We start from the raw sequence: 71,042 nt of genomic DNA, 5'->3' as shown, positions 1-71,042 counted from the left end.
TGCCCCTAACTTTTTATGTTAAAAAATTTAAAATATAAAATACTTCATTTCAAGTTCATTTTTTAATTAAAATTTAAAATGATTTAGAATTAAGTTTATGAACAATGATCCAAACACAATTTAATTGATTTACAAGGAGTGAGGTATATATATATATATATATATATATATATATATATATATATATATTAACATATTGATTTTACATGGATGTTGTGGTATGTTTTATATACGCGGTGGGAGGGTGCGTTGGGTCCGGGAAAGGTTCCATGTCATGCGCAACACCAAGTCAATATCGCCAAGCAATGAAGCACATTAAACGGCCTAAACAAAATGACTAAGTCTTACTGTTTTCGTGTTACATTGAATCTTCCCCAAACGACTTAAACCCTAAAGCACATGTTCAGATATAGCAGATAGTTGACCTTCATCAAATAACACACACTAATTCACAATAATCTTTCAGGCGAACCCATGTTGGACGTTGACCAAATAACAAGACCTGTTTTTGGGGCCGTGAACCTACGTTGGTCAATAATTTACATACAAAATATTTGAATTATAGTGGTTACAAATTCAAAATTTTGGGAATGGATCCTCTCGTGTAAAATAGTGGTCATGTGATTATGTTATTTGATCACAACCACTCATTGACGATGAGATAAGAGAAAGAAAAATGTATAATTTTTAAATAAGTAGTTGTGATCAAATAATCTAACCACATGAACACTTTTTCACACGAGAGGATCAATTTCTCAAAATTTTAGTAAGGTTATATTTGCTTGTGGTGTTTCTTCATTAATACTAGCATGTATTCTCATTTATTGGGTTCAGGGCTTAAGACAGTCCAACCTCCTCATCATTGTAAGAAGACTCTCGAAGAAGATGGATGATTCTTATCTCTTCCATATATACACTTGAAGACTTTTGTAATAGGTTAGAGATTTTGAATAGAAAACCTGAGTGAATATCTCTAAAGAGAAGTTTGAGTGAGATCGCTTTAAGAAAGTTTGAGAATACCATTATTATTGGTGATACTTGATTGACCTCTAGTGAATTTGTAATCTTTCTTTTGACATAGTAAAAGATTTTCTGGACTGGTATTATGTGATTTTTATTTCTTAATAATGAAAAAGGTTTTCTACGTTAAAATTTGACTGTGTTCTCTTCTGTCTTTCTCCTCTTTGCTTTTTTTATTATTTGCTGCGCAAAGCTGATCTGATAACTACACAAGCCGACTTCTGATTGCCTAGCTCTAAGTTTGGAGCAATTATTCAGCGATCTCGACTCACGTGAGCTGTGTAGAAACAAAAAAGAAAAAATAAGAGAGAGGAGAAAAAAGAGAGAGGGAGAAAAAAGAAAGAGAAAAGAACCACAGCATTATTTTCCCTAAGTTTGAAGTGCTGACTTTAAGGGGGTGTTTGGTACGCGGCATTTCGTAGAATTCTTGGGAAACTAAATTTTTTTAAATTTTAATTTTTTGAATATTATCGTAAACTGAATGTAAAAATCATATTTTTGAAATTCGAGATTCCCGGACAAATAAAAATTTCTCCTGTACCAAACGCCCGCGGACTTGTCCCATCAATATTGATGATTATGATTTTAAACAGAACTTTAGTTTATAATCCAAAAAATTCAAGGAATGCATGGAAAACCCTTCTAGTTAGCTTTTGGCGCACTACAATTCAATTACGGGAACGAGGATGTGTATTTTCTTTCTTTCTTTCTTATTTTTGATACAATGGATTTTGTTATTAGTTGCACAGTAACCCGACCTAAGTTAATTATCACGTGACAACAAACATTTACATTGAATCATGGGCTTTGCCGAAGCGGCTTGGGTATTGGCTTACAATCTATGGGCAGAATCAGTCTACATAAATTTTTCCTCTGTTCAAAGGTCATCATTTGATTTGAAATTATATATTAGGTTCATATCACGAGGGATATAATATTTTAATCAAACTTGCGTTTAAGGAGTATTGTATAAATTGAGCACCAAGGTAACGGAGATGCATCAATTAACCAACGTTCGTTCTTGTCCTCTTTTCTACTTCCCTTCCAATAATTGGTCATCAATTCACGTATCGCATTCATCTCATACACTATGGACATTGTAAGTTGTACACTGCTCCTTCTGTTAACGTGCATAGCCATTCATGTTCTTCGCTCATTCCTTGCAAGAAGCACGAAACCAAACTACAAGCTTCCACCAGGACCTTCCCCTCTTCCCATTATTGGAAACCTCCTTGAACTTGGGGAAAAGCCCCACAAGACCATGGCTAAGCTAGCTAAGATTCATGGCCCTGTTATGAGTCTAAAGCTAGGTCAAATAACCACCGTTGTGATCTCCTCAGCAGAAATGGCCAAAGAGGTGCTTCTAACCAATGACCAGTTCTTGTCAAACCGAACCATTCCCCAATCTGTGTCAGTTCTCAACCACCAACACTATAGCCTTGCCTTCATACCCATTTCACCTCTTTGGCGAGAGTTGAGAAAAATATGCAACACTCAATTATTTGCACACAAGACTCTTGATGAAAGCCAACACGTTAGGCTTAATAAAGTGCAACAACTCCTCATGGATATCCATCAAAGCAGCCAAATTGGTGAAGCAGTAGATATTGGAACAGCAGTGTTCAAGACTACCATAAATCTATTATCAAACACCATTTTCTCTGAGGATTTGATTCAGTCTACAGGTAAAGCAGGAGAGTTCAAGGACTTGGTGACGAATATCACAAAACTTGTCGGAACACCAAACTTGGCAGATTATTTTCCCGTGTTAAAGATGGTTGATCCACAGGGCGTAAAAAGAAGACAGGCTAAGAACGTTAGGAAGGTGTTAGACATCTTTGATGGCTTGGTTAAGCAGAGGTTGAAGGTGAGGGAAGAAGGCACAGGTTTAGAAACCCACAAAGACATGTTAGATGCCATGCTCAACATTTCTAAAGAGAACAAGATGATGGACAAAAATATGATTGAACATCTCTCACATGTACTATATATTCCCACTAGCTCTCTCCCTTTTCTTTTCTTTTTTTGTTTTGTTTATAATTTTGAAATTGATAATGATCCTGTTATTTGAACTTATTGTGGATATTTATATATATATAGGATCTATTTGTTGCGGGAACAGATACAACAGCATCTACCTTAGAATGGGCAATGACTGAGCTACTCCGCAACCCAGAGGTAATGTCAAAAGCGAAAAAAGAGCTTGAGAAAATCATTGGCAGAGGTAGAGGTATCCCACTTGAGGAATCAGATGTTTCTAAGCTTCCATACTTACAAGCAATAATAAAAGAGACATTAAGGTTGCACCCACCAGTTCCATTTTTACTACCACGTAAAGCAGAGAGAGATGTGAACATAGGTGGCTACACTATCCCAAAAGATGCACAAGTGCTAGTTAATGTGTGGACTATATGCAGGGATCCTACCTTATGGGAGAACCCAACTTTGTTTTCGCCAGAGAGGTTCATGGGATCAGATATTGATGTCAAAGGACGAAACTTTGAGCTAGCACCGTTTGGTGCTGGACGACGAATATGTCCTGGCTTGCAATTGGCTAATAGAATGTTGCTCTTGATGTTGGGTTCTCTAATCAACTCATTTGATTGGAAGCTTGAAGATGGCTTGAAACCGGAAGACATTGACATGGATGATAAATTTGGTATTACCTTGCAAAAGGCTCAGCCACTTCGAATTGTTCCTATCCAAATCAGCAATTAAAAGTCACTTTCATCTATATATGTTTAAAATGTATGATCAGATGACCCATTTGTCTTTCGGGTTCAAGAATTATTTCATTATTTTTATTTTTTTCTGATCTTTTTTCCTGAATGTAACGAATTGAGTGATAAATAAATGTATTGCTAAAATTCTTTGGATTTATACATAAACACTTATATGATGCTGAAGAAAAGTTATACTGACAGTGACATAGCACTTCCATAGTTTGGTGACTGGCATTTTTTAACCTGCCAGCGAAATCATGCATGGTTTCCTAAAGAGAGAATATTTATATTAAATCTGGTAAATTACATTTGTAGAAGCAATCAATTACACGTTTTAAGTGATATATTCCTCAAAATTTAAGATAATAAAAAATAAAATAATCAACAAAACCAAGTAAAAATTATAATTATGAAAAAAAACATACGAACGTAAATAAAGGGGGTGAATTTTTTTGAAGGAAACTTTGAACTTTTAGTTTGGTGTCAAATTCAATAACAAATAGATCAAAAGTAAATACTCAAATCATTTTTCCTATGATATAGAAACATTATAAATTGGTCCTCATCAAAATGTTTTGAACATCAATGATGTCTATATATATATATATATATATATATATATATATATATATATATATATATATATATATAATGTAAAATAAGCATTAAATCATGGACTTAATTGATGTTCAAAGTTATTAATTATAGCATTAGATTAATGTCCCTTGTATCTTTTAAGATTAATTTAAGTATTTATTCATCATTAGATTAATTTGTTGGGAGTAAAAAGAAAAAGACCTAGCTAGCTAGTTGGTATTTTCCATACGTAATTGCTTTAACATAGAATTAAAGATATGATGTTTAAGAAAGAGGAGGAGGAGGAAAGAGACAAAATTAATATACAAGGAGAGTGTTTGGCTTATGATTTCGTGGCTAATATCAAATCTTCTTCAATTCCGGTTGCCTTTTTCTGATGAGTATATATGAAGAAAGGAATCGTTGCAGCTCAAACCAAGCACATTCAAATTCAATTCAACACGCTTACGCAAAAAAATGACATGACCGGGTCTTACTGTTGTATCGATTCATTCTCAAAATGATATGAATAATCAATCATCTTCAACCCTTAAGCCCACTGTTCACGTTCACGTAGCAGCGAATCTGTTCCAACCCCCTTTTTTCTATTAATATTTTTGCAGTCGCCAACCCCAACATTGAAGTTTTTAGAACGATAGTTGACAAGTAGACCAAGAGCCTGTTTGTTTCACCTTTAACAAAAAGTAGCTTTTATCTCTTCCTTAATTCAGAAGTGTTTTTTAGAAAAGTTAAAACTATTTATATTTTTATAAAAATATTTAATTTTTGAAAAAAATACTTGACTTTTGCTTTTTTTAAAAGTTGAAATTTTTAATTTCTAAAAAAAGTAAGTTTTTGACTTTTTTTGTGACTTTTGCTTTTTTTAAAAGCAACATCCAAACGCACTAAAAATAAAAAATGTTTTTTTTCAAGAAAAAAAACAATTTTAAGAGAAAAAAAAAAAGTTCATCCAAACGAGCCCTCAACAAAGCTGAAGGCCCGTTAGGAGAAGAGACCACTGTAGCAGAGTCGTTAAAAGAGACTAAAGATGCTGAGCTTAATCATGCAGAGCAAGTGGACCTTGTGGAGTACCAGCCCAGTCTAAAAAATAGATGGTCCAAGCGTAATAGGACCCAACCTAAATGGATGAAGAGCTATGTCTGATTGATAGGCAGGGCAGATTAGGGAATTTGCTAACTGTTATGTAGCACCGATACCGACATAGGATATGACACGTCACTTTCGTATGATAATTCTAAAAAATATTAGATTTCAACACGTTAGGACATGTTTTAATATTAAATAATATTTTTAATTTACGTTGCGTATATTATATTTAATATTCAATAATTTAACAAAAAAATAAAGTTAAACTTATAATACTCATTAATTTTGCAAATAAACATAAGATATCATAAATATTTATATTAAATTCAATAAAATTGAAATAGTAATCACGCGAATATAATAGTTAGAACTAAAAACGTAACGCAACACAACCTTTGAACTTTTTTTTGAGTTTCTACAAGGCGCGTTTGGAGTGTCGGACACGACACGTCGAAGTTTTTGAAGTGTCAGTGCTTCATAGGCTGATGACATGTCTACTTTGTTAGAACTTTTTTTTATTATTATTACGTCAGATTGTGAGTGTGTTTATGTTATTGTTAAGTGTGTTTATGTTGTTTTGTTTTGTTCTTTGTATTTTCTGTTATGGTCCTTCTTTGGTGAGAGATATGAGACATGGTTCTATACTATGAATAATATAGAGAAATTTCATAAACATCTTTTGGTGTAAGGAGAACCTCCCCTCAAAGAGAGGACTACTATTTGCTTTTCTTAAATTGCATATTTAATAATTTGGTGCTTTCATTGAGATTTTCTTTCCCGCGCACTCATAGGGCGAACCCCTCCTTCTGATCAATTGGAAATCACCTTGGCAAAGCTTTTGGAGTCACAGCTGAACTTGCAACGCAAGATGCAGACAATGGTTCAAAAAGTTTCCACTCTCGAATCTAAGGTTGCGAACCCACATTCTTCGCAGTCTCCCTCTCATTCAGGTACTTCCAGCTTGACCAGCCCCCATGGCTTTAAAACTATGACGATTAAACTTGACGTTCAGCTTTTGACGACTCTGACCCACTTAGCTGAATTTTCAAGATCACTCAGTTCTTTGAGTTCTATGGAACTCCAGCAGAGCAACGTCCTCAGATAGCATAGTTTCATATGACAAGGAAGGCTTTGAGCTAGTATCAATGGATGCATGCTAAGGGCCAAGCCCTCATTTTTGCAGGCTCTGGAGTTACATTTTGCTCCGTCACAATACGAGATCCAAGAGGAGAATTGTTCAAATTAACCCAAATATCTATAGTGCGCGAATATCAAAAGCAATTTGAGGCTCTTGCTAATCGGACTGTTAGAGTTCCACCTTCGTGCTTCCTGAGTTGTTTCATTTTCAAATTGAAACCAGATATCCGATGTGAAGTTCAAGCTCTCCAACCCTTTTCCTTGGCTCAAGCTATCAAGTTAGCTCGCTTGCAAGAAGATAAGTTCAAGGAGCAGACATCTTTCAACCTGTCAAACCATCTCCAACCCTTCCAATCCCAATCGTCCTATGGTTACAACCCACATTTTCAATTCTTCAACAGGGGTGCTTAATTCTCAACCTGATTCCAAACCCGGCCCTAAACCATCAGTAAAACACTTCCACCAGCTGAATTACATGTCTGGAAGGATAAAGGGTTGTGTTGTAATTGCGATGAAAAATTTCATCTGGGTCATAAATGCAAGAGACAATTCATGTTGTTGATTGCTGCACCGGACAAGAATGACAATGTTCCTCTACAATAGACGATTTAAGGGGAGATGGAGATGGATACTTTGCATCATGAGCTTGAGCCTCCTCAATTGCACAAATCGGACCAAGACCAAATTAGTTTTCACGTCTTAATGGGCCTCAATGTACCTTAGACACTCAGGATTCTTGACCGAATTGACAAGTCCAAATTAACTATTTTAGTGGACAGTGGGAGCACCCACAATTTTGTCCAAGCTAGAATAGCAAAATTTTTAGGCCTTACCATTCAGCCAGCCTAAGGTTTCCAGGTCTTAGTTAGGAATGGAGAGCAGCTGTTTTGCATCGAAATTTGCACTCAAGTTCTGTAGGTGATTGGAGACCAAACTTTTCACATGGATTTGTATTTGTTACCTATCAATAGGGTTTATCTTGTTTTATGAGTGCAGTGGCTGAAAACATTAGGTTTTATCCTTACCGATTATGAGCATTTGACCATGAAGTTCATCACGGATGGCAAAATGTTAACCTTGAAGGGAACCCAATTTTGTTAGGAGAAGAGTAAAACAAAGGATTTTTACTAAGGCAGAAGTCGTAACTTTTACATTCAAACAATAGATTTTTAAATTACAAAACTTGTAACTCTACAATAAAGACACTTAACATCACAATAAACTCACATAATTTCAGAAACTTAAAAACATAAAACTGACATTTAACGTTTGCTGAATTAAACCCATTTAAAACTAAATTGATTGCTGAATTAAACCCATCAAAAATTAAACTGACACATAACTCCACATTTAACGTTTATTCAACAAAACTCCCCCGTAAACTTAAATTCTTCTGCCATCCTTCATGCCGATCAATTTCTTGTAGTTGTCAAGGAGTACCGTCGGTAGCAGTTTCGTGAAGATATCCGCGACTTGCTCTTGACTGGTCACGTGTGTTAGCCCCACATTTCCTTCCTTTACTTGATCCCGGATGAAGTGAAATCGGACGTCAATATGCTTGCTTCTTTCATGATTTACCGGGTTCTTGGCTAGCTCTATAGCCGACTTATTGTCAATTCGAATCACAGTTTGGCCGACTTGTTTTTCCTCCAGCTTGCTTAGCAAATTCCTAAGCCACATTGCATGACAAACACACCAAGATGCAGCTACATATTCAGCTTCACATGTCGACAGTGTCACAATAGGTTGCTTCTTCGAAATCCAAGTGAATGCCGTGTTGCCCATGAAAAACACATAACCAGCCGTGCTCTTTCGATCATCTACGTCTCCACACCAATCACTGTCAGAATATCCAATCAACTTGTATTTTTCCGAGCTCGAGTAGTGTAACCCGTGTGAAACTGTACCTTGAACATACCTCAGAATTCTCTTTACCGCCTTCCAATGTGTGTATCTTGGCTCCTCCATGAACCGACTTACTATGCCGACACTCAACGAGATATCCGGCCTCGTGCATATGAGATAGCGTAGGCTTCCCACCAAACTTCTGTACTTGCTTGCATCAACACGGTCTCCTCCATCAAACTTAGAAAGTTTTGAACCGGGTTCCATTGGTGTTGAAACCGGGTTGCAATCTTCCATCTTGTACTTTTTCAAAATCTTTTTTGCATAAGCCTCCTGTGACACGAAGATTCCCTTCTCATTTTGTTTTACTTCCAAACCGAGAAAGAACTTCATAAAACCGAGATCTGTCATTTCGAACTCTCTTGTCATTGTGCTCTTGAACTCTTGTATCATCTTGGCATTGTTTCCCATAAAAATGAGGTCGTCAACATAAAGAGCCACAATTAACAAGTCTCCTCCATTTTTCTTGACATAAACAGCATGTTCATATGGACACTGTTCAAGTCCATTCTCCTTGAAATATTTTTCAATACGAGCATTCCATGCTCGTGGTGCTTGCTTCAACCCGTAAAGTGCTTTCTTCAATCTCAGCACCTTCTTCTCTTCTCCTGCCTTCATGTAGCCCGACGGTTGTTCCACATAAACTTCTTCTTCAAGAACACCATTCAGGAATGCCGACTTTACATCCATTTGATGTATTGGCCATCTGTATTGAGCAGCCTGTGAGATGAGTAGCCGAATTGTCTCCATCCTTGTAACAGGGGCAAACACCTCGTCATAGTCAATTCCAGCCTTCTGCTTATAACCTTTTGCAACTAGCCGAGCTTTATATCGTTCTATCTCCCCTTGAGCATTCATCTTCTTCTTGAACACCCACTTCACTCCAATGGGCCGACTTCCTTTTGGTAGCTCGGCTAACTCCCATGTGTTATTTCGGTCAATGGCTTCTATCTCCTCATCCATGGCGTCTTGCCATTTCTTATCTCGGATGGCTTCTTCAAAGCTTATATTTTCAGAATCTGCAAGAAGACAAACAAAATGTACCTCACTTGTTGACTCATATATGTCTTGTATGCTCCGCAACCGGGGTTGTCGTACCTCGTCTTCATCATCAGAAGCTTCAGGACTTGCCGGGTTGATAATTTGTGTTGTGATTCCGTCTTCAAAGTTTATCTCAGATGAATTGCTCCAGTCCCACTCATTTGCTTCATTGAGCTTTACATCTCTGCTCACTATGACTTTCTTGTTGACGGGGTCAAACAGCTTATACCCCTTTGTTTTTTCATCATATCCAATAAAAACATATTTCTTGCTTTTATCCTCGAGCTTGGTTCTGAGCTGGTCCGGTATGTGTGCATAGGCCACACTACCAAAAACTCTGAGATGAGCCACTGAAGGCTTTTGACCGCTCCATGCTTCCTGTGGTGTTTTGTCATCCAAGCTTGAATGTGGACATCGGTTCTGCACATACACAGCACACTGCACAGCTTCTGCCCAAAACTCCTTCGGCATCCTTTTGTTCTTCAGCATTGACCGAACCATGTCAAGAATAGTCTGGTTCTTCCTTTCAGCCACGCCATTCTGTTGTGGTGAGTATGGTGCTGTTAGAAACCTCCTTATCCCCTGTTCCTCACAGAACGACATAAACGCTGTTGAGGTATATTCCCCACCTCTGTCAGACCGCACCGATTTGATATAGCTTCCTGTTGCTTTCTCAATCATCACCTTGAACTTTTTGAACACATCAAACACCTCGGACTTCTCCTTCAGAAAGTAAACCCAAGTTTTCCGTGAGAAATCATCAATAAAGGAAATAAAATACTTCTTACCGCTGAAGGAACCCGGATTGATGGGTCCACACAAGTCGGTATGTATTAGTTCCAGAGGTTGCTTAGCCCGGAATCTTGCCATCTACTGAAACGTGGTCCTGGCATACTTGCCAAGTACACAACTTTCACAAAACTTTCCTTCAAAGTTTATGTCAGGTAACCCGTCCACCATTTTTTTCTCTGCCAACTTGGTTAGACCACCATAATGTAGGTGACCAAACCGGAGATGCCAAAGTGACGCCTTATCTTCTACCTCGGCTTGTAAACATTCAACCTGTACACATTTCAAATTCAGTTTATACATACGATTCTTACCCATTTGAACTCGGACTATCATCCGACCTTGCTCATCTTTCAAATACAATACCCGGTCTTTCATAATAACCGAGTAACCTTTCTCCATCAGTTGACCCATGCTTAAAATATTGCTTTTTAGGTCGGGTACATAGTACACATCTCGAATTGAGCCAATTAACCCGTCCTTTTGTAGGAAACAGATCGTACCTCGGCCTTTTACCTCAACCTTTGAGGCATCCCCGAACGAAACATGTCCGGTTTCCACTTTTATCATCTCCTTGAAGAAGTGTTTATGTCCGCACATGTGGTTGCTCGCACCCGTGTCAAGATACCACTCCATGTCATCGTCAGGACTTCCTTCACTGTGTGTCATTAACAAGACACCATCCTTCTTCTCACCTTCTGTGGCTAGGTTGGACGTCTCCTCCACCTTTTTCTCCTCTCTGCATTCTCTTGCGAAATGTCCGACTTTGCCACAGTTGTAACACTTGTCCGAGTTACAATCTTTCGCATAGTGACCAAACTTTCCACATTTGTGACACTCGATGTTTGAATAATGTGACCGACCTCCTCGTCGACCTCGTCCTCGTCCTCTCCAGTTTTGTTGATTTGACTGTCCTACCTCATCACCATACACTTCTTGACTTCGGCCTCGACCTCTACCACCACGGCTAGTACCTCGTCCACTGCGGCCACGTCCTCTACCTCGGAAACTTTGAGAATAGAGCATCTTCTCATCTTTAATTGTTGCTTTGGTCTGAAGTACCTGCTCAAGAGTTTCCTCCTTCTTCTTCTTTCTTTGTTCATGCGCTTCAAGGGAACCCGCCAACTCGTCAATGGTGAGTGTAGACAGATCCTTGGACTCCTCTATCGCACAAACCACGTTTTCGAACTGGTCTGTCAAAGATCTCAAGATTTTCTCCACCACTCTGGTGTCAGGTATATCTTCTCCATTCCGTTTCAACTGGTTCATAATTCCTTGAACCCGGGCAACGAACCCGGATACTCATTCCGTGTCCTTCATCTTCATTCCCTCCAACTCGGCACGAAGGGTTTGAAGCCGGACTTGTTTAACCCGGTTAGCTCCTCTATAGACATTTGCCAAGATGTCCCAGGCTGCCTTTGAGGTCTCACAATTTGCTATCTTCTCGAACCCGGATTCGTCTACAGCTCGGAAGAGCATGAATAACGCCAGCTTGTCTTTTGCACGCGTCTCTTTCAACGCTTTAGTTTGAGCCGCCGAATAGCCTCCAGTATCCTGTGGTTCTACAAAACCTGCTTGAACATTCTCCCAAGCGTCCTGGGATCCGAGAAGAGCCTTCATCTGGATGCTCCAATTCTCGTAGTTCTCCTTCGTCAACTTAGGTAGTGCCATATCACTCCCCCTTTCCATAGCTCTGATACCAATTTGTTAGGAGAAGAGTAAAACAAAGGATTTTTACTAAGGCAGAAGTCGTAACTTTTACATTCAAACAATAGATTTTTAAATTACAAAACTTGTAACTCTACAATAAAGACACTTAACATCACAATAAACTCACATAATTTCAGAAACTTAAAAACATAAAACTGACATTTAACGTTTGCTGAATTAAACCCATTTAAAACTAAATTGATTGCTGAATTAAACCCATCAAAAATTAAACTGACACATAACTCCACATTTAACGTTTATTCAACAAATTTGAGTAGGCCCAAGAAGTCTCCGCAGCCTAAATGCGATGGATGGTGCAAACCCAGTCCAATGCTAAGATGTGTCAGCTGCAAGTTGTACCTGAAACCACTGTGAACCCCCAATTGGAAACCATACCCATAATGATCAAAGAACTATTGCAGCGATTTGCACCAATTCAATGCAACTTCCACCGTCGCGACCAACAGATCATTATATTGTGTTAATAGAAGTGGCCAATCCTGTCAACGTTCATCCTTACCGGTGTCCGTATTCTCAGAGGAGGGAAATTAAGTGTCTCACCGCAAAAATGTTAGATGCAAGGATTATTCATCACAACATGAGCTTATTCTCATCTCATGTACTACTTATGCGCAAAAAGTACAGCACATTGCGATTTTGCACGATTTATAGAGCCCTGAACGCAATCACTCAAAATGATTATTTTCTGATCCCTTCTATCATCGAATTGATCGATGAGTTACATGGAGGCGGATGGTTTTCAAAGCTGGATTTGCATTCGTGCCATATAAGCAACCATTTTCGCCCATTTTTAACTGAGCCTTCTTCGCATCCACATCATCCACTTCACAACAATCAAATTTATTCAAAATATAAATAAGGAAAATAATTATCTCATGCAACAAAGAGACAAAGTAGTGGAGTCTACTATTTTTTCTTTTTTTAGAAATAATGGCCCCCACTATATTGTCTTTGTTGCTTGAGATAATTATGTGATGCAACATGAGATAAATAGATCCCTTAAAATAAATTTATAACGTTAAAAGTAAGACACAAATAAACATATTGGAATTAATAACCAAAATAAAATTGTTACATAAATAAATCAAATTATGGATTTTTAATAATTAGAATTAATCAGATCGAATATTGAGGCCGGGCTTGCAATGTCGTTATCGGAGATGATGGACGATAAAGAAGAGGTCCTAGATAAGTTGTGATCGTTGTACTATTTATTAATAATATGGAACAACTCCAAAGCCGAATCATAGTACGGTGTGGTTCGAGGACGAACCAAGCGGAAACTGGTGGGCATGTAACATCCCGGGCGCTGACGAGAGCAGGGAGTGATCGCCGGTGCGAAAGGGCATAGACAAAGAGCGACTCTTGACAAGCTTCCAGCGGGGGTTACACGAATGAATCGAATCGACATCCGAAAGAGAGGAATTTCAAAGATTGTGCAGGTATGAGACTGCACAGTTTGAGATAGCTTATAAGAATTAATTGGTACTACCTATACTAACAATATGCATCTACTTTCGGTAGCCCGGAATGGAAGAACTCCACAGTTATGCATGTTTGACTTACAGTAATTCTGGGATAGGTGATCTCCTAAAAAATTTTCCCGAGAATGATGCGAGTAAGGATAAAGTATACTGAAAAGTTTCGTACTAATATGTAAAGACAATCATTGATTCTTTCAAGCGGCCGGGAATTACACTATTGTTTTCTTCTCAGTCAAAGTAATATGTACATCTTATTATAGTTTCTGCTTTGTAAAAATCAATCAAAAAGCGGTAGCAATAGGTCTAGACTGATGACAATTTATTTTGTCAAAACCATTCTAAAATTAGACTTTTTAAATGGTACTAAAATAAAAATAGTTTACCAAAAATAAAATAAACTAAAAAACAACGCAAAAACTGGAAACTATGGGTTGGAATGGATATATGAACGTTAATTATAAGCTGAACTATGTAATAATAGTTTGTGAGTTGAATCATTAATCTATTAAAATAAAAATTAATTTTTCAATATATTAATTTTTAAAATATTGAATATTTTTATTTTTATAAAAATTAATTTATATTTTGGACACACTGATCAATAAATTTTTATAAAAATTAATCTCATATAACATTTTTTGAAGAATTATATAAATTCTTTATCAAATGATATTTTTATTAAAAATATTTATTTTTATCATATATAGTATTATACAGTGCATTACTAAATACTAGATGATATTATCTTATATAATATATTATTTTATACAATATCGTGCCAAATGTTGGATAATATTAAAATTCAATCAGGTCTTATACAATCAGGCCTTATACTATCAGGTCTTATACTATCAGACCTTATCATATACTATGTACCAAACATGCCCCTAGAGTAAGAGTAGTACTACGAATATAAGGAAAATACAAGTGTTATGTTACATGAAAAATCTCTACTTTTCTACACACTCAATATAGCATGAGACCCACTTCAACTTTTTTTACTTTTTTATACAATGGCACAGTGTGTTTGTGTCTGTAATATAACACAAATGGTATCATGTTACATGACAAACTATTATCCCCGAATATAAACTCAATAATATGTATCAACAAGTTGGTTTACGAATAATGTCAGAGATATCTCATAGTTATAGAAATTTGCTAAAATTAGTAGTTGGCAATTGATGATTTTGAACATAGCCTGCTTCTCGTCCTAATAATTTTGAAAGATGGCACCTTTATAATCTTACCCTTATCATAGCAAAACATGGGTGGTTGTGGTGCATGCAATTAGATTATAGACTTCGCAGTGGATAGAAACAAAATATTCAAATTCGGGATTTTAATGTTATATTTGACTGAGCGAATTCAGAACGACAAAGAAGGAAAATACGTTAATGTTAGTTCACTAATATTTTTTTCCTTTTTAATTTAAACGTATTGACTCATCTTTAATTAATTCAAACTTTTGTTGGTTCTTCTGTACACATCATATAATACACACATCATGATGTGCTCATGGGGCGGATAAAGCCATAAAACGTAAACATCGACCGCCATTGAAGATGATTCCTGGTGTTTGAATTAGAATTTTTCATCCGGGAGAAAAGAAATTAGGAAAGGAAAATAGAAATGTTTAACTTACATTTGTCATGTTGCGGAAATTTTTTAATATGCTCCAATCCAAGACCACCATGCTACTTCCATTCAAAAATTGACACTTGGATTAATTTTTTTTTCTCGGATCTCTGCTCTCTTCTCAACTTTTTTTCTTTTTCTCTTATCTCAGTCCCATTCAATTTTTTTTCTCCCGGACCAAAGTAACTTCGCTCCATATTGAGTCACATGTTTTAATAAGGGTAAAAGTTAAAAAATAATAATGATAATAATTAATATCATTTTAATATTTTTTAAGTAACAAATAAATTAAACTAACTATAAATTTATAAAATACCAATTATCTAGTAAGAGTAATATGTATTCACCCAAAGGCGTACAACATGGCAACACTTCAATTAAGTCCAAGACCAGGATCCTTCGCCCTTCCTTTATCAAAGACATTGGATTCTGGTTTGGCTGTGCCTCTGACTGCTTTGCATGAATTGCCTTCTTGGGTCTTCTTTACTTTAAATCTCTACCTTCTTCTCATCAACGTCATTGTCAATGACAAATTGAAAAACAAACTGAATTTTGAAGCTTCCGCTCCATTCTTTCTCGTTTCCTTGGAATGTAAATTACGTCATGCAAGATCCTCAGCTAATGCTCTCTGGGCCAGAATTGCCCCTACACCAACAACATTAGAAGCTAGGTCCAACTTCACATTCTTAGAAATGGAATTTGCCACAGCAACGAGCTTGTTACTGTCCAAGCAAAATGGTTCGTGATAAGGAGCCGTATATGCTTATAAAAAGTAGTAACACTCGTCACTTCATTATTAACTTTGTGAAGCTTCTAAAGACTTGTTCTTTGGAGTTCTATATTATATCCTTTGGGCTCCCTGGAACTGCGCTCATGTTTATTGAATATATTACTATGAATCATCACATAATTTATGTCCTCAAAACAAAAGCCATTTCACCCTCAACATAAAAGGAATGACACTCAACGGGTTCATCAATCGCTTCCACTTGCTCCTGAAGCAACCACATCCCTTCCTAGCCCGGATTGCCACATCCCCACAAAGCTAAATATCATATCCATTTAAAGGATGATTAAAGTCAGGGAACAACGGTGAAAGATAAAGGCTACTGGGAGTAATCAGGAGTTAGTATAGAAAGAGTTATAGATCCAACTTCTTTAGTAGGAATCGTCGTGAAGGACTTCAAGCAAAAATTGAATGTCCTCAAGAAGAAATATCTATTGTAAAACCAAACTATGAGTGAGAAGAAAAGTTAGACGTTGCAACTTCTATATAACGTGAGAAAATATTCCTTTCCTCCATCGTAGTCTCCCGTGCAATGCAACCACGCAATGTTCAGCGTGCTTTCTTACTTTTCGAGGGTTGCTGAGCTCAGTTTGCTAGACACTTTTTCCTGTTATTTAGGGACAAATAATCGTCATCCCATTCCCTCATTAATAATAAAAAATAAAAAATACTGTTGTACCAGACGAAATACATATCACAAACTGGGTTTAGGTGGCAATATTCTTCCAAATCTCACCCCCAGCCCTAGCCAGGTTTAGGCAGATTCTTTTCCCCTTATCATCTTTCATTTGGAAGGAATGCAACAAGAGGAGCATGTAATGGAACAATTAATAACTAAAACTGCGGGATTATGATACATTCATCTCAGACAAGATTATTTCCTTCATAGACTTTATACCATAGTCAACAGCTGCCAAGAAACATATTACCTTCTTTTTTTCTTTTTCTTCAGTTTGATCCCAGGATAAGCATATAAGGTAAACACAGTAAAAGTAAGTCTTTCTACAACTAAACCGAACAGTGGTAGTTGAGTTTCTGATGTTTCTCGGCCGTCCTAGTTACTTTCCACATTCACCTAGTACTACGGGGATCATCATTAGAAATACAACTTCTCGCCATGCAGAGCAGGAAGTGGGACAGTAGTTATAATTAACACACACAACTGCTACCGTTAAACGGTTAGTGATTACAAACAACATTGCGAAAGTAAATGGGATCATGATCGTCATATCAGTAGTTACCATCTTGAAGGGGTTGTCATTTCTATCGGTAGTAAGCCTGCTGATAAGTGGGTGCCAAAACATTTCCATAGCCACCATATGCAGGATAGTTCATGGGAGCCGTTGGGTAGGATCCTGCAATAGCTGGCGCTGGCTCTGGTGAATAAGCATAATGATTTGCTGGGGGACTTCTGCTGCCATACATGTGGGGCGGGGATGGATATGGTGGAAGAGCAGCTGGGTATTGCCCGTGTGATGGAGACCTCACGAATGTAGGAGCAGCGGGGAAAGATGATACATAAGCATTAGTCAAACGGCCAGCTTTGGCTGGGGGCATTGGTCCTCCATTGCTGTTGCTTGCTCGTGTTCTTTTGTTGGCAGGGACAGCAGCTGGTTTCTTCTTCTCGATCTTGACCTTCTCCAACTGTTCAAGTCGCTTCTTCAGATTTTCTGGGGGGAACTCTGCCTCAAGTTTGTACTCTTCAATGCATTTAATCACGGCCCTGAGTGCAGACTGCTCTTTTCTTGCAGCTAGATACTGGGGGATCATATTCAGCATTATAAAAAAAAAAAAAAAAGTCAGTTTAACTAGTAACCCACTTCTAATAAGTAAAGAAAATACAATAGAGCACTTTTACCATTTCCAGCTTTTTTTCTCCGAACTAATCAAAAAAGCAGCACAAATAGATGAGAAGAATCAGAGATCAAATCGGTATTATCTAAATATTAACACTGAGAAGAAGGATATCAACACTCCCTTCCCTTATCTCAAACACACGTCTAAGAGCAGTCTTTCTAAGCTGCATACTCTATACAAACAATGAAACCAAAAAGAGAAAAACTTGCGGACATCTATCAACTACACATTCACAGGTTAACAGCACCAGTGATCTAAGGTCAGCAGTGGGACTACACCTAAATATGAGATCAGCATTGAAATGAAGAAAGAGACATGCTACTACTCATTGAGCATAAAAGACAGTTTAGCTTCCACAACATTAAACTAGTAAACCACACAAAAAGTTATGAAATAATTATATGTTACTCAATAAAATAATAAGAAAAATACCGCAGCTCGGCCTGCATTATTAGGATCTTCCGATATAGACGCTGCAACTTTCTTTGCATCCTTCAAAAAAGATTTTAGCAGTGGTACAGGGGGGAACTTATCCACAAGACCCACTTCATATGTAAAGTGAACTGCATCAAGCTGCTGACCTCTGCTGATCAACTCTTCAATCATATCTGCAAACATAAACAGATATTTGCATTCAGTCCTGGATGTACTACAGACAAGACCAATATGTACACAACTCATACGCAGAAATTGAATAAGATCAACCACTGGACCTCTTGAATAGAAAGACCCTTTTTGTTTGTTCATAAAGCCTTAAGTTGTTGACGAAACCAGAACGATTCACTAACCACAACAGTTTTTAGATCCTAGGACTAAAGCTCCGTGACTCACTTCATAAATGGGGAAAACAAGGGAGAAGAGTAATGGAAAAGCGACACTAGCTTACTAAAGCATCCTAACGACATTAAAGGAGAAGAATTATGGTGAGTAAATAATATTTATGACATTCCCATTTCACATAATAGTTGTTTTTGAAAAGGAAAAAAAGAAAAGAAGATAGCAAAGCAACCATACCAGGCATTTGTTGAGTAAGACCAAGGGAAAGGGCAAGCTTGGGCATCTGTTTCCTCCAGGCAGAGGCAATTACAAGCTTCCTATACAAATCCAAATCCTCCTCCTTCACAATTCCAAAGGTAACAAGATGCTGCAAGAAGGTGTGAACATCAGGGGTCTTCACATTCTCGATTCCACCACGCTCTTCCAGGCTCGCCTTCCAAGCTTCAGCAATCTCCTTGGCACGCTCCTTCACGGTGGGAGTCACCAACAGCCTCGACTTCCCAATCACAGGGTCCACCACCACCGGAATCAGCGACTCCAGCACCAACACACAAGCCCAACCCAAGTCATTCACACCTTTCTCCCCTCTCTTGTCCACCGGAAACACCTCCGATATCGCTTCCAGCACGAACTTCGCTGGATCCACACACTCCCCAAGCGCCACCGGCATCTCAGCCCTAAGAGCCTCCAACTCCTTCTTCTTCCCAATCACGAAACCCCAAAACCCAAACGCATCCATCCTCAGGCAGAACGACTTCAATTTCAGCATCAAACCCTCACCATTATCGACCTCACCGTCCTCGGCTTCTTCATCAACAAGTGCGGAGATGGCGGCGTCCCTGCGCTTGTCGACGTTACCGATGGCGATCTGGACGCTGCCGTCGATGGAGGTTTCGCGGCTGTCGAGAAGGTGGAGGGACTGGTCGGTCTGGTGGTCGAGGGAGCGAATCTTGCGCTTTAGAGCTTCCGATTTGTTGAGAAGATCTTTCTCGATGGAGGAGAAGTGATCGGAGAGCTCCTTCCAAAGGAGGGTGCAGCTGGTCATGAGGGAGGTTTGGCGCTGGAACTCGTCGAAGCTGGGCTGAGCCAACTCGGTCAACTCGCCGGGATCGGGGATGGACCCCATGGTGGGTGCGTTGTGACTCAGTTGACGGAAGCACAGAAAATAAAAACCCTAGGTTCGAATCAATGAATGGATTTTTAGAACGAACGAATGAATGGTGGTAAAGCAAAGAAGAAACAAAGAGAGAGTAAAGGTAGTGGTGAAATGGAAAGAGAGAAAAGAAAGAAAGAGGGGTACAACGAAGCTGCTGACGTGGATGGATCACGCGGTGACACGTGTTGTTTGATTCTGAAAAAAGTGGTTGAGGGGCGGTGCTAGAATGCACTTGTAGTGCGTAGGAGGAGTTGTTGGAGTAAGAGCCTAAAGAGTAGAGTAGCAGTGAGTTGAGGGTTAAAAATGGTAAAAACAAAGGCGGCAAAGGATAAATTAGTATAATACAATAAAACATCCTTGCTTTATGTCACCCTACTCAAGATAAGATACACCACTTGTGTCATTGTCTTCAATTTTAACTAAACTTACTAAATTTTCAAATCTCAAAACCAATGTAATGTATTATGTATTGAACTTATGCAATTAAATTTATATAAATATGTTTTAAATATAATAATAGGAATATTATAATTAAAAAAGTAATTATCATTTAGTATTAGGTATTACAACTTCTTATTAAAAATTATTTAAAAAATCTTTGATTGAATGCTCAATAAATGCATTATTGAGAATCAATTATCCAAAAAAAAAAAAGATTTAACTTGAAATCGGGACTTTTGACCATACTAATTCAAAATTTAAAAAATTTGATCAGATTAAATTTCTGATAAATCTAGTATCAGACTAATATAAAATGACGTGCTAGTATGTCACTGTATTAAAACACGTAACATTTGATACCGTATTACACACAAATCAAACAAGTTAGGCACGACAGAGTCAAAATTGTATTTGACCAAACAAAGACACAACATTTGCTTGCAATTTCCATCGGCTCTCTATTTTAAACCATTTCTATAGCAGTATAGCACTGTTTCAAATGTATAATTATTACTATTTATAAACAATAAATTAATTAATTATGGCCTTCAAAATTTTTAGATAAATTAATAAGCTATATCATCAGTTCTTTTTTCAAAAATATAATTATACACCTCAAATTAGAGAACTAAATAATTTTTTTAAAAGGCATTAATTTTTAACTTAGTTGAAATTCATATTATTTGCATACTTTAGTAAATTAAAATAATGGATTTAAGATAACTGATAAAAATATCTAAATACTATAAAAATATCTATTTATTCTAGTAGTGAGAATAATTTGTTTCCTTCAGGGTGTGTTTGGTACAAGAGAAATTTTTTGGTGACCGGAAATCATGATTAATGGGAATTCAGTAGAAATTGAGTTTACTTAGAATCTTACGAAAAAGGTGTTTGGTTCGCCAAAATATTACCGGGAATATTGAGTGAAAATTACTGATTCCATATTTGGTTTAGAACGAAATATGACTTGGAATATGAGGTTATTTTACAAAAATAACTCCAAACTATTTTTACTTTTGTAATTGATAGATTGGATCTAGATTTTTATGTGTACTGGGGTATTTTTGTCTCAAAATTTATTGTTGTGCTTTCCCTTTTGCTTGGTATTCTGATTGGTATTCCGAATTACCATATTATTTTTGGTAATCTAAATAGTGACTTTTCTTTATAAATCAAATTACCAGTAATCCTTAGATGTCCGGGAATCGTAATTTATTTTTTCTACCAAACGTGGTAATTACATTTACCAAAGAAGGATTACCGGTAATCCTCTTCAAAAACTTGAAACAAACACCCTGTCATAGTTTTTTAGGTAGGAAAAGTGGCGTGTCTTTGTTTGGCCAAACACGGTACTGATTTTGCTGCATTTAAGTTGTTTGATTTGCGTGTAACACGGTATCAAATGTTGTGTATATTAACGTGGTGATACGCATAATTATTAAAAATTTTGGCCGGATTGACGCGAGAATCGTTAAATCGGTTATATAACTAGGTTAGTTGAAGTAACAGATCGATCATGCATCAGAATCGGTGCAATTTGGTTCAACCCGGCTGATTTTTGTAAACACCGGTGATCCGGTCAGTTAACCGGTGACCCGGTCCGGTCTCAAAAAAAATTATAATAGTCATATTTCAATATTTTTTTACATAAGTTATGTACCTACAACACTAATATTATCTCAATTATGTACTATGTATAAAATTTTGAATTAATTTATAATTAGAGATGTTGTTTTCTGAACCTAAAGCTTCGTATCACGATTATTATATTTTTGTTTGATTTTTTATTTGATAATAATATGTGATTTATTATTTTTTGTATTTAAATATTTGAAATTTTTATCATTTTGTTTAGATATTTGAGTATGCTTATAATTTTTTAATATAAATTATAAAATTATATATAATTATCGAGTCATGCGGTTGAATCAGTGACCCGGTGACTCGGTACTTCAACTAGGCCAAGCCGGTTTTAATAACATTGAGTGATAGTATTAAAGTTTTATTTTGTTTTAATCTAATAATAAGTTTGATCAGGAATTTGATCGGATTAAATTTTGAATTAGTATGGTCAAAAGCCCTGAAAACCGATTTGAAAGTAATTCATTCGTGAGTTTAACATCGGTCCAATAGTTGCACTGGCCATCTCGCCTGATTCTAAAAATACGGCTCAAAACTCTTGTGAATTGACTTTTGGGCAAAACCAACGCGACTTAAATTACCTTATGGCTGTTTGGTAGAGGTTTTTATTACAGTTGTCTATATAATTTTCATTGGTATTCTCTCACAATCATATTTGATACAAGAGTCCAAAAAATATAACCAGGCAAATCTGTTGCCTAGAGTTTTGGTTTCTTTGCAAAAGTTGAAGAAATTTATAATTTTAGAAAATCACTTGCGACATGGTATTTTGGAGTTTGCTGGGAAACGGAGAAAAGGAGCACGAGATGGAGACGAAAATAACCCTGAGATATACTGTTGTTATCAGTCTCTTACTTTTATTTGAGATTCAAAAATTAAAGGAGTTACTTTTGTAATTTTAATCTATTTTTCCATCAATATTTTACCTTAAAGCAAACATAACTTAGAAAATTCAATTAATTTTTTTCGATAATATTTTGCCTTATCAAATAACTTTTTTCAACTTTACCAGTAATTTTATTTTCCCACTATTTTTTCAATAATTGTATTTACCTGGTTAAAAAAAAATTTTCCTCTGTAAAACGAAGAATTTGGATAAGCTCAAAGACGACGAGTGATTCATGAATTTTTTTTTTTTTTTGAACATGATTTAGATGAAGAAATTATAAGATAATCATAATAATTTTCTTACAATGAACTATTAAGGTTGTGCATATTAACTATATCAATTCTTATCATTTTTCACTATCAAAATTACAAATTAATTTTTACAATTGATATTAAAAGATAATAACCATACATATAATAAGCATTTGCAAGACAATGCATTTCAGATACTTCTTATAATTAATACTAAAAACTAAATACAATATAGTTAAAATGTACAAAATTAAAGATTAATATAAATAATAAGGATAGTTTCACTTTTTTAAATTATTTCTTATTAAATTTGTATTTATCTTATTAAAAAATTACATTTATATTTATGTATCATTTTTTCTAATTTAATTTTTTTTCCTTTTTATTCATTATTTATTATTTTCTGTTATTTATTTTTTACTTTATTATTATTATTACTTATTGTTTTTTATTTAGGTTCAGTTACCGTCATTGTAATTATTTAGGGATAAAAATATTATTAATGTTTATATTGGTTGATTTGTATTATTTTTCTTATATCTTTACATTTTTTAATTTAGAATTATATTTATTTTCTGTATTGTAACATTTTCATAGAATAAGGTACATAAATATATAATTTTATGAATTAAAAAATAGTAAATACACACTAATCTCGAAAGAGATAGAGTTAACTAACTGATATGATATGACGCATTACAATAAACAAAATTTAAAAGTTACATAGGATAAGAATGTAAAATAAAATAAAATTTATTGCACGTGATGTGGCAAGATTATATTTAATATAATATTAAGATTATTCATATTGTATGTTGCGTATGCAAGAATGTAGAACAGTACTATAAGGTTATATTAGTACAGACGAGAGAAGGAACTTTCGCAGAAATCGAAGTTAGATCAGAGGGAAGACAGAGAGAGAATGTGTGGGGTGGGACAAAGACTGCTGAACGCCACATGAAGGACTCAGATAAAGTAACAAAAGGGATAACAGGTGGAACACAATGAAAGGAGGAGGTACGTAGTAATCTAAATACTAAAGGGGTCAAAAAAAATTAAAAAAAAAAAAAAAACACACTGTTTGTGTTTGGGTGGAGGGTACAGTACCTGCCACCGCAGAAAGACACAGGCATGCGTACAAATGCATGTTGAGATAAGGTATAATTCACCCCCGCATATCCTTTTGGACATGGATCTATATTTTATTAGATTATTTCGACTTTTTTAAGGATTTTTTTTATCGTTGGTGGTGTTTTTGAAATTCACTCTTTACATATTAGTTATCTTATTTTCTGAGTTTTAGTTAATTAATATGAAATTATGTATACATATTAAAAAAACAATTATTTTTTCTTTTCCGTCACAATCTTCTTAATATAACATCATCCTTTCGTTTAATTATGTTTATTCTCGTTTAAGACACATTTAAGATTTGAGCATATCTTCGGTGCTTCCCTAATAAGTATTCATTTACTTTATAAAAAAAAGACTCATATAACATTAATCATTAAATAAATTAAAATAAATATTCTCGGATGGGTTATTTTTCTTTCAATTTTAATAAATAATATACCGAATAATCGGTATTAGAAAAACACTGAAAATATTTTTCAAAGAATTTGCATATGCTACTCTAATGTATAGGTTGAGGCGTAATATGCGCGAAAAATGATGCCGACGAAGAAAAATGAAATATAACTAAAAAAAAGAGAGGGTAAATCTTATATATCCCCCAAATTGAATTCAAAATTCCATGCTTCTTATTTTATTTTTGCTAAATATTTTACAAAACTTATTCAGCAATCCAGTCAATTTAAAATATAAAATTAAACAAACAAATGTTCAGCTATACCTTCGCCCAACTGGTTCCTTGCCCTTGACAAAGTACAGGGTAAAGATTAATAGTGAAACGATAAAAGACTTGATTAAATATTTGTATTTGTGTCCTTAAATGTTAGCAATTTTAAAACATAATAAGATCTTGGTTTAATCGAGAATTCTAACAGCAGATACAATAAAGCAATGTACCATTAAAATCTATATCCGGTTAAAATAAAAAATAAAAGGCACACTGAAGAAGTACAATTTACCCTAAATATTCTGAAGAAACCAGACCGATATTATTCAAGCACAATGAACCACTATTCACCAAATCATAGGTGTTTAACCTCATATGCTTCAACCGCATTACATAGATCATGGACAAACGTAATTGCCCACCAAATTTGTTTCTATAGTAACATTAATTGTTTGAATACAGACGCATGGCGAAGATTAAATGGAAACACTTCCCAACACGACTGAACTGAGTGTTTATACCATTAATCAAATGGATTTAAATCTTCTGCAATTCTAAAATTATTGAACAACATATGAAAGACAAAGTAATAAGACCCCTACTAAGGCATCTAGGAAACGTTACAAGAGATTAAGCACCAATGATAGACTAATCTATGGAGAGGAATATTCTATATGAAAGCAATTGTGTTAGAATAGAGAGGATGCATTATGCGGAGTGGCTCAGGAAGTTTGGATAAAAGGAAAAGAAGCTAGTGGGGAGGGCCAGTCTGGATTTGATAAGATTAAGTACCTCGAAAGTGTTGAGACTTTTATTCCCTTTCTAATTCAGGTGTCTTTTTTCTTTTTCTAATTCTTATTTTTGGGGAACTCCTGAGTCCTGAGTACTTTTCTTCACTTAGTTTCTATTATAGATAGAATTTCCCCAATTCGGTTGTTTAGCTATCATACTAATATAGAAAATCCAGTCATTCTGCGATAAAAATTACTAGTTCCTTTCGCCTGTCATACTGTGATCTGAATTTTACCATAAAGACAGAATTTATTTTTCAAATATAACTAGTAATCCTTGTCAGCAGTTGTAGTGGATCCTTACATGAAAAAAAAAAAAAAAAGTGTCTATCTCTATTTAACAAGATCATATCTTATTATATTATTCAAAAATAGCAGGGAATGAAATCTTAGTCAAACATTACTGCTCACAATTTCAATTTATGAAAAATAAGAGTATATGCAATGACCCTAAATAAATGAATAGAAATGACATTATATATATATAAAAGAAGGGGGTTGCATTGGCTTTTTGACCATTGTAACATTTCACTAGTAAAAAATTATCATCTTGCCCTCGTTTATAAATTATTTCAAAAATTTAACCTTATCAACAAATATAACATCAATCTGTCCCTGTTTGACCGTTGACCATTAAGATACTCGGGTATCTCCCTCCTTATCCAGGTATATTTCTCGAAATAAATCTATTCTTACATATGTTGAATATTTACCCGGGTAAGTAACAAGATACCCGAATATGCAGTTATTTATCCGGATAAGGAGGGGGATACCCAAGTACAGTAGTATATATGGCAGGGATATATTCAGCCAAATCGAAATGTCATGCTTTTTCATACAAAAATAAATAAATTAAATCTTGAAGAACAGAGACATTCATATATTCAACAGCAAAAAAATATGATTCAATTACTCAAAATAGGAAAAAACGTCAATCCAATATATATATATATAGCATAGACAAAATGGTCAATGAAACAGAAAAAAAAAATGGAAGCAATCGGTACCAGCCTGTTCATTTTGGTAGTTTAACACGTTCAGCCAACTTCACAAATACTAAGAGAGCCTGTTCAATAATACTTGAAGGACTGAGCATGCTGCGAATATTTTCAAGCACATGGATGAGAAAGAAACAGATGGAATTTTATGGAGAAAATCGATGAACAGAAAAAAAAATTGAAGGAAGCCCTAAAAAAAAAACTGATAAATCTTGCATCCAAAACAAATTTTATTACCACTAGGTGCTTACTCTCAGCCACTAGTTAGAAAGAAGGAAATCCCTTACCTCATTTATGCCCTTATGCAGTAAAGAAAGAAAGCGAGTGAGCCGGGCTAAGATTCCATTCGAAGTAACTTAACAGGATTCAATGTTGCACCATCTTCAACTCTTCTCGGGATCAGGAGTTTTTTTTTTTGGAGTAGACTTAACAGCCCCCTTTTTTTTTGTGTTTTCCAGATTACCCGAGTATCCCCTTCCCTATCCGAGTAAATAATTCAAGTATTTTTTCAGATTATGAACAATACTCGGGTATTCCCCTCCTACCCGAGTAAATAATTCAAGCATTTTTTCAAATTACGAACAATACCCGAATATCCCCTTGAATATCCGGGTAAGGTGAAATTTTCAAATGATACCTGAATATTCCCTACCTACCCGAGTATTTTACGTAAACAGAGACAGATGAGTGATATGTTTTGGTTGAAGAACGAATTAGTAATTAATTATTAAATTAAAACTACATGAGCAAAAAGCCAGGTTGCATTCGTCCAAAGACCCAAATTGTCCTACTAATACATATTTTGTGGGATCCAAAAGAATTTTAAAAAACAAAAAACAATAATAAAGAAGCCCAAAATTCAATGTATGTGCTGGAAAAACTTTTTCCAACTGTAAACATTATGTTTACATTTCCCATAACAGAAACGTGAAGAGCTATACACGTGATATGAAAATGAATCACCGACTTGAATCTCCTTATGATTAATAGTCTCACTTGACGATCATCCTACATCAAGAAGTTGAATAACTCCCTTTAAAGGACAAGTCCTTAAAGTCATCTTAAACCTGTCTCTTTGAGATCCATTTATGTATCGTTTGTTATCAATTTAATGATTTATGTACCAAAACGTGTAAATAGCTAAAAGTATATCATTTTCAGATACTTATAAACACTACTTTTACTGACGGACATATGGCAACACTAGGTTACCTTCAATTCCAATAGAAACCACTTGTTTCTTTGATAAAATCATCACACACCACTTGATGTGCACAAAGTAATATGCAAAAACATGCTTTTCTCAAACAATTAAGGAGGTAACTTCAACTACATTATGCTGGAACATCACCAGCAAGCAGTGATCCTTGCAAAGTCATGTAGAGGTGACTGAATCCAAAAATCCAAAAAGCCATTTAAACTTCTGGTACAACCTTGACCAAGTTAAGAATGCAAGACTGCATACAAGTATCATTATCATCACCAATTCCCTACTACTCACTGCCCCATCCTAATATTCAAAAATGAAATGGAAAAATTAAAGTAGACTAGATGATTAACCACTAGGAATGGGCAGCGAGCAGAGTTTCATCAACCAATTAAACAAAACTGCAAGCAATCAACTAGGAATGGGATACTAAAGAGGGATTTAGACAGTTTGCATGAAATTAGGTACAAAATAGTAGAGAGGACAAGACAGTTACCACCCAACATGGGGAAAAGCGAGGACAAGACAAAGACTTAAGATTCCAGACATTGACTTTAAGAGAAGTAGTGCGTTCCAGGTTGTCAGATGGTGGAAAGGCGAACAAGTTTTCCTACTGTGCCTAATGTTAACTATGGCAGGAAAAATCAAAATGAATCACAAGAATTAGAATAAAAATGTTGGCAACGCTGCCTCCTAATGTAGCATTAAAAAGGTTAATATAATATAACAAAGCTTTTATAATTTTCAGGAATCGGGACTATAATGCAACTGGAAAGACTTTTTCCAGAACAATCTACAAACCATTTTACACTGTTATTCCATGTATAGTCCAAAAACTACATGGACGGTTTGTATTCTCTCCTGCTCTCTATGACTGCCTTCTTCCTTGTGTCAAAATCAACTTTGTCAAGATCAAAAGCAGTCCCTAGATAGCCATACAAGACCTTCCTTTTCTCTCCTTTTTTCTCATCCACCGTCACAAGGTTGGCATTGTTCTCGTCATCCTTTCCTAATGTTTGGGGCTGCACACGGGCCCAATCCTTGCGTCCATGATTTTCCTTCTCAAAGTGTTCAGCAAGCCGCATGGCCTCCATAAAGCCTGATTGATCACCAGCAAATTTAACCAGTGTCATGCCCAAATGACCATCTCTTCCATATAATGACTTTGATTTGCCACCCATAAATCCGAGCTCTGGAAAACCATGCATGAAAATCAGATGGAAAAAAAATACTGTCAAAAGAAGTTCAAAACCTAATATTTTTATAAGTGCTTCCTAACAATGAGTTGTTTGCAGCTATATGACATAAATTTCAAAGATTATGGCAGCAGTGGCCATAAATGCTTCCATTTAAGGCAACATCAGCCAAGTAATTTACGTCTTCGTGGAGATTTTGAGCCCAACATAATGCTATATTTGTCAAGGAAAACTATAGGAGTGAAAAAAGGTGGACATAGAAAACGAAAGGCAGGATAGTAATCCAAACCATCTAAATCAAGAGACTAGACAGTAAGGGAAATTGACTATTAGGAGGATTGTCAAAAATAGGAGATAGATTTTCTACATTATCCAAATTTCTATCCACCAGAATATACTATTTATTCCATCAGGTCAAAACAGATAATTTCTAATTTTCTAATAAGACTAGAACCAAAAATAAGTTCACATGAAATTAGCTTGCAGACTCTAGCAACAAAGTAACCAGCTAAGCACTTGCAGTAAGATTACAGTCATGAAGATCGGCTAAACTCACAAGCTAGTAGATAATAAAATAGAGGTTTCAAGATATACCAGATGCAATACTATGGAGCTAGTAAAGCAAGAAGAAATAAGAAATACAAGGAACAAGCACCAAAAAGAAAAAATATGGGAGTGGAGGAAACTAATACTTCACACCAGTCAACAAAAAGGTGCATCCACGGATAAGCAAAACAAAAATCACTCCATTTGTGCGATATTTGGTATCAAAAAACTTGACAACCACAATATAATTCATAAAAATTAAAACAGAAACAGGGACAGAAAGCCTATAGATCAAATCGACCCCTTTTTACCTTGTTAAGATCAAGGCAATAGCAATCTATTGACTATATAAAAAAATGCAAACAAGCTACAACGCTATTTCAAAATTACTTTTCTCAAAATAAATATCATCAATGCAACGTACAAAATCAACATATTAAAGCATCAACTAGAATAATGTAAGGAAAAGATACCTACACAAAATGAAGAGCTATACCACAATAATGTTCACCTAGTTTCTTGATTGTACCATCAGAACACATGCATGAGTTTAAATGCACTGCTAGATGTGAGCGTAAATGGACAGGTAAGAACAGATGCACACATGCACAATTCAATATCTCCAAGTCAAAACATAGTTAAGCATCAACTAGAATAATGTCCATAAATGATACACACAAATGAAGAGCCATCCCACAATAACATTCACCAGACCTACTTTCTTGGTTGTCCAATCTACAGTCATTAATGTGCATAATTGCACAGCTACATGAGTGCGTACATAAATGGACAGCTACATATGCCCAAAGACGTAATTGAAAATTCATCATCTCAAAACATATACCCTGAGTGCTAGATGCAAACTTAAGAATGACATACTTAAGCAACAACTAGAATAACATCTGAAAATGATAGACACAAAATGAAGAAGCATCCCATAATAACGTTCAAAACCTACCTTCTTGGTTGTAAAAATCAACTATCATCAAAATATAAACACAAGTGTGCATTCATAAATGTACAGAGGTACATATAAGTATCGAAAGCTCTATGCATCAACAACATCTCCCCCTATCTATCTCCCAAAGAAACAACTTTAAAGCCAGTCAAAGGAAATTAAAAATAAAAAAGAAGAATAATCAAATGAATCAAATTCCTAAGAAAATAAGGCTGCAAGGACGTGATTCATCAAGGTCAAAATACAGTGTATAATGTTCCACAATATGGACAGGTTTAGGAAGCAAGTTTGGCTCCTACAAAGTGAACAAGTTTGGACGGGTTTAGCAAGGGTCAGTCAGCAAGTTTGGCTTCTAGAAAGTGAACCCTTATACAACAAACTCACAGATTAATAAGCCTTCTACAGAAGAAATAAAATTAGACAAAATCCTCAAATCCCAAGACCAATCTTCTTCTTTTTTATTTTATAATTTTTGGCTAACATCCATATACCGGGTTACAGCATAAACCACACTTTACATGGGTCCCTAATTTGTTTGGTTGTGGTAGTATAGAAACCCAGATTCAAGCTACTCACTAGTGTTTCCCAGTTCTCATAGTTCACAATGTAATTATAAGAGGTATGGGAGAAATGCCCATCTCGTCACCAATCCTTACTAAAGCACTCATTCATAGTTTTATTTATAAGGTTAACAATCATGGGTGGGGGTTAGTGAACCAGTAACTGACAACATGAAAATAATGGATCAGGAACCAAGTTTAACAGTTCATTTGATAGGAAGAAGCCGAATGGAATGGAAAAGAGTACTAATATTATTGAACGGAATGGTATATGGAAAGGACAACAGTAGTATCATTGAATGGAATGGATATTTTACCTTGGTGGAAAGAAAGAAAAGAACTTTTATATAAATTTTCAATTTAACTGTCTCGAAATAAATAACATCTATATATCTAAGCACCATCTGGAGGACTGACATAATCCCACTCAAGTAATGCTACTTTCTCACACACATATCACTTAACATCTGAACAATTTCGACAATCTGATTGCAGTTAGTCCCACCTAACCTTTTGAAAGCATACACTCACTCTCCCACCTCAGCAGATGTGAGAAGATATGACCACTCCTCAGGAGTATCAAGAATTTTAAATCCACTCTAGTTTCTCTCTCATTTTCAAAAGTAATCAGCATTGATTATTGAGGACCTGAATCTTTAGGGAGCTACAGAGGACTGCAATAAGAGAACCTATGAGTTAGCATGACAATTACATCCAATCACCCCAAAATCAAAATTCTTAACTAAAAAAAAAAGCATTCGGATTGACTGCAAAGAAATTTAACCAATACCTAAAATGTGAAAAGAATGAAAACTATCTAACAATCCAAACCCATCTACTCAAGTTGCAGAATCACCAATGCATCATGAGTCAAAAATTCCAAAAAACAAATCAAAGTAAATCCATGAGGATAAAGTAGAAAGAAACTTAAAAACCATCAATGATTTAGCGTATTCTTGTCGAAGCTACAATAACAACGCTGCCAGAGTTTTTTTTTTTTAATGTGTTTGTAATTTAAGCTCCAGTCATTGGGATCATTTAACTATATGAAACATGTCAGGATGCTGATGAAAACTTGCAACACCAATACCTACACACCAAAAGCTAACTTTTCCCACATACCAAAACCAAAATACCAGAAAGTTACAGCAACACTCACAAAGCAGTTTGAAGATGTAACAAATGAACAGTAGTGTGCAAATAAACAGCTTCAACAAAGCTGTTTTACATTATTGAATTCTTAATCTTTCTCAGCCTCTCTCATAAGCTGTAACTGACTATATAGATGCCTAGCACAACTGAGAATCAACTAGATATGTCAAACCAAGACATAAAAGGGTGGTAATGAAGGTCAAACAAATTACAAATGACCCAGCTTTTAAAAAAACATTCAATAGCCACACCAGAGCAAAAATCTACTCTGGAAACATATATGACAGGAAAGATAAAAAATGAAAGAAGCAAGTCACAATAATCAACTCCAAGAACTCTTATGATAACAAAAGCTGTTATGGGTTTACAAATTCCTCATAATTTATCAGAAAGCAGACCCATGATTAAATATGAAACTGAAAATTCATATAAGATTAAACTTTTAGCAAAGAAATGAAGAAAACATAACAACATTAGCACACAACAGAAGAGAAGGCCGAAAGGGTATACACTTTCACCTTGCCAGGACTTCAAATTGAATCAAACAGGTGGACATACAAACACCATATTGGCATAATGATAAGATTCCTCTTAAGGTGTATAGTAGGAAGTGTTACAGGGGATTACTCACTATTGATGACTCAGCAGGAGGTAGCGCAAATAAAGGGAATGAGAACAATTCTGTTAGTGCTGGTGCTGAGCACATTGCTGACGTGGAATGAGGCCTTGGTCAGTTACATAAACGGATGGATGGAAGGAGAAAGGAGGCTGGAAAATTGGGAGTTCTTGGGAGAGATCAGTGCCTCTTTAATTGCACTGAACCAGCCTCTGGAATTACTGTAGTTGATGTTCTTATTTTAATTCTGCATTTATCATTCTGTCATAAACAACCTTGTTATTGTATTGTTTCCTTTGATTAATATACAGAAATCCAGTTCTTCTGGGCCAAAAATCTTGTGTTGCTGCGTTTATATTCTGATATATTTGTCCAATCTTATCAATTGGTATCAGAGCACTCCGATCCTAGGGGTGCTTTGAACGGTTTGATGCGCGCCATGGAAATACGTTTGGAGGTCATAGAAGAGATGATGAGGAGGAATGAAGAGCAAATAGAAGAGCGTTTCCGCAGAACAGAACAAAAATTGAATGAGATCGAGCAGCTTTTGCGAAGCAAAAGAAGATCTAGACGAGAACTCCATCGTCACGGTCCGGCTTGCAAGAGGAGATCAGAATCGGTGAAATCAGAAGAGAGTGTCAACAAAGACGTTCACCTCGTTGATTGGTTAACCCCTAAGCTGGAGCTTCCTCGAGGCCATGGTGTGGAAGAGGTAGAAAGCTATGGAACGGAACTATGGCAGAAACCAACTACTCTGACGGAGAAGATGATGAAGGAGATGACGACGTTGGAGAAACGAATTATGGCTGGGTTAGCTGATGGGTTTGGAGTTGGGCCTAGTATCAAAGGAGGTGGGCTGGGTCGTAGTACTAAGCCCAACAGAAGCTCAATTAACAACTCAGGTGCCAGGCACGTGAGTTCTTCTACCACTATGAAACTGAGTGACATGCTGATAGACACTCACGCGTCTGTTAATGCCACGCTTCAAGCCACTAACACACGTGGCAGCGTCATGGGGCAGTTCAGACAACCCAAAGCAACTAGAAGCGCTGGGAGCAACGAAGCCATGACGGAAGGTCGTCATTTGACCCAAGGGCAGCTCCAAGACCGCATGCGCAGAGGAGGATGTGGAACGTCACCAAACGACATACGTTCAGGGAACCCAAATCGATCTGATATCACTGAAGCTATTGGAGATTCGCGAACCCTAGAAGGATCTGGAAGCAACAATCTGAAAGGGAATGGCAGGAGGCTCGCACAATCCGAGCTCCAAGACCGCATGCACAGAGGAGGATGCTTCAAGTGCGAAGACCGTTGGAATCCCAACCAGCACTACAAGGTACCACAACTTCATCTCTTAGTGGCTGACGAGGTCGAAGGCGAAATAGAGGCTGACGAAACGGAAACGACGACCATTGACGAGGCTAGAGAAGAAGTTGAAACGCTGCAACTCTCTCTCTACAACATTTTAGGGCCCTCTTCGAACCAAAGTATGAGGATATGGGGTTTGATTAAGGGTGAAGGGGTGGAGTTGTTGGCAAGGGTTACAGGGGTACCAGAGATGCCACAGCCACCGGAGGAGGTGGCCCAACCTCCACCGTTACTGGAGCCGCCAGATTCAAGCTTTGGCGAGGAGTTGGCATGCTATAATTGCGTGAGAAAATTGCAGCACGAAGCGGAGATGAAATTGGATCTGATTAAGGTTCAGATGTGCCCAGTTCAATCTGAAAATAATGGTATTGTTGTCTCTGTTTGTTGTGCGAATTGGGCTTGGCAGCCCATAAGTCCATTTGCACAAGGTACAATATTTTATCCTTTCAAGCTGCATATCCGTGAATTCTGTCATACGGGTATTCTTAACTTTCTTCCTATTCCTCGAGGACTTGCACAAAACATTGAAGTGTCGGAAGTTTGTGGCTCAAATGCATTGGCTAAACATTTGGAAGTTAAAGAGATACAATGGGACCCGGGTGGAAGTTGTTGTGCATCATCAAGTGAAAGTTCTTATGCATCCTCATACATAAGGAGGTCCGTGCAATTCAAGCAATGGGATCCCGGTGGAATTTTTTGTTTTATTTTATTTTATTTTATTTTTATTTTTTTAGGACTGCACCTCACCTTGAGGACAAGGTGAATGTTTTGGGGGGAAGTATTGATAAGATTCCTCTTAAGGTGTATAGTAGGAAGTGTTACAGGGGATTACTCACTATTGATGACTCAGCAGGAGGTAGCGCAAATAAAGGGAATGAGAACAATTCTGTTAGTGCTGGTGCTGAGCACATTGCTGACGTGGAATGAGGCCTTGGTCAGTTACATAAACGGATGGATGGAAGGAGAAAGGAGGCTGGAAAATTGGGAGTTCTTGGGAGAGATCAGTGCCTCTTTAATTGCACTGAACCAGCCTCTGGAATTACTGTAGTTGATGTTCTTATTTTAATTCTGCATTTATCATTCTGTCATAAACAACCTTGTTATTGTATTGTTTCCTTTGATTAATATACAGAAATCCAGTTCCTCTGGGCCAAAAATCTTGTGTTGCTGCGTTTATATTCTGATATATTTGTCCAATCTTATCACATAACTGCTATAGAATGCCATATATATCAGTGTTTGTACAAAAGAAAACACCTTCACAATAAAATTCAATCACCAATAGCAACATAAATAAACACAAAGTAAATCTTAGACTGCTGCAAGTGTCAATCAGTAATCATTTCAAATGCTGGATCTGTCTCTAGTGTCTCAGTTTCTAATTTTATGTCAATGGCAACTCCTATAAAATCAAAATGACTTTTCAACTCGTTATCTTTAAAGAGATAATGTCATAAGAGTATTCCATCAAACTGTAGCATGAAGAAGAGATTGGCTAACTAAGAAATATTGGGAAAGGTAACTATGTGTTTCCCGCTGAAACAACTATATACTCAGCATGCATACAAGTAACATTTACCTGAATTTATTCAGACCTTTAAAAGAGACATCAAGACAGAGATGATAAAGAATGGAGGGGTACATTATACCTCTAACTTTATTATCCATCGTTTTGTTTCCCAAACCCTCCATGCGACCATCTCTATTTTTTCCAGTATTTGTATTATGAATGATAACCAGTGGTGGCCACATGATCAGATCATCCTGATTTGCTGCTGCTTCATCAGCAGATAGGAACTGATATGCCTTTGAGTTATCAGGAGGCTTTGAGTAGTTCCAACCCATTAAGACACACAGAGCTTTGTGTAATCCCAAATGATCAACACGTAAATCAGCATTATCTGAGTTGTAAGTGTGCATAATGAGAGAATGCATATCTGGAAAATCTTTAGTAGACCTGAAAGTTGGCATATCAAGGGCATTGAAGAATATATTTAGGTTTTCATCCCATAACCAACCTGTAAGTGCATACAAAAGGAAAAGTAATAGAACACATTCACCTCCTTTAATTGATATTTAACACCAAATATCTTTTTTGAACTAAGTCAGACAGAGAATCTACGCATCCTAAGTTACACCAAAGCACCAAGGGACTACTCAAATGGGGATCCCCACCTCTTATAAAATCCCAAATTAGCACCGTAACATAGTTAGGTAATAAACTTTTGCAGATGCCTAAATTTTCAAGGACAGATAGACAGATGCCTAAACTTTCCCAGACCATAAGTTGCAAAGGCATAGCATATACACAGTAAGTCAGTAACCAAATATCGTATTAAACAGGTAGACAGATACTCATACTCCAATAAAACAAATAAAGCTCTCTCCTAAGAGATACAGAAGGAGAATTTTAATCAGTACGAATTTGTGCGCATCAGATGTTTCTGTTCTTAAAAGGATTCAATTATTTGCAACGACATCATAGTGCAGACCACACATGATGCTGAAACTCAACTTTAGAAGCATTGTACTAAAGAGCACCGACAGGGGGATTTATACAAGGAAGTATAAATCGATTTTATAGAAGCAAGAGAATATTCATGCAAGGAATAAGCATGGTAGCATGACTCTAAGATATAACTGAAAGGGCCAGAGATGGATGTGTTAGTAGCAGGCCAACACTTAGGAGAGTGTATGTGTAAAGAAATACAGATGGACCCCATTGATACAGTTGGGGTTAATAATAGTTAGATATAGTTCGAGCCCATTAATATTGTAGATATAGTAGTTAGGTTGAATGATATTGGGACATATTCCCCAAGAGAATTGTCAGAAGTAGGGTATAAGGAAGGAGAGAGAAGGTAATTAGTTGTAACAGTCAGTAAATAAAAGAGATCAGGCTCTTGAACACTAAGAGGAAAAGCTTTGTAATCATTCTTTCTCTTCCTAATATAGGTTCTCTGAATCTCCAATGATCTAGAGCTAAGGGAGATCACATCAGTAAATTCCTACGTTCTTTCTTTCACTCTTTCTCTAACAATTGCACTAGTTCTATCAACCAGTATCATAGCTCCTGGTTCAAGAGGTTCTTTCATGGTGCACACGAGGATGGAGTCATGATTTGAATTCTCGAAAAGGGGATTCAAAGCTTTGATGAAGCATAGAAGTAGGATAAAGAAAATGAAGGGGAGAGAGAGAGGGCATTTGGATGTAATAGTCAATAATAGGAGAGATCAGGCTCTCGAACACTGAGAGGGAAAGCTCTGTAATCATTCTTTCTCTTCCTAACCTAAGTTCTCCATTGATCCAGGGCTAAGGGAGATCACATCAATAAAATTCATACTTTCTTATATTCTTCCTCTAATTACCGAAACATGTCTATGAGCGTGCAGCTCACTTATCTATCCAAATAATAAAAGGCAGCCCACTTATACTGTTGAGATATATAAAACCATTAATGTAGCCTCACCCAACAGCTTAAGCTGGAATTTCTTTCAAGTGGAATTTCTTTATTCGCACAGGTAGGTGGGCCTGTGCATTATCCACCCTTCAAGCCCAGTGGGCTCTCGTGTGAGGGGGAGTGTTGAGATATATAAAACCATTAATGTAGCCTCACCCAACAGCTTAAGCTTTTGGGTTGAATTGGTTCTTTACATATACAAATGCAGCTCTATAATTCTCATCTAAAATGCCCATTATCCTAAATTTTTTGCAACAAATAGAAAAACAGCCTCAGTTGTAATAAGTAGTAACCAATATAACAATACTCAAATTATCACTGCACCTCACGTTCAACCTATACAATAGAACACTAACTTCATAGATTAGAATTAATAAGTCAGAAATTGATGGCAGTGTCAGCCATTTCATAAATCAAGTAACATTAGAGTGTAGAGAGAGAGCAGAAGTGTTGCCATATTATAAGCCATAAAGAGCTACAAACTTGGTGAAAGGTATAAGAGCTCCAATGTAAAATGACTCCTCCAGTCATAAACAAAAATAAAGCAGAACTGTTGCCAATGCTATATTAGATAAACATAAGAGCTCTAGCCATGTTAAGAGCTACAAAGAATGAGAACAGTTTCAACAAAAGCTTGCAACTTGTCAATCACCAAAAAAGAGATAAAGATCATCTCAGTTGCATAGAAACTATGAGACATGCAACCATGACATCATAAGTATATCTCATGAAAGAAATAAGTTTGTCAATCCATCAAATCCTACAGAACCATCAACTGACTTCATAAGAACTACAACAGGTCTACAAATATCAGTCCCCATTATTTCTAACAGAACAACTATAGCAAAAGCAGAAATATATAAGCTCAATAAATACAGTATCCAGTTCAACAAGAATGCTTACTTACGGAAATGACTCCATATAAACAACAGAAACCAACCATGTAAATACAAGTATCTAAACTTCAAGGGCTCACTTACTGCTTTCCAATTATAATATTTAGAAAAAACCACGCCCCGTTAAACCCGACTAGCGAGTGTAGGGTGGAGGTAATTCTTGTACGCAGCCTTACCCTTGCATAATTGCAAAGAGGCTGTTTCCTGGATTCAAACCAATTTCCAATTATAATATTATATTAAAAAAATCCTTCTACCAAAATTTCCTGACAATCCTAAATGAAATCAGATGCACAAAATAAATCCTCTTACAAAACAAGTTTCTAGTACTGTAAAGTATGAAGTTGGGAGTTTCACATCACAAAAGTTTGACAACTTGTGCAATCAAATATAAGCATAGAACCAAATTTATTTGGCAGCCTGTTTTAAGGACTAAGTTTCCTAGGCTGTGAATGAGTGAATACATGCTGTTACTGTCAGATTTGGTGAAAGCAAATGCAGCTAACAAAATAAAAGTCATAAACTCCAATGGAAAGAAACAACATTAGGACCAGGACCCTAATATTTTCAAAAACCTAAGCTCCAGACAAAATTTAAGTTGTAATGTTGTCAACCTGAAATAAAGCAATCAACTTCCACTACTCTCAACTGAGCTGCACCAGGAAACAAGACAAGCAAAGATCCATTTTTCTAAAACTTAAGACACTTCATTTCTAAAGAATTTGGATATATCAAGATTCTAAAATCCTAATACTTCCTTTGTCTCCTTGTACGCATAAGCTAAAGAGGTAGACAAAGGTATGCCTCAGGGGTCAATGCCTCCTGCTGGATGAGAGCCACGCTTCCGGTGCCTTAGGCATGCTTTCTGGTTCAGGCAAGGCACACCTTTAGTGCCTAAATGATAATCATAAAAAACCCAAAAGCCCAACAATCTTACTTGTCAATTGTGATGCTAATGGGGTAAAAAAAGTCCAAATGTTACAAAGTAACTAGCCGGCCGGTTTAGGATCTTTGGAGCAAGAAGCTTAGGGCCACGCAAATTGAACAACTTAATCAGTTTTATTTTCACTATGAATGTTATGCTATGCTTGAATATTTTACAGCTATCTTCTTCTTCCTCTAATTTTTGGGTGCTTCTCACCTCAAGGTAATGAAACTGCATAGCGCCCTTAAGGCCTTTGACTACCTTGTTAATGCTATAAATGAATTCAAACCAAACAACCTCAGAAAAAAAATTCATAATCATCCGAATTTTACCAAACCTGCCACAAGCCACACACTGAAGCCGCCCTTGCTTTCCATCCTCCAAGTAACTCTTCTTTTGGGAGGCATTTTCATTAATCAACTTAGCAAATTGAAGAAAGGCTTTCTTCAACGCATCCTGATCAACCTGCTGGTGCCTAGCATTAACCCCATCAACCCTCAGGTGCTTGGAAGGTCTCAACTCAGCATCACGACCAGGGTCCACCAAATCCCGTCTGAGGGGGCCACTGGGACCTGCATAAAACTCGCCGCCAGGAACCGTACCAAACCCATTGAGATTAGCATTACGCAAAAGCTGCTCCCTTTGCCTAGCAAGTTCATCCCTACCATCCTCATCGCCATACTTCCTCTTCGCCGAGCCTTCAAGCGGATTCCGGTAATGGGGGTGGCGGCCGTCGAGGCGGAACCTCCCAGGACTAAGGGATCCGCCGGGAGGGAAGCGTTTATCGAAGCCGCCAAGGAGGTCAAGAGGGCGGGGTGGTGGTGCGAAATCCTGGTAATCAGGGGGAAGAGCGAAATAGGATCGGACGCTGCCGTCGGCGAGGACTATGGTTCGGCGCTCAAGCATGTGGAAGCCGTAAGCCGGGGGAGGAGGAGGCTCCGGGAAGGGAAATGGCATAAGGGCCGGGTTTCCGGGGCTACGGTTAGAGTTATGGTTAGCATTAGGGTTAGGGTTGGGGTTGGGGTTGGGGTTGGATTTGGTTTTTGGGGAGGGGGCGGTGGAGGGTTTGGGATCCGACGGAGATTTGTTTGTGGCGGTGCCGGTGGCGTTGGGTTCCCAGCGGGATTTGCGGTTGGAGGCGGAGGCGGATGCGGAGGCAGAGGCGGAGGCGGATGCGGAGGCAGAGGCGGAGGATTTGGGATGGTTGCCGCCGGCCATCCTGGGGGCAAATAGGGTTATTGAGTTGTGAGCGTACCAATAACGCGGATGCTGTTGCTGTCTGCAGAGCAGGGTGAGCGAAGGTTTACAAATTACAAAGCCACCATGTTCAAAAGCATAGGAAGTTAATTGATATTAAAAAAAGTTAATTGATTCCCTTTACTTAAAAGGATAAATTAAATTATGAAAAAATATCTCTCATTTTAAATGGAAGTAAATCATTTTAATATATAATTGATGATTATTTTGTATTATTTTAAACGAAATGATGTTATTTCTACACATTTTTAAATTATTTCTCTTTCAATTTTCTTGACAAAGGCAAACAGAAAAAAAAGAAAGATAGAATAACCTATCTCGTATTAAAAATAACTTACTTCATTTAAAAAAATGATATAAAAATTGTGATATTTAAAAGGGATAAGTTATTCTATTTTTTTTTTGTCTATCATTCTTCAATATTATTAGAGCAAAATCTTAATAGAAGAGAAAAATAATAAAAGTAATTGAGATTCTAATAGTATTGTAGAATAGTAGGTAAAGACAGTAAAAAAGATAGGTAGAATAATCTATGCCTATTTAAAATGATAAATAATTTTTTCATAAATTATTCTCTCCAATTGTGACGTTCTTTTTTAACTTGCTCCTCCTCACGAAAAAATATTTTTAAATTTATTTTTATATAAGAAATTATATTTAATCTATTTTTTGTCTTCTATAATTGTCATGATATCTGTTACGATCCAATTTGCAAGGTATACGGCTTAAAGTTTCATATTGGTTGTATGAACAATTAATATGATATTTATAAGTCCTTAGATACTATCATCTTTTGAGCTAGCTTTTGAATTATGCATCAATATCATCGTCAATTCGTCTTAAATTACTAATGGATTTTGACATGGCGCCACATTACGTTTGATTGGCTGTATTTCATGTAAGTTTTTTTTAGATGTAAGTTTTAGATCTTATATGTTATGTTTATATTTATTTTGGTCTTGCAAACAAAAATTTCAAATTAGTCCTTATACATTAAATTATTCACTCTCTTTTTTTTTGGTGAACAAATTATTCACTCTTTATTGTCTCTAGTAGGAGGAAGTCAATATTAACATCAATATCAACAATATTTTTATCCCAAATTAATTGAGATCAGTAGTAGATAAACTCAAATAAAAGATAGAAAGGGTTGAAAAAAAGATAAAATAAAAAGTAAAAATAAATAAAATAGTAATAATATATATATATATGTATATGTATATAAATATAAAAGTGATAAAAGAAGAGGAGAGAGATGAAGAGGAAAAAGGACTAAAAATGGACCTTCTGGAACTAATAACAACGGGACTAATCCTCCATGCTTATAGCTTTCTGTTGGGTATAGCTCATACTTCGCATGCTGATGAAGACCCTTGTTGTAGGGGTCAGCAGAAAGGCAACTGGGGTCCCGCTCCCATGTCTAGGGGGCAGCGCCCCCCAGGCTCGGCCTGTAGAGGCTAGGTATTATTGTGGATCTTTGTGTTAGCACTTTAATCATTGATTCATGTTCAACAACAATCACATCAAGAACATGAAAGAGGATATTTAGAATTCATGAGTTTCACATAAACATTTGTCCATTAATGCGGAAAATCTTTAACAGTGGAATACTTTCTCAGAGTCTTGACTTTTTTCTGTTCTTGTATCTTCTTCAGATAGGGATGGGATACAACTCTCATAAGCAGACCCAGATGGACATTAATTTATCTCAGACACCAATAATCAGAAAATTGTCCATTATCCTTCTTATAACTGCATCTATCAACAGTTACACATTTAAGTAACTTCCCTTAACAATCAATTACCATTATGCCCTTTTATTAATTAAATCAGATAACACTTAATATTATACATGAGACAAATAGTTTTACATTCTCCCGTTTGGCTCATGTCATGAGGTGTCCCTTCATGATTTAATCAACATTCATTATAATGCGCATTTACTAGGCTAAAGGTTTCATACATTGACCTCATCATAATTCATTATTAGAAATGAAATCAACATGAGTCATGGCGGTTCTATGCTATCAAGTCGGCATAGTTCCTTCCATGTACCACTATATTGACTCTTCTTCCTAACATGATACTTTAATAGGAAGTACACATTATGTCCAACAATAATGTCTTCATTACGGACCATAAATATTTTCAATATCATCACATATACTTGCATGCATACATAAATTGAAAACAAGACAATGTGAGAAACATATATTCATCAATGAGCTCAGAGTGTCAACATTTAATACATAACAACAAGTATCATCATTCACTAGCTGACATAATGCCCATTCTACATACATGACCAGTAAACGTCTTGGGCGGTAATCCCTTCGTCAAGGGATCGGCTATCATAAGATGAGTGCTAATATGCTCTATAGACACTCTAAGTTTTTGAACCTCTTCTTTAACGACAAAGTATTTCAATTCCATATGTTTAGCACCTTTGGAATACTTGTCGTTTTTAGAAAAGAAGACCGCTGCGGAATTATCACAATAAATTTTCAGCGACTTTTCAATGTTGTCGACCAATCCAAGCCCTGAAATAAAGTTTCGTAGCCATTTAGCCTGAATCGTGGCTTTAAAGCATGCCACAAATTTAGCTTCCATAGTGAACGCAACAATTACAGTCTGCTTCGCACTTTTCCATGATATAGCTCCTTCAGCTAAAATATACAGGTAACCACATGCAGACTTTCTTGTGTCTACGCATCCTGCAAAATCCGAATCTGTGTATCCAATCACTTCAAGGTCGTTAGACCTTCTATAAGTAAGCATGTGACCTTTAGTTCCTTGCAAATATCTCAGAACTTTCTTTGCAGCTTTCCAACGATCCATACCGGGATTACTTTGGTATCTTCCCAACATCCCAACTGCAAAGCTAATATCTGGTCTTGTACAAGTTTGAGCATACATTAAGCTCCCAACTAATGATGCATACGAAATTGCTTCCAATTCTTTTCGTTCCAATTCATTTTTGGGACATTGCATGAGACTAAACTTATCTCCTTTCTGAATTGGAACTGGAGATGATGAGCAGTTTTCCATTATGAATCTCTCTAAAACTTTATTAATGTATGCTTTCTGAGACAAACCTAACAGTCCTTGTGATCTATCACGGAATATTTCTATTCCTATCACATAAGCTGCCTCACCCAATCTTTCATTTCGAAGTTACTAGAGAGAAACTTCTTAGTCTCATTTAAAAGACCAATATCGTTAGTTGCAAGCAAAATATCATCAACATACAGAATCAATAATATAAACTTGCTCCCACTGATCTTCAGATATATACATCGATCAACAATGTTTTCTTTAAATCCAAAGGAAACAACAATATCATTAAACTTAAGGTACCATTGTCGTTACGCTTGTTTAAGTCCGTATATTGATTTCTTAAGTTTGCACACCATGTGCTCTTTACCCTTTTCTATGAACCTCATTGGTTGGTCCATGTACACATTTTCATCTAAATTCCCATTTAGAAAAGTAGTTTTTACATCCATCTGGTGTAACTCTAGATCATAATGAGCCACCAATGCCATAATGATTCTTAGAGAATCCTTTTTTGAAACTGGTGAAAAAGTTTCTTTATAGTCATGCCATCTTTCTGAGTGAATCCTTTTGCAACTAGTCTGGTCTTGTGGCGTTCCAAGTTACCATGAGAGTCACGTTTGGTCTTAAAGACCCATTTACAACCAACTATCTTGCACCCTTATGGTAACTCAACAAGATCTCAAACCTTATTCTATTCCATAGATTTCAACTCATTTTTCATGGCATCTAACCACTTATCACCATTATTACCATTCATGGCTTGTGAAAATGTTACTGGATCATCCTGAATACCCAAGTCAAAATCAGACTCTTGTAGATATACCACATAATCATTATAAATGGCAGATCTCCTTTTTCTTTGAGATCTTCTTAATGCTATTTGTTGTGGTTCTTTTACTATGGGTTCATTCGGTTCATCAACAATGATTTCTTCATGAGTAGTGGGATTATCAACTCGTCCATCATTATTATTGATTGGTTCAATAACATGAGGAACAACGACTTTGCTAGAGCTACAAGTCAATGGAACTTGTATTCTCACTTCATGAATATCCACTTTACGTGGTATTTCACTCCCACTAGCTTCACCATTCTCAATGAACCTTGCATTTCCAGATTCAATAATCCTCGTAGTATGATAAAGATAGTAAAATCTATACCTTTTCGATTTTTCTGGATAACCAATGAAATAACCACTTATTGTCCTTGCATCCAGTTTCTTTTCTTGCGGATTGTAGTATCTAATCTCTGCCTGACAACCCCAAACATGCAGGTGTCTTATACTAGGTTTCCTTCCAGTCCAAAGTTCAAAAGGAGTCTTTGGAACTGACTTACTAGGAACCCTATTCAATACGTACATGGCAATTTTTAGAGCATAAGTCCATAATGAAATGGGTAAAGAAGAGTTGCTTAACATACTCCTAACCATATCCAGTAAGGTCCTATTACGCCTTTCTGACACACCATTATGTTGTGGTGTACCAGATATCGTGTATTGAGCACAAATACCATGCTTTTCCAGGAATTTAGCAAATGGGCCCGTATGTTGTCCACTTTTATCATACCTTCCATAATATTCATCACCCCTATCAGACCTGACAATTTTCACCTTTTTGTCTAATTGTCTTTCAACTTTACTAATATAAATTTCTAAAGCATTTGCAGCTTGAGACTTATCATGCAGTAAATAGACATAACCATAACGTGAATAATCATCGATGAAGGTGATAAAATATTTTTCTTTATTGAAAGCATTAACATCAAACGGACCACATACATCAGTGTGTATAATTTTAAGAAGCTGAGTGCTTCTTGTGGCTCCTTTCTTTGTGTGTTTAGTTTGTTTTCCTTTAATACAATCCACACAAACATTTAAATTAGTAAAATCTAAATCCGGAAGGATTTCATTCTTCACCAATCTTTTCATTCTTTCTTTGGAAACGTGTCCCAAACGTTTGTGCCACAAGTAAGCGGAACATTCATTAATTAAGGTACGTTTAGTACCAACATTATGATGCAAAGTCATAAGCGTTTCAGCATAAAGATTATCAAGACATAATTTATATAATCCATCACATAAAGTATCATTACCAATCAAATGATTGTGCTTGTACAAACTGAAACTACCACTACCAAATTTAAAAGAGTATCCAACAACATCAAGTTTGGAAATTGAAACTAAATTCCTAGATATACTAGGGACATAAAGAGTTTCACATAAGTCCAAATGAAATCCACTGTCGAGAATTAAACGGTACGTCCCAACAGCTTTCACCGGAACTTTCACTCTATTGCCCATAAAGACAAACTTTTCATTTGGTCTTGTGGTTTGGGTCATAAGGAATCCATGCATTGTATTAGAAACATGAGTAGTACAACCAGAATCAATCCACCACGTATAATAAGGAACTTCAGCCAAGTTTGATTCATAACATACATAAGCACTAGACTTACCTTTCTTTTCGAACCAAGCCTTACGTTTCAGGCAATCCTTTTCGAAATGTCCTTCCTTTTTACAGAAATGGCATCTCATCTTTGCATTACTTTCCTTTTTGTGGATTTTAGAAGAAGAGGCCTCATCCATCTTAAGAGGTCCTCCTCCTCCTCCTTTCTTCTTATGCTTCTTAGTTTTATTCTTTTCAGCTCATTGATGCTTCACATAATTTATGGAATGAGCTCCGTGATTCTTGAGTCTGATTTCCTCCTGAACTAGCATATTGTGCAATTCATGCACATTCCATTTATCTTTCATGGTGTTATAGTTCATTTGGAAAGGACCATACTCAGACGGTAATGAGTTCAATACGAACTGCACCAGGAAATTCTCATCCACAGCCATTCCCTATGATTTCAATTTTGCCGCAATGCTTGTCATATCAATAACATGCTCATGCATAGTACGCGAACCATCAAATTTCATGTTGGTCAGTGTACTCATAAGTGTCCCAGCAAGAGACTTATCAGCAATTTGGGAGCGTTCTTCCACAAGTTTCATCATTTCTATGGCACTTTCAGTTTGTGGAAGAGCTGACTTAATGTTGCTTGCAATGCTCATTTTCATGTACATCAGACTCAATATGTTGGATCTTTCTCAATTCTTAAAATGGTTCCTTTCATCCTCAGTGCTTTCAGGAGTAACAGCACAAAATATCTCTTCTCTAAGAGCCATATCCATATCCATTACCCCAAGGTAAAATTGGATTTGCTCTTTCCATTCAGAGAAGTTCAGCCATTAAAAACTGCAACAGTTAAGAACATGGAATGTGTGGCAACAGGTTCTGCGAGGAATAACATTTAAAAAACATTAATGTTTTGAGTCATACATATCACATACTAACATACTTCACAGATTCAAATATACTAACTTCAATGCATATCAATGTTCACCTTTGGGGATCCATCAATATACACATTAACCATAATGATGTTATATAAATTTCACATAATTTGGCAATGATGCATACCCCTATCAGAAATATTTGTCATCTTTGAATGTCCAAATGCAAGGAAATATGCCAACAATAGCAACGTCCATGTTCATTTTATAAAACAAATAATCATCCTTTAGGTTGATCCCTAACTGTCCTATAATAATGAACTTCAATATACCACAACATGAAAATTATTTCATACTCTTCATAGCATCACAGTCATGGTAATTGAAACAGAATCATAATATTTGAAATTAAAATAACTCTTCAAGATTTGGCCACTTTGGTGACTAACAGATCTACCATATTTAATTCCAAAACTTTGTCCAATTTTCATGTATATCAATGTCCTTTCATGTTTTCCCAATAATTCATAAAATGGAATAAACATATGATAGTGACACACTTTTCCAGTACAAGGACCAAAGAGTTGGCGCGAGTTAACGCCGTTCCCGCACTGTAATCCAATAAAATCTCCAGTGAAGTGGCGCGGATCAGCGCCAATTTGGCGCGATCCCGCGCCATAATCAAGTAAATGTCCACGTACAATTTACATCAGCAAAAGCAAATTACCAAAAGTAATAGTGAATTGAATTCAAAGAATATATTGAAATCCAACAATGATGCACGGTTACCGAAAAGTCATATGCTTCTCCAAATCAATATGAAACAGCGATCTGTGTATAAAACTTGAAGGTAAAGGGTTGTAAATTTCAAATGCTATTCCATGGACACAAAATCGAGACAAGTAAGATATCTCAGTGTCCCTCACGTTTTCCAACTTTCATATTTTCAACAATGATCGTGAATTTTTTTATTTTTTTTCAAAAACCCTAACTTTTCATGAATTAAGAATCATTCATAATCTATGAAAAAACATAAATTCTTAAACACATGATCTGATACCACATGTTAGCACTTTAATCATTGATTTATGTTCAACAACAATCACATCAAGAACATGAAAGAGGATTTTTAGAATTCATGAGTTTCACATAAACGTACCTTTGTCCATTAATGCGGAAAATCTTTAACAATGGAATACTTTCTCAGAGTCTTGACCCTTTTCTGTTCTTGTATCTTCTTCAGATAGGGATAGGATACAACTCTCATAGGCAGACCCATATGAACGTTAATTTCTCTCAGACACCAATAATCAGAAAACTGTCCATTATCCTTCTTATAACTGCACCTATCAACAGTTACACCTTTAAGTAACTTCCCTTAACAGTCAATTACCATTATGCCCTTTTATTAATTAAATCAGATAACACTTAATATTATACATGAGACAAATAGTTTTATACTCTGATCTATTGTAATTTTCTTAGTAGTTTGGACTTGGACCAATGAATAACTGCTGTTAGGATTTTTCTAATCCTATTTATACTCTCCTTGTAAATCGAGTGACTTGTAACGAGTGACGGTGAGGTGAATATAGCACAGAGAAGCTGAATGTGGCCTAAATTGGGTGAACCAGAGTAAATCCCTGTGTCTATTCTCTCTCTCTCTCTTTCTCTTTCCGTTTGCAATTTGTGTGATTGTCGATTTCTAACACTTTCCTCCATTTTTTCTAAGGCACATTGTACATCAATCTATATCGCAATCCATTAAGTTTTGTTTTACTATCTTTTCCCAAGTAAGTTTCGATCTACCTCTACCTTTCTTTGTGTTGAGCTCTTGGTAATAAATTTTTGTTCTTACGGGAACATTCAGAGACCTTCTCATTACGTGCCCAAACCACTTCAATCTATGTTCTCTCATCTTTTCAGCCACCGGTAGTATTCCTATCTTTCGTCGAATATTTTCATTTCTTATCCTATCCATCTTCGTATAACTACACATTCATCTTATAACTGGGTTGATGATAATAAATTTGGAGCTGGAAAATAAGCCCTCAACGAAACCAAATTGGGTGGTGAAGTCAACGCACCATCTCCATGTGTCGCTCAAATATTTTCTCACTTGCTCCAGCATGTAATATTGTAACCCCTGCAGCAAAAATCCTAGCTTTCCACTCTTGTGTGCATACTCCTCCTTCTTAATCTTTCCATCTGTTTCAATGTCATTCTGTGTTTATACCCGGGAAGATATTTCTAACATCTATTCCTAACAAACGTAATCACACATACTAGCGTAAAAATAGTGACAACTACAATCCCAAACCTAAGCGAGAACTTAAAATATTACTAATGCATAATTTACGAATGAAATACTCTAGTTAGAAATCAGACTCACTACATTTTTATCAATGTCAATGAAATACGAAAATTCATTTCTATCTATTTAAAAAACAAAGTCTATATAACAGAGGATAATATTCCATCTTATCTAATTTGCTAGTCCTCTGAGAAATGAAGTGTACTAGTAGACTTAAATTAAAACAATTCGAAATTTGATTGAAAGTCAACCAACACAACTAAATAAACCATATGACCCTTTTCGTGAATGCTTAGATTAGCTTATTTAGACAAAATAATTACTTCGTTTTTAACAGATTGTTGACCAAGCTTTTGAAAAAAAAAAATTATTCTTTTCAAAATAAGGTAAAACAAAGATGCTAGTCAATAGGTTAATACTTTGAAATTAACTTCAATAACAACTCTCTAACCCGTGTAATGTATGAATATTTTAAACTTAGATATTATTAAAAATTATAAGAATAATCAGCTCCTTTCTTTTTTTTTTACATTTTTTTAAAAAAACTCTATGGGCAGATCATTTTGAATATCCTCACCTGCGGATTTTCTATCTACAATTCTCTCATTTTCTGCCCATTAATCATAGGAAAACTTCCAAGCAAGATATCACATTTTTGTTGAGCATTATTGCAGCAAAAAGGAGGGCAAGCATCAGAACATTGCACGGAATATGATACTGTTACTTTCATCTTGCTACTATCGACATAACATCAACAACAATCAGCTTTTCACTATTATTGGTTTTACAGTGTCCTGTCTTAATGCATAAACATTTTGTAACATCATGAAGACATTAAAGAGACTGAATAATTGCAATACCATGGAAATAAATAATGAACTTTTAAAATATAAGAGAATGATTTCATAGTAGCAAAATGAAGCAGAGTAAAATGTAAAATTTTCCCAAACAAGAGAGACAAAGTAAAAAAGGCATAAAAGACATCTAGACATTGTGAATCTCTAACCAAGAAAATCACAAAGGAGAACCAAGACCGCAAAACTTCAGGCTGAAGAATGAAAACTTGAAGGACACCAAACCTAACGCTTCTTAGAGACACCAACAGTCTTGCCCCTGCGTCCTGTGGTCTTGGTATGCTGTCCACGAACTCGAAGACCCCAGTAGTGACGCAGACCTCGGTGGTTTCTGCATATCAACGAATCATATTACATCTTATGACAAGAAATTAATCAGTCCGTTAAGGTCATCTTCTATGCATGATGCCATGACTCATAACTAAACATTAGAAAAACAAGGGAGACCAAAATTCAGAGCGAGACATGGGCACTTTAGAAGGGAAAATTAAGAGACAAATGGATGAAACCATCCTGTTCCTCCGGTTTTTGACTCCTGGTAGAGAAAAGGGATCAAATTTAAAAGTACAATTACATATTCATAATCTCACACAACTACTTGGATTGATAACCCTTACATGAAAAAAAGTTATACACACCACAAAATACACATATTTGACACTTCTGTTATTCTGCACAGATGCCATGTAAAAGGGGAGTAAACACGGAAAACACAATATAGGTAAAAAGTTGAATAACAGAAAAACAATGACCAACCTTATCTTCTTCAAACGCTCCAGATCATCCCTGAGTTTCATGTCCAATGCATTGGACACAACCTGCGAGTATTTGCCATCCTTGTAATCCTTCTTCCTGTTGAGGAACCAGTCAGGAATCTTGAATTGGCGTGGATTTGCCACAACCACCATCAGCTGATCAAGTTCAGCAGCTGTTAGTTCACCGGCTCTGCAGCAGACCATTTGAAACCGAATTTAGTTAAGATGAAAGCAACAGTTTCCAAATGCTAAACACAGCAAACTACGATCTCTATATTAAAAAAAAAAAAAATAGAAATTGATGCAACACTTACACATAATATTAATAAGCAACAAATTTCAAAATTAAAAAAGGGCTGAATCCTTTTTTGCTATGAACTAATTTAATGTCAAAATTATATATAGTGCTTGAATTAAGTGCAGATAAACATGCATATTACTCAAAAGTCAAAACCATTACAAAGCAACTTATGCCGCAGTTCTGATTTTCACACAATTTTCCAAAAAATAAAATCCTTGCAGCTATTGGCACTGGCAGTTTTGTGATAAATGGGAAATGGGTATAGAGATAATATGAACCCACAACTCAAACATGTAAAAACTAACAAACAAAGCACATTAAGGGGTACCCATCAATTTTTATTTATTCAATGTTAACCAAATTTGAAAATCCGGATGAGATTGCCAAAAATACAAAAAAAACAAAAAACAAAAAAAAGGTAGAAAAATAAAACCTTTTGTTCATGTCGACATCGGCTTTTTTGCAAACTATGTTGGCGAAACGGCGACCAATACCTTTGATGGAGGTAAGGGCAAACATGATATTCTGCTTTCCATCGACATTCGTGTTCAGAACACGAAGAATGTGCTGGAATTCCTCGTTCGCTACCAGAGACTGCATTAACAACAACCCATCAACACCCCTAAGAGAAAAATCCAATATTTACAATGAAAGATGCCCAAAAAATATCTAAAAGCGAGACAACACGCGAATCATGCATGTTGAAATGACTCACCATAGTAGAGTCTCTCTCTCTCTGAAGTCAAAAAGCAAGAGAGCAAAGAAAAAGAGGAACCGAAGCAGTGAACTGAAGACGACACTCTTAAAAGAACAAAAACCCTAAAAACATCATTCACCGGGACGCAGGGATTAAAGTGTGATTAAGTAAAGATTTGGGTACATTTTGTAAAAATGGAAAGTATACGCATATCTTGTTGTAATGACCGTTTTAGCCTTGCCCTTTGGATAAGCCCCCTCTGTGCATTTTGAACGAAGGGTGTTGAGGCAGATATTCTTGGGAGCCTGTGAGTTACACCGGTAAGTAAAAAAAAAAAACATCCTCGTTTCTTCCAAATGCTTTCATTAACTATATGCGATGTTCAATAATTCTTTTAAAAATTTTAGTCATTAAGTTCTACAACGCGCCTGAAAAGTTTGGAATTTTAATTTTGATTCATGATGCTGAATTTTTCAACCTTTTTATTGCTACACTCGCCAATGGAACACTTGTCAGATGTTGCTTGCTAGTTTTTGTTTCTAAAATCATTTCAGCACAAGAATTGCGTGTGGTTCATGAGTCATTGGATTGCAGAACATTTATAAGTTTTTTTTTTTTTAAAAAAAAAAATTTAAATCCGGGAGAATTCAGGTTCAGTTATTTCTCAAACTTGCGAATTCCAGCGTGGTGAGTGGAAATTTTTATTATATTGATTTTGGGTATGTTCTCAAATTTGTTATTGTCGAACGACCCTAGGAAGTGAGCTCTCAAATGAATAAGTCTTGCAGCATTAAAGAGACTGCACATAGTTACAGTCTGCATGCCACTTTTCATCTTTTAAAATGTTCATCCTCTTCATTTTGATTTAGCCCCCTGATATATGTATATGTTATCAGTGTTAAGTGTTCAACTATCCATGATTCAATGAAGAAAACAAGGGTATCGCATTGCATATAGTTTTATGATTAATGAGAGAAAAATTATGAATAATTTCATGACTCGTAAAGTTGAAATGCTATGCTTCACCAGCATGATCGAAGAGACTATTGTTGCTTCGTGTACTCAGTAAATGTAACTCAGCATAGTGGAAATTTATTAAGGAGGATGGCAATTATCCTTGGAGCAAATATGTGTTACATTACAAGTTCCAAAACGAATAAAGGGATCAAAAGATTTGATATTGAAGGTATGTCCTAAAAATTTGCAACTTTTTCCTTCCTCTCTTTCTTTTCTCGATTCTTCATTCCTTGTATGAAAAATTAGTGTGCACCTTCGGTGTTGCATAGTATATTTGCTGTTTCCGTATCAACTAATTCATCTTGAATTATTCTTCTTCCTTAAGGTTCTTGTAACACCATTTTGTTATACTAAAGGGATTACATAATTCATTTGAATTGTTATTTTCTGATTGAGTATTTTTTGAGATTATGACTTAATCTGGCGAAGAAGGAATAACATTGTCTCAGAAAATTAAAATAAAGAAAGAAAGTAGAACGAGTAACAATATAATAACTTAAAGAGTGGACAACATAATTGCACAATAGTAGGACCTTCATTTATTGACTGCTTCTGCAAACTATAACAGATAAACTGCAATCCAGGTCTAATATTGCACTGCCTCCTGTGGAAGCTTCATCAAGTAGTCGCAGGCATCTTTTAGTCAATGTTGGCTCTTCATTGGTTACAATGACATGCTGTTGTGGTTTATCACCATTAATGGTATGGGCTGAAGAGAAGTCAACTGATAAAGAGGAAGATGATACAGGGGTTATTGGGACCATAAAATCATTACTTGATCCTAACGAGAAAACAAAGTCTGGAAAGTTGTTGCCAAAGGCTTACTTGAAGTCAGCAAGAGAGTTAGTGAAAACATTGCGTGAATCTTTAAACGAAGCCCCTGCTGATATTACCAAATTTAGACGTACTGCAGACGCAGCAAAGGAGTCAATTCGAGAGTATTTGGGCAGTTGGAGGGGACAGCAAACTGTTGTTCAAGAAGTACGTACTTTTAACTGGACTCTTTTTAAGACTTTTAAAAGCAATGAAAATTCAATGCTTTGGCTAGTATATATATGTGGGTGGGGTATTTTGTTGCAGATCACCTTTTTTACAAATATATATGATCATGCTTTGGATTGATTCCCTGCAGGAATCATATGTTGTTTTGGAGAAAGCAATCAGATGTTTGGCAAACTTTTATTCAAAGGCAGGGCCATCAGCCCCACTGGCGGAGGAAGTCAAGTCTGAAATATTGGATTATCTAAATACTGCTGAAGAATTTTTGTAGAACATCTTCCAATAGGTGTTGTATAAACAAAACCATTTCAAACTCCCTGGATACCAGGTGGTATGTGATTAAGTCATTTTATTCTTCATTAAAATTAACTTTAGTTCCAAAAAAAATTGAATATTTTTTTTCATGTGAATTTTTACTTCCCTAGTCTTGATTCATGATTCCAACCCCACCTCCTTGTTTTTGTTTCCCAAAAAGAAAAAGAAAAAAAGAGGACCGTGGGAAATAGAATCTCTTGATGCTTTAGGGACTCCCATTTCTTTATCTTAAGTTCTATCCTAAGAAAAGATCATAATACTTTTCAGTCCTTTGTTTTATTTCCTTTCATTTTCATTAGTTACAATTGTTTCCCATTCTATTCATAAATGACACTCAATCCTACGCTGGGTCATTCTGAGACATAAGAATCTGAACCATCCAAACAAAAAACAAAGTATATTCCACTTATTTTTTAAAAGAAAAAAGAACGTAAAAAAAAAAAAAAGCACTAAAATAATTTTTACTTCCAGAATAAATGTACCTACAACAATATTGGTTACAGAAGCCAGTAACTACTATACAGTAACAGGCCCACAGCACCGGCATTTATCATCACACGGCATCTAAGGACTAGCATTGTGGAGCCCGAAGTAATAATCATTATGGATGCATACACTTGGAAAACTATGGAGGTCCACTTCTATTCGTCGCTCAATCGAATTATGCACACCGGCTGAAGATATTAACTACGTGACAGAACCCCTTTTGAACTGCACATACGATAGTGTGGATAATATTAGATTTACATCACATGATAGTTTCCGTAGAAAAATTCCAAATGTTAATGCAAAAGCATGTAAGCAAACAAAACCCTGATTATGCCACCTTACAATTATCTGCTAGTAGTAGTGATGCTAACAGATATTTTTAAATATATATTTTCATGAGGGTATTCCACCTGTCGAACATAACAATCTCAGCACCCCCACTCCCCCCAGCATACACACAAACACAGCTGCAATATGCATCTCATAAAGGAATGGTAACAGTGATATGAAAAAATATATTTATTTTTTTAACAAGTAAAATTGATTATTCTATCATCTGAAGATACAAGGAACCGAACATTTGATCTTAGAGTAGAGAGGTCATCTTGTTATCAAGGTTCAAGGAGAAAAAAATGTAAATGGTTTCCAAGTAATACTTGCAGCACAAATATAGTGGAAAAATATAATTCTCATCATCTTTGTACAAAATCAAAAGGCAGTTTCAAAGATACCAGACCTTGGTACAGTTCCACGGCGACGTGGATCATACTCTGTTGCTTGTCGAAGAGCCCTTGCAAATGCTTTGAATGTTGCCTCAATTATATGATGGGAATTTTCTCCAGCAAGCTGTGCCCAAAAAAATACATATATATTCAGTTAAAAGGTTTTCAAAATTGGAATAAAAAACATGAACTAGAAAAAGGATAAAACCAAGAAAATTGAAGTTGGAATGTGTACTCACTACTCAATGCATGAAGAATATAGAAAGAGCATCTCAATTTTCTAACCTATGTGGTTATGGAATACTTCAAGGAAGCCTGGTAAAACATCTATGACATTGACTATGTTTCTTTCATAATGATATGCACAAACATACTTACAAATGCAATGCTATAACTGATTATGAAAAATATTTTATGCAATTATACCTGCCGAATGTGAAGTGTCATACCAGATGTGTTCACTAATGACTGGAAAAAATGCTCCACCAACTGCAAACGACAATATCCAGAGGATTCATTAGTAAATAATAATAAGAATAAAGGGAAAGGCGAAAGGAACAAGTATCATGATAAATGGTCCACATTAAGAAATATCCGGGCTGGAAGCATTTGAAGCTTAATAGTCAAAAGTCATATGGACAAAATTCTAAACTCAATGATGAAGTAATTAAACAGACATGCACTACCTGAGTGTCATATGTCCCAACCCTCTGAGTGGGTATGTCCAAATTATAATTTAGATGTGGTCGCCCAGATAAATCCTGGACAAGGTAAAGGAGGAAAGCTATAGTGAAGCATATAACACAATTTTAAAGAGGAAAAATAAGCTTACAAACGTGATCAAAATGGACACTAGAACTTCCTAGTTTCAATTCAGAAGCCTTGTATACAAGTACTGCTACAATTGATAAATAGGCCTCAACACAAGCTCATGGTGCCCCTTTATCGGACAATAACCGAACTTTAAGAATAGCCAGAATTTCTTGTTTCACATTAATCAACATGATAATGTATGATTGTTAAAATTGTAAATGTCATACTAACATTGTGTCAAAGTTTCTTTCTATATTTACCATATTTTTAAGCAAGGACAAATCACACTTCCCCCCCCCAATAAACGCATTAACTTAAAGTATGAAAAGTATGAAAATTACCAATGAAACGTGTATTAATGCTTCATCAAGTGGAGCAGAGAAGTCACCAAACCGGTTAATACCCTTCCTATCACCAAGAGCCTGCAGCAAAGCCTGAAGATGAAGTAATAGAAACCTCTTAGTTTTAATAAGAAGATAGATAAATGAAAATTCATTTAAAATATATATATATATATATATATATATATATATATATATATATATATATATATAGCGGAATTACAAATCCCTACTGTTGTAAGATTAGAATCAACATTAATCAGCATTACAACTGGAGCTATCAACAATTAGTTAGATGCCATTGTGCATAGAAAGGATAAAGTGAAATGTAAAGATATAAATTGCACAACAATCTTTAAATAATATCTTCAATGTAAAATAATGAAGCATGTTTCCGTTTCAAGGAACAACTTAAATATAGAAGACCAAAAAAAGAAGGAAAGAAACAGCTCCAATAGCCGATCGTAGTACCGTTCCAATAGTAAGTGCAACATCTTCATTTGTGTGATGATCATCAATATGTATATCACCTATAGCCTTTACATGTACATCGAATAGCCCATGTGAAGCAAGTTGCTGAAAAATCACAACCAAATTTAGTTTCCATAGCTGATAATCCATTGAACAATTTTAAATCCTTAACAGCCTTATTGTTTAGTTTTCAAGTTATAAGCAGAAAACAAAAATCTCATCATTTATGATCAGATTCTAACAATTCAGATCATTCCAAGGAGATGCATTCTTTTCTAAACAAGTCCGTTATTGATACCACATCCACCCAGCCTTTCATCTCTTATTCCAGGATTCCTATGTTTATTATTCTATTATAGCAAGAAGTCCAATGGAAAAGTACGCATTCTAATGTATTTTACTGAGCTAATATAAAGTGTACAGCAGACTGTATAGTATTTTCTTTTTGTAATTATTTTTAGCTTTTTCAAATTTATTTTTTGGGCCCTTTATTTTCATGTAAACAAAAATTATGTTAGGTTGACAAATTTTTTACATACGTTGAAATTATAGGGATGTAGCCTTGTAGGTAGGGAAGGAGAAACAGAAATAAAAGAGATACGCAGACTAATAAAATTATATTTATATTGGTGTGAAGGATGCATTACAAAAGATAAGCACTAACCCTTATTTATACTAATACTAGAATCCTGATCCTAATTAAATAAGAAAACAAATCATGAAATATAAAGAAATATGGAGACTATTCCGAAGAGATCATCTAAGATGTAAATGATAAAAAATAAACTATACATATAACCGAGTGGCAGTAAACGGGGCTAGACTGCATTAGAGATTGGGGACAGAGCCAAAATGCATCTGAGATTGGAGACAAGGCCAGACTGCATCTAGGACTGGAGATGAGGCTAGACTGCATCTGGAACGGAGTTAATCTAGGGAAAGACAGGCTGGAATGGAGCCACTCTGCGGCAAGAAAGGATGAAATGGAGCCAGTCTACAGAAAGACAAGCTAAAACTCTGCTAATTTGCAAAAAGAAAGACTAGAACAGAGACAATCTGAAAAAAGATAGGTTAAAATGGAGCCAATCTGCAGAAAAACAGGCTACAACGAAGTCACTATGCTAAAAGATAGGCAATAAAGGAGCCAATATGAGTAAAGACAGGCTAAAATGGAGCCAATATGTGGAAAGACATGCTAAAACAGAGTCTACATGTGGAAAGATAGGCTGAAACAGAGCCTATTTACGTAAAGAAGTTGGAACAACAGCAAGGACGTGCAACAGAATAAGAGCTCGGAACTTAAAAACTCAAAATGGCAAGTTGCAAAAGAGAGATGGGAGCAAACAAAAAACGAAATATGTAATCGATTTCCATTAACTTAAAACCAAAAAAGGGATGAAATATGCTGAAGGCGGATACCATGAATCACATACCGTGAATCACATACCATGAACTTTTGCATAGTTCATGGTATGTGAACCACATACCATGAATCACATACCATGAACTATGCAAAAGAGGAATAAAAAGGATAGAGATACTTAGACTAAAAAAATTAAATTAAATTTGTGCGAAGGATGCATTACAAAAGACAAGCACTAACATCTATTTATACTATTACTCGACTCTTCATTCTAATTAAATAAGAAAATATACAAAACATTCCTAAGAGATCATCTAAAATACTTTAAACTATTCCAAGATATAATCATGATATTATGAGATATTATTTAGATATTCTAACAATATAAAAAAGAAAATAATTAGTGTCTATTAAAGTTATTTGAGAAATAGATATATAAATTTAGAGTTTGAAAGGTATAAACAAGTCTTAAACCCATTTTGTCTCTTCAAGTTATATGAGTACATAGAACTTCATGAATCAAATATAAGGTGTGCAAAACTAACTTTTTTATAATGTGTGCAACCTAAATAAAGGTAAAAATTGTTTTGCACAACTCCTCAACATAAGTTTTTTTTTTTTACAATATCTCAACTTGTAGTAAAGTTAAGTGTCATTAAAATTCTAAAACTTTCACATATAACTGCTAAGATATTTATTGAAAAATACAACCTGAAAGTTTCACCGAATCAACTTTCAATAAAACTATACATTCAACTAAAGGAGGTAAAATTAAGTTAATAGTAGATTTAATTAGTTAATTTTTAATTATTTAATTTTGGCCCCCACGAGAAAATCAAAATATAAATCATCATGAACAAGAAGGTACTACAGTTGAGTTGAAATTACTGACATCAAGCATATGATCGAGGAAGGGAATTCCAGTACTACTATCAGCAACCCCAGAACCATCCAAGTTTATTTTGACTGAAACGTTGGTCTCCTTGGTGACCCTTTTCACCTCCCCAATTCTAACATCTGAAAATGATCAAGCAAACATTGAAATTCATTGGAAAATCCAAAATCTCAAGAGAATGACAATTTGAAATCACCATCTCGTGAAGGGAAAAAGGAACAAAGAAGAGAGCTTGATGTTTGTCTTGACCTGAGTCAACTGGCAAAGCTGTTGTAGCTGAAGTGTTGTTTCCCGCCAAAGCAGCGGAGGAGATGTTTCTTGGAGGATCATTTGAGGTGAGAGTGCGGTGATTGACTGAAAAGATTGAAGCTTGGAAAGGTGAGCATGTTGGGTTCGGTGTTCGCTGAAAAACCCTAACCCTAGATTTCAGAAGCAGAGATGAAGGACATTTTGGAAGACAAGGAGGTGCAGACAGCTCCATTCAGATAGTAAAACTACAGCTTATGAATCAAATGCGAGAATTATATTAACACTTTTCACAAATCTACTTATCAATCGAAAATAGAAATTTTCATTCGGAAGCTTCAAAATGCACAATTGTTAATGGGTCTTTATTTTATCATGTTAAAGGAAAGAAATTCCAACACTAAAGGACAACAAATAATAATAAAAAAAATGAAATGAGACACTTTCTTCGATAATTTTGTTTTGTCTTATCTTCACACATGATGATCAGATTATTTCTCTTACAACTTAAGTCATTTTTCCCATTGTTAATTATGTAATATATTTAATATGAGTTGAAAAAATCACAATTGTTAAGTGGACGGAAGCTCTTTCCGTTACGGTGTGTTTGATACAAGTTTTATTTTGAGTTTGAGGAGAAAGTGTGGATAGTTATTGAAAAATGTTTAATAATTCATTGGGCAAAATCCTTAATAATTCCAAGAGCAAAAGAAGCTAATGGAAGGTCTTTTTCATTTCAACAATTTATTTTTGGGTTTGTTTTTTCTAAAGTTATTTTAGATAATTTTATTTAATGTTCATTAAAACGACGTCGTTTTGGGACGAAAATTATGGTGTTTTTGTAATTTTAATTTATTTCAGGGTTATAATAATCTTTATCATTCTAATTTTTTAATTTTTCAACCCCAAAACGACGTCGTTTCGATGAACATTAAATAAAGTTGTCTAAAGTAACATTAGATACTTTTTCCCTTTATTTTTATATAATAAATTTAAGTCTTCCAGAGGGATAATTTATAGACGTAATTTCGGTCTCACATAATCACATGTTTTCTTCTTTTTGTGACAACATATTCAAAGTTTTTACTTTCCTTAATTCCATTTTTTTTTTATTGTAAAACTTTCCTTAAATCCTTTAATCACTGCTCAAATGTTTTTAATCAAACATTGAACATAATGAAATATTTATAAATTATCAGTCAAGCATTTTTCTTCAATTAAACTAATTTTTGGAATTTTTCAAATGCTTGAATATTTTTTATATTAATGAAATTTATTTATTATCAGTATCAATTAAACTTATTTTTTTAATTTTATAATATTTATATGCGAGATATTTACTCTTTTTTTTTTTTGGTATCCGATATTTACTACTTCAATATTAAGGATGAGACTCGGACTCCTTTTAAAATAAATTTATTTTCATTTTAAAGAAGTTTAGGATGTAGAACACGGTGAGAAAGAAAAGGCGCCTGTTTGGTTTTCATTATTTATTTATTTATTTAAAAAAAACATTATTGAAACAAGATTTCCCATTCAGGTAATGAAAAAAAATAAACTAACCCTAACACAGTCTAAATTAGTCAGGACATAAACATGTTGCATTAGTTGCCCCAGGCTTTAAAGTAAACATCTAATAAGCGACTTGTGTCTTTAAAGAGAACTCTTAACACCGACGCAAATGGTACCCAAAACCTCTCATGAAATGAGTATGGGAGCCATAATTCCATGCGACGACAAAAGTACAAGGTTATTATTCGAGACGGCATCAATTGCCGTTTTGACACCAAACATTACCTAAAACCTTAATTACAGAAAGAAAAAGAAAGAAAAAGAAACAAAATCTAAACCTCACCAACTCAGACAACAAACCCTTTACAAAGAAAGGTCTTTTACATCCTAGAAGCAGGATCGTTATTTACTGCACAGTTTACCCATAATCATGGTTCCTGATCTATACGAAAATCCTATTCAAATGCCTTCGACTTTAACTGAAGACGAGCCTATGAGTTCTGAATTGAGGAGGTTGGGCAGACATGTGGACAAGTCAATAAAAATATGCTGTCAATCAAAACAAAAACTGTTCTAAGTATCTTCAACTGCTGATGTCATTTGATGAATAACTGTAATACTGAATGGCACACAAGGCTTGAGAAGGAAGCCAAATCCACACTCCACCAGATTCAGATACAAACGACGAGAATCTTAATCATATAATACACTCACAGGATCTACTTGGGTATGAACTTGGAAGGATTGGTGCACATTACAGGCAAGCAACTTCACCCATTTGAGCACGTATTAATACAGATCTTAAGCCAAAAGCAACCTTCAAGAATTATGGCAGAAGAAACATTTACATGAAATGAAGTTAACTTAGAACCTTAAGAAATTCATACTCATCGACAACGCAAGGGACCGATTACAATTTCCATTGAAATCAATATAAACTTTTCATACTATCCAGATTAAAGCATGACACATAAGCTCCAAAGCCTTGAAAATTGATTGCATACAAGGCATTGAATCTTTGAAAGAAAACTTGTGAGGGAATCGCATGAGCTGTAGAACTAAAAACATAAGCAGTATTAGACTCGGCCATTCTCTTATACTAGATGACTAGATCAGTATCAGAACAATCACCAGAAGCGTTTAGCCCAGTTTCATCAAAATGCATATCATTTGAAGCAACTTCTGTTTCCAAATGTAAATTCTTTTCTCCCAGATATGCAATTTCACCATTCAAATCAGATCTTACTTGCAAGAAACTCTCACCAGTATGATTAGGAACACAACCCGAGACATCTACATTTGTATTATTCTCCTTGGTTATATTCTCTCGAGATAAATCCACTGAAGGGTCAGCTTCAAGAAACTCATCATGGGCATCATTCATATCAACCTCTTTAGAAGACAAGGCATTATCCGCCACTTGAGAATCCAACACAGGATTAATGTCAAGCTCTGATGAATCACAATTCATATCAGTGAACTTATCACATTTCCTGTCAAAAATAGGTTCTACCGGGTTATTTGCAGAATCAGGGTCAGAACAAGCAGTTTCCTGACCCAAAGCTGGAATTCCATGGCAATCTGGAGCATCTAATGGAGGACTAGTCATAGAAATGTCATTTGGAGAAATGAGTTGACATTTGGTAGAAGGATGCAATTTATCATTAACGGGGGAAGCTGTCACTATTTCATTTTGCTTTTCTAGTACTCCATGACTAGTACTAGAAGGAGAAACACAATTATCAGAAAGAGAATCAGATAATCTTTCCTCAGAATGAGATTTGGAGCATACAGTCATGCCAACCAAAACTTGATTGTTTAGTTCTTGAGAAGCATCCTCACTACATTCATTATTTATCTCATTGGCAGGATTTGAACTAGCATCATCACTTCCTCGAGGATCTTGCAGAGCTGAGGAATCCATATCTAACCTATTAGCCATATTGGGCTTAATTAAAACCTCATCTCCATTTTCAATTTTCTCAGCACCTGCTGGAATAGAAAAGTGATATATATGTACAGTCAAAATGAGTTGCTGAAATTTAATAAAGGAAAAATATCAACACCTGTATCAGTTGTATTACCCTCAAGTTTTCCTTGCTCCACTAGCAGCTTCTGTAACATATCAATACCAGGGAAGACCAACATATTCAACGACCTCATTTCTTGCCTGAGAATTTCCTCAAGATGTGTGAAGCCAAAAACTGTTGTCCAAGTATGAATCAGTTCAGAAATTGCGGGAATGACAAGTTTCTCAACCTTCAGTGAGCAAAGAGCCTTCAAATATAGAAGTACAGAAAAGGATAAGAACAAGTCAGTATCATGAAAAAATGCATGCAAAAGGGCATGCTACAAAAAAATTATATAGATATCAGATGAAAAGAAAATCACAAAGAACAGTAGCTCTCAAGATTTACCAATTCAATGGCAGAAAAAAGACGGCGGCACATCCCCTGATGCCTATATATATGACGAGTTCCAATGAATGGCATCTCTGCTAACTTAGTCCCATGGAACCTAAGACAGGATAGTAAATAGCCTACAAGTTAAGTTTATTCTCAATTTTCACAGTAAAAAACAAAAAATAGTTTTTACATTTTCCCCTTAATATTCATATATAAGGAGAAAAATATTCTTGGAAAAGTTAAGTAAGGCCCTCCATAAAATTTGGCAAAAAAATAAAAATAAAAAATAAAATGACAAAGTCTGATGCAGAGTACCTGAGAGATGCTGCACAAATTATTTCATCCCCTCGCTCCAAAATAGCAGTATAAAAGCCACTATAATTCAACCGACTGAAGTTTGACCTACAAAAGAGAGAAAGCAACAAAAAAAAATCTCTTGGGGTTAAAAATTATGCATCTTAAAACAAACAATAATATCAAGAAAATATTTATGCATTCAAAATAATGAAATCAAACCATGTAATGTTTTTAATAGAACAAGACAAACAAGGAAAATTAACATAGTCAATTAAATAAGAAAAGCAAGATGAATAAAAACTAAAAATATAAAGAATAACTATGAAAAAATAAATACAAATAAAAAAAGAAATCTAATATTCCAGTGTGGAAATGTAAAGACGAGGACAATGCTATCTCTAAAAATGTGCCAGCACATCACTGTCTTGAGGGCAAACTGAACTTATTTTTGTCAACACAATGGCATGACATGTGCTATCTAGGTTTCAGCATAAGACATAACTAAGTGGCTGTGGGATGGACTACACACCCCATCAAAAGCTTTCTTTCTTCAGCTAAAACTACATCCCATTGCCCTCATCTTTAAGAGAGTCTAACTCACCCTAGATTTGATTTGGGTTGGGATAGTATGGTGTATGGTTTGTTATAGTTCTTGGCTCAAGGATGTTCCAGAGGGGTTTGAATTTCTGATTTGCAGAGATCGGATAGCCTAACTGTATCCTTGACTTTCTACATAAACTTCTTGTTCTTTTCATTTTTCTGTTACGGAAAATATCTTATCCTCCCAGTAGTTGTACTTTCACTTCTTTCATTACAACAATTTTTTTTTCTATATTAAAAAAAAAAACTGTATTCTATAGCAGACAGAATATAAGGCATTACGTACTGTTTGTTTTGAGGCAAAAGTTAATAATTTGAATTTTGAAATTGATGAAACATCAAGCAAATGCTGAAGTTCATGGTAGATCATTCTATAAGCAAAATTGAATTTTTGAGCAACAATAAATGCACTTGGTAAAATCATTTTTATAAATTCATCACTCCTCTTTCTGCCTATTTAGATCAGCAAACAGTGTCAGTCAGATAACACTAAAAATGAGGTGTCTCATGTATGGTTCATCCATACTGTGCTTACTAGTTCTTAGTTCTTACCCACTATTATATAAAACATTATGGATTAAATTGATCCCACTCCTCCGATCAACAACTGGTAAAAAGCATTCATCCATCACAGTCAGTGCAACAGTTAGCTTGGAGTTGCATTCCACTCTCTGGGTAATTCCCCTACTAGCTGCCTCTGCGTCGTCATCTGTTCTATGAATAAGAGACCATGTAAAGCCTGCATCAAGTTCATGCTTGGCACCAAGGTACTTCTTCAAGTGCTCAAAAAGCTGTAAAAGCATAAAAGATGAAACACAGAATCAAGCGTCAGTGCTATAAGAGTTTGCTTTGGTTTTGCTGCTTCTTCTGCTATTAATTTTCAGTTTAACAAATCTTAAAATACATAAATTCTTAGAAAGAAGAATTCTGCAACTCTTATAAATTAAAAGTCTATAAACTAGTGCACAAGAAAATGTAACGGGTACCTCTTTGCAGCCTTTTCCACAAAAGGAAGACCCTGACATATTGGAGTTAGTAGGAAGGGCACCCAAATCCTTAGTACAACAGTCATGATCTATGAAAACAGAAAGTTATAGATTAAAAAACTGGAAGCAAGGGCCAAAAGCACAGAGCATATTGAAAGAACTTCAAATCCAAACAAAGAGAAATTGACTACATTTTTTCTCGCACAAGTCACAAGTGTGTAGGGCATATACAGTTGCATCATCTTCTTTATCAATAGTTTCACTGGCTACTCCACAAAATTTACAGGTGCAATTTGGACAATGCCATTCACCAGGGGGAAGCATCTGCAACAAAGTAAATTAGTTACTCGGAATGCAAACAATCCTCCTGAACAAACCAATTATGTTGCCAAAATAAGGTATCAATAACATCATTGTCACTAATAAATTATTCTAGTTTTTGTGTATTGTGGTACACTGAGCCCTATTTTTATGACAAAACCATTCAGCATTTGACACAGATATCAAAGAAATTAAATTATTTTCAGCAATAAATCTCCTGTTGATTCATCACAATAAAATTCAAGGCATAAAAACTATTTTAGGTAGGTGATTCTTTCATTTACAGCACTTGTATTGACAATGGATATTCCGTTCCACATTGTCAGTACTCAGTAGAAAAAAGTTTCTCAGAATACCAATTTTTAGCATATCCATTAAGACACTCAGTTAAAGTATAATGATAAGAATACAGGACTTCTCCCTCTACTCCATACATCTGAGGAACAAAGCTCCCGATAATGAGATCTGACTGTCCCTCTTCCATCAAAACCATCATTCACAAGATATATCCTAACAAGGCCCACCCCCAAAGAAGAAAGAGAAGAGTCAACACAAAACCATAAAGAGATCAATAACTTATACAATCAAAATTTGAAGAACCCTAATATGTCATATGGCTATTAGCAGAATACAATATGTATACATACCTGTATATCCAAGCAACTCTGATGAAATGTTGATGGACAACCATCACAACAGATTAAATCCCCTCCATCTCCGCATATACCACAAGTATCATCATTTGGATCATTACCATCAACATCTACTGAATGGAAGCTGATCTTCTCAGAATTCTTTTGTCTATCCCATGCATCTATCTGGCACTGTAGAAGCGAAACTCCAGAATCCAAATATATGTTTTGATATGGCTTGGGCAATTTGCTTCCAGCATGAAGCTCAAACTTTGAAACCGTGAGGATTTTACTACAGCAGCCACAATGAATGCCATCTCTTGTGATCCACCCCTCCAGCATTACTCGCTTCCTTCTACGGTACTGAACCTTTTGGCTTAACTGAACTATCCCAGAATCAACCAACCAGGAAAGCACTGTTCGTTTGCCCATATATGGAACAAAGTCATCAGATTCTGAATTTAATCCCTTGTTAGAACTACGAACTAATAAAGTGCACCGTCCATGTTTTCTACTTTTCCTTCCATGTAGATGAGGATCATTTCCAGAAAATGATTTTTCAGTTCCATCATTTGAGTGATGGGTAGCATTCCGGCTATTAGAGCTACCACCAGTGACAGCATTTTCAATCATTTTAGTTTTCATTGATTTACTTCCCTGCTTTATAAAGGAGCTTAACTTCTCTTCATTGCTATCACTATCAATGCCATTCATGGCATGCTTTTTTTTGCTGGCAGGTCTTTTAATGTGCGTCTCTTTTCCACTATCACTCTCACTATCATATCTTTGCTTCTTCTTCAAGTCTTTTTCCATCTTCTTCCGAGTTTTCCTTGTCAATTGACGGAGCACATCATCAGAGATAGGAGCAAAAGATGAACTCTCCCCTTTGGGCTTCGCTTCATGATCATCATCATTCGATTGTTTTTGAAGTGCATCATATGCCTTGATGATAGACCAATAGGCTGTACCCCCTGGATTAATGTAAACTGCATCTAGATAGTCTCTATTCCTTCGAGGGCGATAGTCTATGGTCCAACCTGCATTCAGTAGCATCTCCCGTATTCTTTCTCGTAGTTTCTGCTTTTCTGTGCCACTACCACGCTTGATTTTCCCTTCTTTTATTTTTGTAGCTGGGAGTTTTTCATTCATAGGAGTCTGTTCATCTTCAGAGGTTATCTTCTTGGAAGACATGCGAGCTTCAGTACTTTTTACTCCCAGATTCAATGATGTGTCACTGTTATCTGAATCCTGCTCATCACCCTTACTGTCCTTACTTGACAATGATTTTCTTGTTGATATCTGTTTCTTCTCTGGCCTAACAAGTAAACCCTGTTTCTCAACAGGTTTTGTTTCCAAGTATGGCGAAGGATGGATCAGAACATTTCTCTTGGGAGTGCTCTCAGCCCTCAAACTTTGTCTGGTTTCTACAAGTTTGCGATGATCATTGCGTTCTATTGGCCCACCAACCTTCTTCTTATTAACCATCACCTTCAAAACACCATTTTTCCCCTGAACCCTAATGGATTCATCTGAATTAAACTTCTCCCTCAACAAGGGCAGAGGTTGCTGAGCTCCATCTCTGTTCGTCTTGAACCTACTATGATCAACACTATCTTCCAGATACAACCCACTTGCCCTGTCACGATAGGAGTTTTTTCTCTTATCAACGATGTGTCTGCTTGAACTGGTTTCAAATTCCCTATCAATGCTCCTTCCAGCAGCATGCATTGCTCCCATAAACCTTCCTCCTCCTAAACCAACACCATTATTATCGAAATTCCTCCTTCTCATCATTTCCACATCCCTACCATCGTATTCATTGAAATCAAACACATCCAACTTATTACGTTTCCTTTCCCTCCTCTTCAAGCCATTCTCCTCTACCACGCCATCCCCATTATGCCTAATTTGCTCCATTCTCTCCCTCTTCCTACTGATTTCACCGCCACCAACCATGCCCCGCTCGAAAGCGGTCAAACTATTACAGACTCGAATGGTCTCGGGGCCAAGCCTCCTAGCCGGAGGCAATGGTAATGGTAACTCATCGCTTGATCCCGAATCACTGGAAACGACCTTAGGCTTTTTCCTCACTTTCTTCGATTCATACTGCTTCCGAGAGCTCGAAGAACCACCAACCCCACCATCCCCTTTCTTTCTAACAATCAAACACCCAGCAGAGCTCTTATTCTTCACCACAACCCCAGAAGGACCAGCTAATCTCGAGCCCGGTTCCATCGAGCCAATAAAAAAACCCTAAATCCCGAAAAAAGTCATACCCGATAATTCAGCACAAAATCTCAAAACTAATCCAACACAGAAAACCCTAAATCAAAGTCAACCCAAATCCCCCAGCATACACACCCAGATCTGAAGCAAAATCAATCGGAATGCCACGAACTCTTTCCCTCACCAGAAGAAAAAAGGGTAAAAATAGCAAGATTTTTCTTTTTGGTCGAGAATCTTACCTCGCCGGAAAATTAACCGAATATAAAAACCCTCGTTCGATGACGCCGATCAGTGACGCAAATCGCCGGCGAAACCGAAACTGATCGGAGAACGACGCGAGTGAGAGAGAGAGAGAGAGAGAAAGAGAAGGAGAGAGATTTTGCGGTTGGGATTTGCAGTGTAGCTTTGAAAATGCCAATATTACCAAACCATGGTGCTCTTTCTCTCTTTCTTTTTGTTTTTATTTATTTTCTCATTATTTTACGTTTCTTTCTTTTTTCCTTTCCTTCATGGAAAATGAAAATACGTAGATACGCAGAGTTTATTTTCCCTCCAAATCCCCTGTTTTACTGGCACCTGTTGACGTTCCTGATGGTGCCACGCTGTAATGTTGGATTTTTCGTTGACGTGGCAGGATCAAAGCGGTCGTACGGTGGAGTTGGTGGCTGTTTATACAGTTTGGCTGTACTGGGCTGAGAATCGGAAAAACCTAGGGAATGGAAATGCAGTACGATGATGATCCACGCGCCTACACTGATTTGCGTAATCTATATTTCTAGAAATTCTAGGTTTGGTCACGCAGATTGCATTAAATATAAGACTCGTTTAAAAGTGATTTTTATGAAGAGGATATCAATGTAAGCATGTTGGGACTATAAATCAATATGTATGGGGGTGTATGGCTGTGGTAATCAAAGCTTAAGATTTAATAAGTGTTTCTTTTATTTGGTGTGGCAATTTAATAAGTGTTTATTTATAAAGGGAGAGCATTTTTGGTGCATCTGTCTTACGTGCATCTTTCATTCAAAAAATAATATATGAATTAAAAAAATTTCTTTTTCTCCTTAGTACAATTTACATCTCTTCTCTTCACTTTTTATTGTCTCATCACACTCGATGAATAATGGAATGGATGTACCTTAGAAAATTTCCTATAAGGGAACCTAAATGATAGTATTTGGTGGATAAAAACTCTTACATGATAATTTATATTTTTTAATATTGGGCAACTTTATTCCGATTCTTCTAAAATGTATGGGATCAGCTGGTCCAAAATAGGGGGGGAAAACTCTTATTTTCGTAATAAAAAATCACTTCGAGCAAATGAAAAAAAAAAACTTTCACATAAAATTTTTATGTGAGTGCTGCATTTAATATCTCCTTACAAATGCATAAGCTAAAATTATCAAACCAATTCATTTATGTAATTTTACATTTTTTATGTTATTAGATTTTATATGTAATTTTGATTTTATTTTTATTTATTATTGATTTATTATATTACATACATATTACTCGAAGTGTATATATAAATATATATTTTTATATTTATTGTTATTATATTTTATGAAGGATTTAATAGAGAACCGAGGATTAGCGATCGATCGTTCATAGATTTTGATTTTATTATTATTATTGTTGTTGTATAGTGATATATTTTTATACTAATAATAAATTACTAGTACTAATAGTTAGTTCTTCCCTTCAAAAATACTTGTAATATTTAGTCTTTTTTGTTGTTGATAAATATGTAATATTTAGTCTTTCCTGTTAATCTTGATAACACTTGTAACTTTGATATTGTATGCTCGCTCATCATTAAAAATTCTCGGTTCACTATCAATTGTGTAGAAACAACTAATAAAGAGTTTACATATTAATGAAGACAAATTTGTCCCCTGCACCTCCACCAATTTTAAGTCAGATTACATATTAGGAACAAGATGACAATACATTGAATATGGATAGTGATCAAGAGGGAGAACCCGAAAGTATAATTTCACTTGGTGATTTGTCAAATACTAACATGAATGATGGTTATTATGGTGATAAGTGCCAATAAACATAAGTACCCCTGATTTGATGAACCTTTAAGTTTCATCAATAATTAGTGGTTAATTTACGAATTTCATTGTTTATTTAACATATCATATTTACGTAATTACTGCATCCAATGAGACATCATGGTCATATGCGTAGGGCCAAATACTATCTCATTTTGGTTGATATATATATATATATATATATATATATATATATATATTGGGAGCACCTTAGCGAAGAAACTTATCGAAGAGATGTTGTAGGTTGATGGTGAGTTGTTGGGTGCTTGACAAATAAGAGATTCGTTATTTGTTCAACAAGAGTATGAGTCAACCTCTGCAATGCAAAATTGTAAAACATATTGTATGAAGATACATCAAACATTATGATTGCTAAATGTGATAAACAAA

General features: G+C 35.7%; 7 protein-coding genes across 10 annotated transcripts; 2 read left to right on the top strand and 5 right to left on the bottom strand.

The window, feature by feature from the left end:
• The first annotated feature begins 2,110 nt into the window (after positions 1-2,110).
• Positions 2,111-3,738, top strand: LOC133285443 (geraniol 8-hydroxylase-like). The gene is made up of 2 exons (XM_061482661.1): positions 2,111-3,001; positions 3,121-3,738. Exons 1-2 carry the CDS (start codon positions 2,111-2,113, stop codon positions 3,736-3,738), a joined length of 1,509 nt encoding a protein of 502 aa, XP_061338645.1.
• Positions 3,739-16,779: 13,041 nt separating this feature from the next.
• On the bottom strand, positions 16,780-19,812 carry LOC133285441 (FRIGIDA-like protein 4a). The gene is made up of 3 exons (XM_061482658.1): positions 18,810-19,812; positions 18,228-18,403; positions 16,780-17,696 (listed from the first exon to the last, which is right to left on the bottom strand). The coding sequence occupies exons 1-3, from the start codon at positions 19,696-19,698 to the stop codon at positions 17,202-17,204; spliced, it is 1,560 nt and encodes a 519-aa protein (XP_061338642.1). The 5' UTR covers positions 19,699-19,812; the 3' UTR covers positions 16,780-17,201.
• An 8,521-nt stretch (positions 19,813-28,333) lies between these two features.
• LOC133285442 (uncharacterized) lies at positions 28,334-40,747 on the bottom strand. Its single transcript, XM_061482659.1, has 3 exons — positions 39,765-40,747; positions 35,796-36,103; positions 28,334-28,939 (listed from the first exon to the last, which is right to left on the bottom strand). The coding sequence occupies exons 1-3, from the start codon at positions 40,643-40,645 to the stop codon at positions 28,584-28,586; spliced, it is 1,545 nt and encodes a 514-aa protein (XP_061338643.1). The 5' UTR covers positions 40,646-40,747; the 3' UTR covers positions 28,334-28,583.
• Positions 40,748-50,134: 9,387 nt separating this feature from the next.
• On the bottom strand, positions 50,135-52,081 carry LOC133285447 (small ribosomal subunit protein uS13z/uS13y/uS13x-like). Its single transcript, XM_061482666.1, has 4 exons — positions 51,958-52,081; positions 51,676-51,836; positions 50,943-51,131; positions 50,135-50,517 (listed from the first exon to the last, which is right to left on the bottom strand). Exons 1-4 carry the CDS (start codon positions 51,958-51,960, stop codon positions 50,412-50,414), a joined length of 459 nt encoding a protein of 152 aa, XP_061338650.1. The 5' UTR covers positions 51,961-52,081; the 3' UTR covers positions 50,135-50,411.
• Positions 52,082-52,206: 125 nt separating this feature from the next.
• Positions 52,207-54,393, top strand: LOC133285446 (photosystem II D1 precursor processing protein PSB27-H2, chloroplastic). Of its 2 annotated transcripts, XM_061482665.1 has the most exons (4): positions 52,207-52,259; positions 52,969-53,125; positions 53,525-53,937; positions 54,089-54,393. In XM_061482665.1, the coding sequence occupies exons 2-4, from the start codon at positions 53,044-53,046 to the stop codon at positions 54,224-54,226; spliced, it is 633 nt and encodes a 210-aa protein (XP_061338649.1). In that variant the 5' UTR covers positions 52,207-52,259; positions 52,969-53,043; the 3' UTR covers positions 54,227-54,393. The 2 variants fall into 2 exon arrangements, with proteins under 2 accessions (XP_061338649.1, XP_061338648.1); XM_061482664.1 differs by lacking the exon at positions 52,207-52,259 and having other exon boundaries at positions 52,288-53,125.
• Positions 54,394-54,640: 247 nt separating this feature from the next.
• LOC133285445 (imidazoleglycerol-phosphate dehydratase, chloroplastic-like) lies at positions 54,641-59,931 on the bottom strand. The gene is made up of 8 exons (XM_061482663.1): positions 59,614-59,931; positions 59,362-59,486; positions 57,107-57,211; positions 56,636-56,728; positions 56,168-56,242; positions 55,908-55,970; positions 55,496-55,605; positions 54,641-54,981 (listed from the first exon to the last, which is right to left on the bottom strand). Exons 1-8 carry the CDS (start codon positions 59,843-59,845, stop codon positions 54,954-54,956), a joined length of 831 nt encoding a protein of 276 aa, XP_061338647.1. The 5' UTR covers positions 59,846-59,931; the 3' UTR covers positions 54,641-54,953.
• Positions 59,932-61,227: 1,296 nt separating this feature from the next.
• On the bottom strand, positions 61,228-69,023 carry LOC133285438 (uncharacterized). 3 transcript variants are annotated; one of them, XM_061482654.1, is made up of 9 exons: positions 68,829-69,023; positions 66,379-68,616; positions 65,602-65,734; positions 65,411-65,499; positions 64,977-65,215; positions 63,843-63,929; positions 63,540-63,639; positions 63,189-63,399; positions 61,228-63,111 (listed from the first exon to the last, which is right to left on the bottom strand). In XM_061482654.1, the coding sequence occupies exons 2-9, from the start codon at positions 68,596-68,598 to the stop codon at positions 62,222-62,224; spliced, it is 3,969 nt and encodes a 1,322-aa protein (XP_061338638.1). In that variant the 5' UTR covers positions 68,599-68,616; positions 68,829-69,023; the 3' UTR covers positions 61,228-62,221. The 3 variants fall into 3 exon arrangements, with proteins under 3 accessions (XP_061338638.1, XP_061338639.1, XP_061338640.1); XM_061482655.1 differs by having other exon boundaries at positions 61,228-63,114; positions 63,207-63,399; positions 66,379-69,023; XM_061482656.1 differs by having other exon boundaries at positions 63,207-63,399; positions 66,379-69,023.
• Positions 69,024-71,042: the final 2,019 nt, after the last annotated feature.

Source organism: Gastrolobium bilobum, unplaced genomic scaffold (genome assembly GCF_033153095.1).
Source record: "Gastrolobium bilobum isolate Gb01-03AN ecotype WA unplaced genomic scaffold, APGP_CSIRO_Gbil_v1 utg7290, whole genome shotgun sequence".
In the NCBI taxonomy this organism is placed as follows: Eukaryota; Viridiplantae; Streptophyta; class Magnoliopsida; order Fabales; family Fabaceae; genus Gastrolobium; species Gastrolobium bilobum.
The sequence above is the reverse complement of the archived record's forward strand: the minus strand, read 5'-3'. Positions and strand labels throughout refer to the sequence as shown.

What these genes read in the sequence shown, in the direction of transcription:
- LOC133285441 (XM_061482658.1), bottom strand. Translation starts at nt 19,698, where the DNA reads ATGGGGTCCATCCCCGATCCCGGCGAGTTGACCGAGTTGGCTCAGCCC. An exon ending in TCTTACTCAACAAATGCCTG is followed by an intron (nt 18,404 to 18,809) that starts GTATGGTTGCTT and finishes TTATGTTTGCAG; the next exon opens with ATATGATTGAAGAGTTGATC. An exon ending in ATAATGCAGGCCGAGCTGCG is followed by an intron (nt 17,697 to 18,227) that starts GTATTTTTCTTA and finishes ATGATCCCCCAG; the next exon opens with TATCTAGCTGCAAGAAAAGA.
- LOC133285445 (XM_061482663.1), bottom strand. Translation starts at nt 59,845, where the DNA reads ATGGAGCTGTCTGCACCTCCTTGTCTTCCAAAATGTCCTTCATCTCTG. An exon ending in TTGGGACATATGACACTCAG is followed by an intron (nt 55,971 to 56,167) that starts GTAGTGCATGTC and finishes TGTCGTTTGCAG; the next exon opens with TTGGTGGAGCATTTTTTCCA. An exon ending in CGCCGTGGAACTGTACCAAG is followed by an intron (nt 54,982 to 55,495) that starts GTCTGGTATCTT and finishes TCGTATGTGCAG; the next exon opens with TTCAAAAGGGGTTCTGTCAC.
- LOC133285447 (XM_061482666.1), bottom strand. An exon ending in GATGTCGACATGAACAAAAG is followed by an intron (nt 51,132 to 51,675) that starts GTTTTATTTTTC and finishes GGTCTGCTGCAG; the next exon opens with AGCCGGTGAACTAACAGCTG. An exon ending in GAGCGTTTGAAGAAGATAAG is followed by an intron (nt 50,518 to 50,942) that starts GTTGGTCATTGT and finishes GTTGATATGCAG; the next exon opens with AAACCACCGAGGTCTGCGTC.
- LOC133285446 (XM_061482664.1), top strand. Translation starts at nt 52,957, where the DNA reads ATGCTTCACCAGCATGATCGAAGAGACTATTGTTGCTTCGTGTACTCA. An exon ending in CAAAAGATTTGATATTGAAG is followed by an intron (nt 53,126 to 53,524) that starts GTATGTCCTAAA and finishes AAACTATAACAG; the next exon opens with ATAAACTGCAATCCAGGTCT. An exon ending in AGCAAACTGTTGTTCAAGAA is followed by an intron (nt 53,938 to 54,088) that starts GTACGTACTTTT and finishes GATTCCCTGCAG; the next exon opens with GAATCATATGTTGTTTTGGA.
- LOC133285443 (XM_061482661.1), top strand. Translation starts at nt 2,111, where the DNA reads ATGGACATTGTAAGTTGTACACTGCTCCTTCTGTTAACGTGCATAGCC. An exon ending in TGATTGAACATCTCTCACAT is followed by an intron (nt 3,002 to 3,120) that starts GTACTATATATT and finishes ATATATATATAG; the next exon opens with GATCTATTTGTTGCGGGAAC.
- LOC133285442 (XM_061482659.1), bottom strand. Translation starts at nt 40,645, where the DNA reads ATGGCCGGCGGCAACCATCCCAAATCCTCCGCCTCTGCCTCCGCATCC. An exon ending in CAGTGTGTGGCTTGTGGCAG is followed by an intron (nt 36,104 to 39,764) that starts GTTTGGTAAAAT and finishes GCCAACTTTCAG; the next exon opens with GTCTACTAAAGATTTTCCAG. An exon ending in GATGGATAATAAAGTTAGAG is followed by an intron (nt 28,940 to 35,795) that starts GTATAATGTACC and finishes ATGGTTTTCCAG; the next exon opens with AGCTCGGATTTATGGGTGGC.
- LOC133285438 (XM_061482654.1), bottom strand. Translation starts at nt 68,598, where the DNA reads ATGGAACCGGGCTCGAGATTAGCTGGTCCTTCTGGGGTTGTGGTGAAG. An exon ending in GTGGAAAAGGCTGCAAAGAG is followed by an intron (nt 65,216 to 65,410) that starts GTACCCGTTACA and finishes ATGCTTTTACAG; the next exon opens with CTTTTTGAGCACTTGAAGAA. An exon ending in TTTTTTCTGCCATTGAATTG is followed by an intron (nt 63,400 to 63,539) that starts GTAAATCTTGAG and finishes CTATATTTGAAG; the next exon opens with GCTCTTTGCTCACTGAAGGT.